This window comes from Moschus berezovskii, chromosome 20 (genome assembly GCF_049115385.1).
Source record: "Moschus berezovskii isolate FMDL1 chromosome 20, NW_MosBer_1.0, whole genome shotgun sequence".
Classification (NCBI taxonomy): Eukaryota; Metazoa; Chordata; class Mammalia; order Artiodactyla; family Moschidae; genus Moschus; species Moschus berezovskii.
This window is the reverse complement of record NC_142479.1, coordinates 68,467,879-68,539,584: the sequence shown is the minus strand read 5'-3', so window position 1 is coordinate 68,539,584 and position 71,706 is coordinate 68,467,879. Positions and strand designations below refer to the sequence as shown.

Below are 71,706 nucleotides of genomic sequence, written 5' to 3'. Positions count from 1 at the left end.
GGAAGGTGTGGCTGGGATGTGGCGAGGGATGGGGAGGCAGGGGTTGGAGAGTTAGACCTCACAGAGTCCTAGAGACCCATAGAAGAGTGTGGACTTTTTCCAGCATGCTCCGGAAGCTGCAGAGAGCGCTCAGCAGAGGAATGACACCATACAAGGTCAATGTCACAGGATCCGGCTTACATCTGTGCTGGTGGGCCAAAGTGCGAGCTAAAACCACCTGTAGCCCAGCTCCCACGGCTTCCCAAAGCCTCCAACCTCTTCCCAGGGCACACCTGCCCCTGTCCCCCATGGAAGATCCCTTCTCAGCCCCCAAGAAGTGGGTATCAGGGCAGGGCAGGGTGGTGTAACTGCTGGGCTGGTGCCAGAGTCCTGGCAGAAGGCTCTTTCCTCCCATCCTATGCCTTTTGATACCTAATAGGATTTTCTACCTGTCTGCATGTATTATTTTTATCTTTTTAAAGATGTCCATAGGGGGTATCAAAGCAGAGGGATTATAGGTTATTTTTGTTTCTGTTCTACAGGCTCCTGAATTTTATGAAATAAAAGCAAACACAATTTTATAAAGCCAATATTTATCAAATCCTGTTATGCACCAGGTCCTTTGGTGAGTTTGCTCTTTATTCTCTCAAATATTTATGGAGCGTCTGCCCTGCCCTGGGTACTGGGTGGGCCTGGGGGTGCGGAGGAGAGGAAACTCAACTCCTGCCTCCATGGTGTTTCCGTTCTAATGACAGGAGTCAGACCAATACACCAATTAAAGAGGCAAAAATAGATGTCAGTGTTTGCTCAGGAAGGGGAACAGGGCGTATGGGGTGGGCTGGTCAGGGAAGCCTGAGAAGGTGGCCCCTGGGTGAAGGCCCATGAAGGAGAAGAGGGAATTAGTCTGTTGACAAGGAGCAGAAAGATGAGAGCCCCAAGGTGGATGCTGGCCTGAAGACGACCAGCAAAGAGGGTGATGGCGTACAGGGTGGAGGACAGACAGAGGGCTCAGGAGGGCCTGTGAGGGTGGCCATGCAGCTCATGACTGTCACCTGGGAGCCACTGACCCCCAAGACTTGATCTGATATCTGGAAAGCATCACTCGGCGATGTGATAAGAACAGCCCAAGAGAGGGACAGAGCAAGACTGAAGCAGGCTGTCTGGAGAGCAGGGTTTGACAAGCCAGGTGGGAGATGACATCAGCTTGGGCTGGTGCAGAGGAGAGCCAGGCTCATCTGACCCTCGACTGGCTCCGAAGTGGGAGCCGACGGGGTTTGATGCTGGAGAACGGAAGAGACGGAGGAGGCTCCAGGATCCGCCATCGCTTTGGGGTACAAGCAGCAGAAGACAGCTGGCATTTATCAACATGAGGTTGGAGGTCTGGTGGGGGAGCAGTAGGTTTCTGGAGGGGAGAGAGAGCTGGTTAATTTGGTTTAGAACATTTGACGTTTGAGATGCTAATCTGTTGACTTGGATCCGTCAAGGAGCAGACGCCAAGACAGGATCGGGTGGGCAAGAGACTTCAGGGGAAATGGCTGTGAAGGATGGAGGGGAGGGAGCAGGGGTCGGTGAGGAGATTCCCAGATGCAGGATGGTCACCTCTGAAGAGAAATGGGAGACTGGGGAGGAGGATGTCTGCAGACGCAGCACATTTCTAAGAAGGGCTCAGCCAGGTTCCTGGGGAGTGCTCGAACCAAAATCTGCCATCGGGGGTGGCCACATGCCACAGGGGCGGATCTGCCCTGTACCCCCTTCTCTCTGGCTTACCCCACCCCAGCCCATGCTCGGTCACGAGCTGGGGGAAGCCCACAGATGCATAGACTCGGCACGTGAGGCCAGTCCGGGGATGTCAGTCACCCTGCTCCCATTAACGGTGTGAGTGGAGCGTTCCCACGGCTGCCACAGCCTGTTAGACGTGTCAGCAGAGCTCTCGAGTAGGCAGTTGGATATACGAGTCTGGAGTTCAACACGAGGTCCAAGCTGGAGATAAAATTTTAAGAGTCTTCAGCTTATAAACGGTATTTAAGGACCAGAGAATGGATGAGAGGGCGCATAATTGGTGGAGAAGAGCAATCCGAGGACTGAGGCTGGAGAGTCACCTGCACTCAAACGTCAGGGGAGGCGGAGGGGCCAGCGATGGTGCCAGGGGAGCAGGAGGGAAGCGCAGCCTGTGAGGTCCTGGACGCCAAGGACAGAAAGTGTTTCCAAGGCGAGGGGCTACCACCTTTCAGAACGCCACCAATCGCCATTTATTTAGCATCGTTCACAGGCCTGGCGATTTGTCAACGGTTTCACACGCATCACCCCACTGAGCTGGTCTCCTCACCTGGGGGGGGTGACCCAGACCTTTCTGGGGCCAACACACCCACCCCTCAGTTGCTGGGAGTATTGGCAGCTGACACCCAAGGCCGTACCCCCTCCCCAGGGGTGCAAAAGCCCAGCCTCCACGCTGCCATTCTGGACACTTTAAAGGGGCCATTGGTGCTTCAAAGCTCCTAAGATCAACTGAGGCCTGGGGGGCAGCTACAGTCAGTAGTTTCCTCCATCAGAGGAAAGGTTTGTTGATCACAGGGGGCTGGGGGGATGTTACCTCTTTAAGAATCCACTGGATGGATGCTCTAGTGAGAAACAGGAAACTCAGGGACTCTCTGGCCGTTCTTCTAAGTCCTGACCCACTTCACCTCCCTCTAGACACTCCTCATCCCCGTTTTCTGGTTACTTTCCTCCTTTCGGTGGCATTTATCACCGTCCAATGTACTACATCACTTATTTATTTGTCTACTATTTCTATTTCGGGCTTCCCTGGTGGTTCAATGGTAAAGAATCCACCTCCAGTGCAGGAGACCTGGGTTCGATCCCTGGGTCGGGAATATCTCCTGGAGAAGGAAATGGCAACCCACTCCTGTATTCTTGCCTGGGAAATCCCACGGACTAAGGGGCCTGGTGGGCTACAGCCCATGGGGTCGCAAAGAGTCGGACACGGCTGAGCAACTAAACAACAACAAATTTACGGTTCACCTTCCTCCTTTTCTGGAACGCCAGCTCCCTGGGGACAGGGATATGTGCCAACTTTGTTTACTGATGTATCCTAATGCCCACGCCACAGGAGGAGTGTGTGAGTGCTGTCCTAAGGACTTCCTGGCCGCTGAGCTCTGTGTTGCTCCCGTCAGCCTTATGAAGAAGGAACTACTACCATGCCCAGTTTACAGCTGGGAAAACTGAGGCATGGAGCGGTTCACTTCAACCCTGGACTCTCGTAGCTAGAAACGCAGAGCCAAGGTGCCAACACAGGCAGTCTGGTCGCAGGGTTTGTGCTCTTAACTATCCCAGGCATGGCCAAGACACACACACGCACAGAGAGAAACAAGTTGATCTGCAGCTCTGTGCATGCTAAGCTGCTTGAGTCGTGTCCAACTCTTTGTGACCCCATGGGCTGTAGCCCACCAGCCTCTTCTGTCCAGGCAAAGATACTGGAGTGGTACAAAGAGGCAAATTTCCAGCAGAACCCCCCCACCCTATCCTAATGTTCAACGCTGGCATGTCAGATCCGAGGCAGCAGAGGGCATTCCTGTATGCGCTTCCCCCTTTGCAGTGGGTTGAATATGGACCTTCAAAAAGACACATCCAAGTTACAATCTCCTGGAACCTCTGAAGGTGAAAAGGGCCTTGGCAGCAGTAGAGATGAAGTCATCCAGGATTTAGGGTGGGCCCTATCCCTCTCTTAAGAGAGAGAGAAGGAGCAGACACACAGTGACGCCGGGAGGAGGCCATGTGAGGATGGAGGCAGGGACTGGGGAGACACATCCACCAGCCTAGGATCTGGCGACACCGGAGGCCGGGAGAGGTCGGGAACAGATGCTCTTCAGCCTCCAGGAGGAACCAGCGCAGCCCGTCCTTCACTTTGGACGGCAGGCCTCTAGAACCCTCAGAGAATCCTCGTGTGTCGTTTCAAGCCATACCGTTTGCGACCATTTGTTACAGCATCCGTGGGAAGCTGATACACCCCGTCCCACTTCCTCCTCGCCGCCGCCCCCCACCGCCCCTCGGAGCACAGGAGGCTTCCGCCCGCCCCTCGCCCCTCCGTCTTGCCTCCCCTCTCTTCTCTCCATCCCCACCGAGCCGTCATCATCGTCGGAGGCTGAATCTGTGAGGTCCCCATGGCAACGGCTCTGATGCCAGAACCGGGATCTCGGCACTGGGAACAGCTGCGGGTGGGGGCCCGGGAGGGGTGAGCCGAGAAAACAGACAGCGGAGGGGGGGAAGCGACTGCCAACCCCCTGGGCTTTATGTTAGCTCTCTTTTAAAGAAAACAAAGCGCTCTTAACCTGATGAATAGTCTGTGCGCAGAGAAGGAAAAAGCCTGGCGGAGGGGGCTGCGATCCAGCCCGGGTGTGGGGTGGGGCGGGGCTCAGACAGAGCCAGCCTCCGGGTCCCTTCCAGACGCGCCCCGACCCAGCGGTCAGCAGCCCGGGCCGGCCTGCTCGCGGCCCGCAAGCCCCCGGCCCAGGGAACAGCCTCGGGGCCCCCGACGGTGGCCTGAGCGGGCCTCTGCCCCTTCTCGGTCCCGCTGCTCTGCCCTCGGTGGACGCAAGCCCGGCGACCTCCGCGTGGAGCCGGCCCGGCGGCCTCCTGGACCAGGCCCGCCTCACCCGCTTCCACCGAGGACTGCGCCGCCGGCCTCCTGGCCCCCAGCCGGCCGGCCAGAAAGCTCCGGCGGTGCCGTCGGGGGTCCCCTTCTCTTCCCGCGCCGCCGCCTCCCGCCCGTCCTGCGGGCGCCCCGCGCCCCGCGCCGCTTCCAGCCTGTCTGCTCCGCGCGGCCGCCTGCTGCCCGGCCAGCCTTCATCCTCGGGGGAAGCCCACTTTCACGCTTTCCTTCCCGACAGTGTGCTCCCACCTCCGGGCACGCACGGGTGGACACACACCCACTCACACATACCGTCTGCGCATGAACAGACACACACACACTCATTCACATCCACGTTTACACACAGTACCATGGAGACACACTAACACACACTCACACACAAATACACACTCATACGTACTCATTCACACAAACATTCTCACACAGGCACATGCAGACACACACTCATTCACACACTTAGATACTCGCACATACCATGTACACATGGACACAGACACTCACACCAACACACAGACACACACTCATTCACACACTCAGACACACTGAGACACGCTAACAGACACACCCAGTCACACACACACACACACGGAAATACACATACCCAGTCACACAAACACTCACACCCACCCCCACACACACACTCTGGTTCTGGCGCTGCTGTCGCGGAGGTGGTCACGTGGCACAGGTCAGCAGGGGCATCAACAAGCTGGAGGGGCCCAGAGGGCAAGGAGGACACATGCTGTCTCTCTCCTCCCCCCTCACTTTCCAGCTCACCTGACACAGTGCAAAACGCACAATAGGTTCTTCATGCTGCTGCTGCTGCTGCTAAGTCGCTTCAGTCGTGTCTGACTCTGTGCGACCCCATAGACGGCAGCCCACCAGGCTCCCCCGTCCCTGGGATTCTCCATAAGTACTTATTAAATGAGTCACCCAGGAATGCTCAGCAGCTACTGTTTTGCAGCCCAGAACTTCAAAGTTTCCCTTGTTAAAACCACTGTTTCTCTAAACAAGAAACGAGGAGAGTAGAGAAAGAATATCTGTCTGTATTCCACATACCTCCCATCCCGGAGACTTTGACAAAATCCCCTACCTGGGAAGATCTCCCTGCATCCTTCAGGCTCCCTCTAATGCCCGGCACAAGCAAACCCTTGACCCCTGCTTGTGGATGAATAAATAAACAAATGAATCAAATAGTGTCACTTTCCCCTGGGACTTGTTTAGCACAGGTCTGGGTATGGTGAAGGCATCAGTCAGAATGAGTGGGTGGTTGGATGGATGGAAGTGACCTTTAAAGTCTGGCTTTAAACTCACTTCTAAGACACTTTCTGGAATATTTCCACTCCGCTCAGATCTCCTCCTTTATTGAGCACTTTTATGGTAGGTAATGAACTCAGCTTGAGCATTATTCCTATATGGTTTTAGCCATTTCACTCCCATGGGTGAAGGAATATGTGCGAATACTCACGTACACCACCACCGCCCCGTTAGCCCATGGCTCCTCCAGAGCAAGGACTGGGCTGATTCCATTGTGTCTTCCTTGAAGCTGCCGCAGGGCTGAGTCTCCCCGCCTTAGAAGGTGTTGCAGGGGTCCTGGCGAGGGCGGCTCCACTGCAGATGCTTCTTGGAGCACCCAGGGGATGGGGAGTCTCCTTTAGCTATGATTTCTCCTTTATGGGAAAGTGGCCAAGTGTGGTTTCTTTTCAATCCCTAGAGAAATGTTTGATTGTCTTTCTAGGAACCACACTTATAGGGCAGAGAAGTGCTCAAAGAGCCCCACTCCATGTTTCCAGAAGAAGGGGAACAGGGAGCCCAGGGATGGCCCTCAGTTGGGGCAGATTTGGAATCAGTTTCCACATGACAGCCTTGGCTGCCACACCCTGGCTCCTCATACTCTTGTTTCCAGAAGCAAAGGGAAGGAGAAAAATGCATTTTCCAGAACAATCTAGAAACCCCTAGAAATTGCCAGAGGTCTCTAGGCTTGTCTATCAATGCAGTGTACTAGGATGCTTTAGTCACCTGGATTTGCCCTTAATGGGGACACAGGCTCAGCCCTGTTTCCTTGTACTAAATTAAACCAGATCAGCTAAATTAAACCAAATCAGCAAAGCAGTACAGAGTGTTCCAGTGTCCTGGGAGGGGTCCTGGAGGGTGCAGCCTCCTCATTTTCTGTTTTCTGATCTGTAAAATGGAGTGATGTCAGCACTGACCTCACAGGCCACCATGAGGACTAAACAATGGGAACCATGTAAAATGCTTGGCATCGTGTCCTGCACGTAGCAGATGCTTAATAACAATTGGTGACTCAGGGGTAAAGAATCTGCCTCCAATGCAGGACACATGGGTTCTATCCCTGGGTCAGGAAGATCCCCTGGAGAAGGAAATGGCAACCCACTCCAGTATTCTGGCCTGAGAAATCCCATGGACAGAGGAGCCTGGCGGGCTACAGTCCATGGAATCGCAAGAGTCGGACCCCACTTAGTGATTAAGCCACCTTGATGATGGCAAAGATGAAGGCTAAGAAGAAGCTGCTCTTTGCAGTTAGAAGCCGAGTCCCTCCGAAAGGCCACTCAGTTGCCTGGCTGCACTGGCCAGGGCCTTTACAGCTCCTCGCCTCTGCCCACCAAAGCATCCACAGAACCAACAGTGCCCCCTACAGGTCTTGGCCTGCAGAGACTGTCTGACACATGGCTGGCTGCCTCTGGGAGCAGAGGGTTAAAATGCCTAGGGACTGTTCCCCTGCAACGAGAAGGTTCCCCGGAGTTCTGCTGGAAGTCAGATTTCATCTCCAAAGGCGGCATTCCTAGAATGCACAGCTGCCTGGCCTCGCCCAGCTCCTCTGTCCTCTTCCTCTCGAGCTTCTGAAGACTACTGGGTTCAGCACAGACGTTGGGCTGGGGGACAAGAGACCTGGGTTCAAGGACAGTTCAGCCACTGGCTGGCTCTGTAACCTCAGACAAGTCCTCTGACCTTCCCAGGCCTCTTTCCTAGAGAACTTCCAAAGTTCCATCCAACTGCGAAGCTCAGAATTCCCTGAACTCTGTCAAGCCTCTAGCCAGGAGTTCGAGATGTATGTAGCAATGGAGCAAGGTTCTCTGGGGGCCCCAGCGGCTCATCCAGAGAGATGAATATCTAGCAGATTGCCCCTGACTCTATCCTCCCAACCCAGTCCAGGTGGCTGCTCTGTTCCTCGGGGCTGTGTGTTTGGGCAGCCGCACATCCACACCTGTCCGGTTTCCTCCGGTTTGTGTGCGAGCCAGACCAGCTTGTTAGTTTTTACCTGGTATTTTTCAGGGTCACCGTCTGCGTGGAGTTTGTGATGAAGCCTTCTGGCGATATTTCCCAACAAGCAAATTTGCCTTCTAGAACGGCCCAAGAAAAGGTCCATGGCTGGGGAGTCTGTATCGCTCTGTCGCAGAAATTAAAGGAGCAGTTTGCCACAATAAAGAACTGTCTGCTTGGCGGCTGCTCACCCCAGCCAGCCTCCTCCTGCTTCCCGCTCTGATGCTGTGGGTATGAATCCTCTTCTCGCTGCAGGGAGGATAAACTCACCGTCTTGGGAGCTATAGGTAAACCACTGATTACAGTTACCCTCCACCCAGGCTACTGCACCCTGTGATTAAAATAACTGCTGTGGGGACTTAGAGAACGAACTTGTGGTTGCCGGGACGGGAAGGTAAGGGGAAAGGAATAGTTAGGAAATTATGTCTGCTCTATTTAAAATGGACAAGCAACAAGGACCTCCCGTACAGCACAGGGAACTCTGCTCCGTGTTATGTGGCAGGTCGATGGAAGAGGAGCCTGGGGGAGAATGCACCCGTGCATATGTGTGGCTGAGCCCCTGTGCTGTCCACCTGAAACTGTCCCCACATTGGTGATCAGCTACGTGCATGCGTGCTCAGTCGCTTCAGTTGTGTCCGACTCTCTGCAACCCTATGGACTGAGGCCTCCAGGTTCCTCTGTTGGTGGGAGTCTCCAGGCAAGAATACTGGAGTGGGTTGCCATGCCCTCCTTCAGGGGATCTTCCCAACCTAGGGATCAAACCCGTGTCTCCTGGACCTCTGGATTCTTTATCCTTTGAGCCACCTGGGAAGCCCCGTTAATCAGCTATACTCCAATACAAAATACAAAGTTTAAAAAAATATCTGCTATGAGGCTTGGGGGAGCCTTACAGAAGGGTTTACTGTACACCAACTTTTTTCCCTTTATTTGCCCCACGATGATCCAAACAGTGTGCAAGTAGGGGGGTGGAGAGCCTCAGAAAGTCAATGTACTAAATAGTTTTCAGTGGTTATTTACTGGGATGGGGACCTGGATGTTACTGGAGATGTGAATTTTCTGTTCTTAATTTATACAAATATTTTAAAGTGGTTGCTTTTCTCCCCCCCTATGTTTCAAGTTAACAAAAAATTGAGCACCTTCCATAAGGGAAATGCATATGTTGAAATGTCTTGATTTCATCTTGATGCAAATTAAGGCAGAGACAAGAAAGCGCAGTGTACTGAGTCCAGTTGATGGTGGGATTTGGTGGTGGGGAGGGGCAGGTTGGAAAGGAAGAAGAAGATAACCCCTCACATCTGGCTCCCAGCATCCCTGAAGACTTGGTATTTGATCAATTTTGTGGGCTTCTATAAGGAACAGGTCTCATCAGTACTCCAAGTCTGTCTGTGTTTAATTGACTTACTGTCCTCATCTCCCTCCTGAAGGGGTTTATTGCAACCTCATCCTCAGTCACTCTGCATAGATTTGAATTTCACAAATGAAATCTGTAGCTGGGAAAGGTTTGATTCCCTTTGCTGAGCTGCACTGTCTCTATCCCTTTGCAGGAGTCGTGGGACTCCTGAGACGGTTTGTGTGGGAGTCCCTCTGTTACGGGGAGGGAGTGAGACAACCTCCCGACAGTGACTCTCGGAGAACCGAAATTGACATCTGCAACCCATGGTAGGAGAAAAGATCCTGACTGAGAAAAAAAAGTATAACCTCATGTCTCAGAAAAGGAAGAAACCGCTGCTAACCAGATTGGCTCACATCTGAGCTCTTGAGAGCAGGGACTACAGAGCAAAGAAAATGCCCCATGTCTTAGCATTGCAGCCAAGACCTAGCAGCCAGCTCCCGCCCTGGCTGCTTCGGGGTCAAGGATGGAAACATACAGCTTGGCTAAAGCCAGGTCACCTTGAGGAAGTATCTCTTCAAAGCTGTCAAGAAGAGCCTGGAAACTGTCAGAGGCTCTCACATCCCTAGCACTGGCGAATCTTGACTCTTTGCATGACAGCAAAGCTCAGGGGCGTGCCATTTTCAGACAGTTCTTGGCAAGATGCCTCTGGATATTACAGTTCTTGCAGGAGCAGACAGCCAAGAGGGCAAGGCGAATACCAGCGCTGGCGGCACCGTGTCTTCATTCAGGGAAGACACTTCTCTGATCATTTCCTGCAAGACCTTGAGCCAAATTGTATGAGGCCAGCATACCTTTTTTTTCGCTTTCACTTTTTATTACAAGAAATGACAAGTATATACAAATAGACTAGTGCAGTAAACCCCGCTGTGTGCCCATCACGCACCTTCAACGGTTACCAACATCTCGTTTTCCTTATTTCATCTATTTCTCTTTCCACTCAATACCTCTCCTCTTATTTTGTTTAGTTTTTTAGAAAAAATTTATAATGCATTGAAATGCACAGGACTTTGCTTTACATTTTGACAAAAGAATATGTTCGTAAAACTGAGAGTCCCTTGGACTGCAAGGAGATTCAACCAGTCCATTCTAAAGGAGATCAATCCTGGGTGTTCATCGGAAGGACTGATGCTAAAGCTGAAACTCCAATACTTTGGCCACCTCATGGGAAGAGTTGACTCACTGGAAAAGACTCTGATGCTGGGAGGGATTGGGGGCGGGAGGAGATGGGGACGGCAGAGAATGAGATGGCTGGATGGCATCACCGACTTGATGGACATGAGTTTGAGTGAGCTCCAGGAGTCGGTGATGGACAGGGAGGCCTGGCGTGCTGTGATTCATGGGGTCGCAAAGAGTCTGACACGACTGAGCGACTGAACTGAACTGAACTGAACTGAACTGAACCTGTAGAAGAAGAAAAGTTATTTTCGATCTTCTTAGGGTCTTTGGCTGGGTCTGAAAATGATGCTGATAAAGATGAATTGACAAGAGAAACGTGTATAGATTTTATTGAATTTTCACATGTACGTGGGAGCCTTCACAAGGAAGTCAAGACCCAAGGAAGTAAGCAGAGCAGGAAGATTTTATACTTTTTAGACAAAGGACTATATGGAGCATTGACAAGACAAAGGGTTTGGGGTTAGGGTAGTAATTGTTGAAGAAGCAACTAAGGAGATAAGGGTTATTTTAAAGAGGTTTGTTTGTACAGATTTCTTGGACCCAGATTCCCAGTCTCTGGGGATAAGAATGTCTCCCTTCCACCTTAAAATATTCAATATGCCAAGGTACGATATTGGGTTAGCAGGTCCTGAACTCCATCAAACCCACCTTCCTATTATAATATATTGGGTTGGCCAAAAAGTTTGTTCAAGTTTTTCTGTACCATGGTCCAAAAAAATCGAACAAACTTTTTGGCCAACCCAATAAAACATGTCCATCTTACTAGAATGATCTGTAATGCCTCTTCCCAGTTAATACCCCCAACTCCCATCATGCAACCATCATCCTGATTTTTTCACCGTAGATCGGTTTCACCTATTCTAGAAATTCATGGAAGTATGACCTTTGGTGTCTGAATTCTTTTTATCTGCATGACTTTGGTGTGATTCTGTTATGTCATTACAAGTATGACCAGATCATTCCTTTTATTTCTTTGTAGTTTTCAGTTGTGTGGATATTTCGCTCCTGTGCATCCATCCTCCTGTGGTATCCTTCCCAGTTTTTGCAGTTATTAATGGAACTGCAGTGAACAATTACGTGAAAATTTTTTATGAACATATGTTTTCATTTCTCTGAGATGAAACTTATGGGGGCAAAGGATAGGTATACCAATTAACTTGCTAAAAAGTTGAAAGTTTCTCTAAAGTAGCTTTTTGATAACATTTTACAACCCCACAAACCATGCATGAGACATTTGGTTGACCTACATACTCGTCAGTATTTGATGTTGACAGTCTTTCTGTGTTAGCCTGTCTAACGGGATTTGAGCAGGTGTGTTGTGTATCTCACTGAAGTTTTAATTTACCTTTACCTGACGACTAATAAAATGCTCAACACTTTTACGTCTGCTTGTTGGCTTCCTTTGTAAAGGGTCTCTTAAAATCTTTTGACCATTTTGTGTTGCGAGCTCGTCTTTTCATTTCTGAGTAGTAGATGTTTATGACAGAGCTTAAATCTGAGTCCTTAATCAGGTATATGTTTCATGGACGCTTTCTCCTGGTTGGTGGACTGCATTTAATTTTAAGGGTATCATTTGATGAGGCGGCATTTTTAATTTTGAGAAAGGCTAATTTCTCAGGTTTTCTTTTTTTTAAAGAAATTTTATTCATTTTTGGCTGCTCTGGGTCTTTATTGGTTTGCATAGGCTTTCTCTGCTTGTGGCAAGCGGGGCCTGCTCTTCACTGCAGTGATGGTGGTGCGTGGGCCTAGCTGCTCCAAGGCGTGTGGAATCTGCCCAGACCAGGGACTGAACCCATGTACCCTACGTTGGTAGGCACATTCTTATCCACTGTGCCACCAGGGAAGTCCATCATTCTTTTTCTTCCATGGTGATTATTCTCTGTGTCCTGTCTGAAAATTCTTCACCTACCCTAGGTTGCAAAGATACCCTCACTTTTCCTCTAAAAGCGATCTAATGTTAGTTTTTACATTTAGTTCCGTCACTACTCTCCTGCTAATTGCTGCGTGAGGTAGGGATTGAGATTCTTTTCTTCCCCGTGTGGATATCAAGTTGTTCCAAAAGCATTTGTTCAAAAGATTTTCCTTCCTTCCTCGAAATATTTTGGTGCCCTTGTCAAAAATCAATTGCTTGTGGAAGTGTCAATCTATTGCTGGTCTCACTATTCTGTTTCGTTGACCTTCGTCTGTTATTATGGCAACACAACACTGTTTTGATGACTTTATAGTGAGTTTTAGGAAGTGCATGTTTTTCAGCGGCTTTGTTCTTATTTCAAGATTTACTGGATATTTTAGGTCCTTTGTTTTTTTACATGAATCTTAGAAGCATATTAGCAATTTCTCTTTGTAAAAAAGTCTAGAAGAATTTTGATTGAGATTGTATGGAAACTCTAATTTAGGGAGAATTTACATCTGAATTCAAGTGACTCATCTAACCCTCGAGCATGGTATATCTCCCCTTTCATTGACTACAGAAATCATTATTGCCATAGAAATTACAAACACACATGGCAGAAATTATGTTATTATTACGGAAGCTGTCATTTATCCCGACAGTATGCTGTACGTTTATATGTAGAGGCCTTGCAGATGTTTTGGTAAATTTAGTCCTGCTGTGGACTGAATCACGTGCCCCTCCCAACACCACCACCACTGCGAACTTTATATAGTGAAGCCCTAACTTTCAATGTGATTATTGTTGGAAAGAGAGCTTTTAGGAGGAAACTAAGGTTAAATGAGGGCTTCCCTGGTGGCTCAGTGGTAAAGAACCCACTTTGCCAGTGCAGGAAATGTTGATTTGATACCTGGGTTGGGAAGACCCCTGGAGAAGGAAAAGGCAACCCACTGCAGGAGTCTTGCCTGGGAAATCCCATGGACAGAGGAGTGTGGTGGGTTACAATCCATGGGGTCGCCAAAGAGTAGAACATGACTTAGCGACTAAATAACAACTTCAAGGTTAAGTGAAGCCAAAGAGTAGAGTCCTACTCTGATAGAACTGGTGGCCTAACAAGAGGAGGAATCGGTTCTTTGCCCTGCCCCGGTGGCATGCGTGTGCCAAGGAGACGCCACGTAAGTATACATGGAGAAAGTGGCATCTGCAGGTCAGAAAAAGAGCTTTTCCCGGAACCCACCCTCACTGGCACCCTGGTCTGCGACCTCCAGCCTCCAGGACTATGAGAAAAGGAATGTCTGTTGTTTAAACTGCCTAGCCTGCGGTATTTTGTTATGGGAGCCCAAGCTGACTAATAAAATTCCTAAATGCTTTATATTTTTAAGGATATTATAAATGGAATTTTAAAACTTACTTTTCTAATTGTTTCTACTATTCTATTAAAAAAAAATACAGTTGACTTTATTATATTGACCTTGTAGCCTAAAGGCATATTGCATGCATGTTTAGTCTCTCTTGTCCGATTCTTTGCAATCCTTTGGACTATAGCCTGCCAGGCTCCTCTGTCCATGGAATGTTCCAGCCAAGAATACTGGAGGAGGAGGTTGCCGTTTCCTCCCCCAGGGGATCTTCCTGACCCAGGGAAGAGACTTCTGCACTGGCAGGTGAATTCTTTACCACTGAGCCACCTGGGAAACCATGTTAAATGCACTTAATAGTATTTTTTTAGGTTCCACATGTCAGTGATAGCATACAGTGTTTGCCTTTGTCTGACTTATTTCACATAGCATAATAACCTCCAGGGTCATCGGTATTGTTGCAAATGCAAAATTTCATTCTTTTTTATGGCTGAGTAGAATACAATTGTGTGTGTGTGTGTGCTTACCTTATCCACTCATCTGTTGATGGACACTTAGGTTGCCTCCGTATCTTGGCTATTATAAATAATGCCGCTATGACCATTGGGGTGTACGTATCTTTTTGAATTTGTGTTTTCTGGTCATATACCTAGGAGTGGAATCGCCGGGTCATACGGTAGTTCTGTTTTGGTTTTTTGAGGAATCTCCATTCTGTTTTCCATAGTGGCTGCACCAACCGTGTAGGAGGGTTCCCTCATCTCCACATCCTCACCAACATTCTTTGTGTTCCTTTAACCAGCTGAGCCACCAGGGAAGCCCTTTTGGGTTCTTTTTGATGAGCCATTCTGATAGGTATGAGGTGAAAACTCATAGTGGCTTTGATTTGCATTTCCCTAATGATTAGCGATGTGGAGCGTCTTTTCATGTGCCTTTGGCTACATTAATTAATTTTTGAATGTTAAACCAATCTTACATTCCTGGAATAGATTCTACTTGGTGATGATGTATTAGTCTTTTTATTTGTTGCAAGATTCAACTGGCTAATATTTTGTTACAGATTTTTACATCTCTGTTCGTGAGGAATATTGGTCTATATTTTTTCTTGTATTAGCTTTGTCAAACTTCATATCAGCGTTATATTGGCCTCATGAAATGAGCTGGAACATTTTCTTTCTCCCTCTATTATAAACAATAAATTTATCAAAGTCCTCTCTTCATAAGGAAAATAGTGTAAGTAAAATTAGCCTTGGTATTTGATAGAATTAGCCAGTGAAACCATCTGAGCCTGGAGTTCCTTTGTGTGAAGTTTCCTGATAACAAATTTAATTTCTTTGAAATTCAAATGTCCTATTTCACCTGATGACAGTTTTCATTAAGTCATGTTTTTCAAGAAATTAATCCATTTCATCTAATTTGTCAAATATTTTAGAACAAAGTTGCTTATAATAATTCTTATTATCCCTTACATGTCGAAGAGTCTATAGTGATGGCCCTTTTTGTGTTCCTAACATAGCAATTTATATTTTCCCCTCTTTTTCCTTGATCAGTCTTTCTAGAGGTATACAATTTTATTTATAAAATTATTTGGCTGGTTATTTCAAATAACCAACTTTTGACTGTATTTTTTTGTTCATTTTCTACTTCTATGAGTTCTGCTCCTTTGATTGCCTCCCTCATGCTTACTTTGGGTTTAATTTGCTTGTTGTTTTCTAACTTTTTAATGTATAAATTTAGAATATTTATTTTAGATTTTCTTCCTTTATACTATATAATTCCTTAAAGCTATACATTTTTCTATAAGCATCGATTTAGCTGCATTTCACACATTTTGATATAGTAAAGTTTTATTATCTTTTACCTTGAAATGTTTTCTAATTTACTTGTGTGTGTGTGTATGTGTGAGATTCATGGATTATTGAGAAATGTTGTTTAATTTTCAGATCTGCAGACTCTTATTCATTGTTCTTGATTTCTAATTTAATTCCACTGTGTCAGATCACATATTCTGTAAGATTCCAATCTTTTAAAATTATGGAGAGTTGTCCTGTGGGCTACCATATGTCTTTCAACTGTTTTATGGACGTTTGGAAAGAATGTGTATTCTACAGTTGTTCCATGTATAGCTCGGTAAATATCATTAGGTTGAGAAAATTGATAACATCTTTCAAGTACTTTATTTTCTTACTGATGTATTTTTCATTAACCGTTCTACAAAGGCAAGGGCGCTCAAGTCTCTAACTGAGACTAGATTTCTCTAGTCCTCCTTTCAGTTCTGTCAGCTTTTGGAGTGTGACTTTGGAGCCCTGTTACTAGAGTCACACACATTTTAAATTGTTCTGTCTTCTTCGTATTTGGGCTCTCTTAACGTTATGAAATGTCTCTCATCTCTAGTGATAGCGCTTTGTCTTAAAGTCTAATTTGTCAAATATTAATATAACTATCCCAGCTTTTTTGGGGGGCCGCACTGCATGGCATCTGGGATCTTAGTTCCCCAACCAGGGATCCACCCAACACCCTCTATAGTGGAAGCATGGAGTCCCAACCACTGGACCACCAGGGAACTTCCACACTTCAGCTTTCTTATAATTTAGCATTTGCATGGTGTGTCATTTTTCATCTGTTTACTTTTATCCTGTTTATGTCTTTGTATTTAAAATCCATGTCTTATAAGTGTATAGTGGGTCTTATTATGTTTACCCAGTTTGAGCATCTCTGCTTCTTAGAACGGGTGTTTGCAATTGTTAGTTTTGTTCTACTCCTTGTGATCCCGTGAACTGCAGCACACCAGGCTTCCCTGCCCTTCATCGTCTCCTGGAGTTTGCACATATTCATGTCCTTTGAGTCAGTGACGCCATCCAGCCATCTCATCCTCTGTTGTCCCCTTCTCCTCCCACTTTCAGTCTTTCTCAGAATCTGGGTCTTTTCCACTGAGTCAGCTCTTGGCATCAGGTGGCCAAAGTATTGGAGCTTCAGCTTCAGCATCAGTCCTTCCAATGAATATTCAGGCTTGATTTCCTTTAGGATGGACTGTAAGAAGTGTTTAGTCCATTTATTTTGTAATAAAGTTATTGATATAATTGAATTTAATCTGCCATCTTGCTATTTGCCTTCTATGTTCTCATTTGTTTTCTTCCTCTGATCCTCCTTTCATGCCTTCCTTTGTGCTAATATGTTTTAATATTCCATTTTGATTCCAACTTTGGCTTTTTAGAGCTGTCATCTATAATATTTGGGCTTCCCTTATGGCTTAGCTGGTAAAGAATCTGCCCACAATGTGGGAGAACTGGGTTCAATCCCTGGGTTGGGAAGATACCCTGGAGAAGGGAAAGGCTACCCACTTCAGTATTCTGGCCTGGAGAATTCCATGGACTGTATAGTCCTTGGGGTCGCAAAGAGTCAGACACGACTGAGTGACTTTCGCTTTCACTTTTCACTTTCTATAATATTCACCTATTAACTCACCAGTCTACTCAGAGTTAATGTTTTAGCACTTCACAGAAACTATAGAAATTTAAAACTATATAGTCTCATTGCTCCTCTATCTTTGTGCAACTTTTGCCACATATATTACGTCCATGTTTAAAAATACTCACAATGTATGTTTTAAAATATTTATTTATTTGGCTGCATTGGGTCTTAGTTTTGACATGTGGAATCTAGTTCCCTGAGCAGGGATTGAGCCTGGGCCCCCTTCATTGGGAGCTCAGAGTCTTATCCATGGGGCCATCAGAAAGTCCAGACAATCTAGTTTAATAAGTTTTGCTTTAAATAGTCATATACATTTTTGTCTCTGTATTTTAAAGAAATAGATAAAATATAAAAGGCCACACCATTTTCCAGGTGGTGCCTGGTGGGCTACAGTCCATGGGGTCGAAGAGAGTCAGGCAAGACTCGCGACTGAGCACACGCGCACAAAAGGTTATACACATACACAAGACTATAGACTTGTGTTGGTTTATCCCTTTATTCCTTTCTGCTGGCTTATCATCTGAAGTCATTTAACTTCAGCCTAAAGAATTAACCTTTAACATTTCTTGTAGTACAAGTCTGTTGGAAATTCTCTCAGTTTTTGTTTTCGAATGTCTTAATCTTTACTTTTGAGGGCTAACTTAACTGGGTATAGAATTCTATGCGTTGGAGTTTTTCTGAATTTTAAAGTTACTGTTTTACTGTCTTCTGGCTTCTGTTTGCTCTGATGAGAAGTCAGCCATCAAAGTATTTCTTAATAGAATGTGCTGTTTTTCCCTGAGTGCTTTCAAGCTTTTCCCTTTATTTTCAGATTTCAATTGTTTGATTATAACGCACCTCAGCAGACTTCTCTTTATATGTATCCTGCTCGGAGCTTGTGACCTTATCGGATTTGCAAATTAATGCCTTTCACAAAATTTGGGGAGATTTTAGTTAATAATTCTTCAAATACGTTTCTGCCTAACTTTCTGTCTCCTCTCCTTCTGGTACTCTAATTACCAGTATTTTTAGCTTGATATCATCCCATAGGTTTATGAGGTTTCTGCTCATTTTTCTACCATTTTTTCCCTCTTTATTCTTCTCATTGAATAATTTCTGTTGATTTGTCTTCAAATCCACTGGCTCTTCTTCCACCTCTGATCAACTACTAAATGATTCAAGGAATTCTTTCATTTCAGTTATGTATATTTTGGAGGTAGAACTGCAGAGCCCAGTACAGTAGTCAGTATATGTCTATTAAAATTAAAACTAAATAAAATTAATTAAAACTAAATAAAATTAAAATTCAATTCCTTCTTCACAGTAGGCACATTTCTTATGCTCAATAGCCAAGTTGACTGGTGGTTTCAGTGTTGGACAGTGCAGGTACAGAATATTTTCATCACTACAAAAAGCTCTATTGGACAGAGTTGCTCTCAAATTTCCACTTGGCTCTTTTTATAGTTTATATTTCTTTACCGAGATTTCCTATCTTTCCAATGGAAATATTTTCAAGTCTTAGAATAAATTCATAATAGGTGCTTTAAATTCCTTTGTACTTGCAACACCTGGATCACCATGGGGTCAGTTTCTATTGATGGCTTTTTTTCCCCCTTAAATATAAGTAATATTTTCCTTTTTCTTCACCTGTCTAATGGGTGTTCATTGGAAGGACTGATGCTAAAGCTGAAACTCCAATACTTTGGCCACCTCATGTGACGAGTTGACTCACTGGAAAAGAATCTGATGCTGGGAGGGATTGGGGGCAGGAGGAGAAGGGGACAACAGAGAATGAGATGGCTGGATGGCATCACCGACTCGATGGATGTGAGTTTGAGTGAACTCTGGGAGTTGGTGATGGACAGGGAGGCCTGGCGTGCTGTGATTCATGGGGTTGCAAAGAGTTGGATATGACTGAGTGACTGAACTGAACTGAACCGAATGATTTTTGATTGGATACTGGTAAGTTTTAATGATACATTGTAGAGGCACTGGAGCCCATTTTTTTCTTTGTCAATTTATTCTAGCAGGTAATTAAGCTGACTGGACTCAAACTCCAAAGGTTATCTTGTCTTTGAACAGCAGCAATTGAAATTTCTTCTCAGTTCCTTCAGCTTCCAGCTGCTGCTTCTTGCCCCCTGGGGCACAGAGTCCCCTCTGATTATATACACCTTAGACGTGCCTAGAATTTAGGTGGATCTTATATGTAAATTTGGGGGCTCACTTTCTCTACAGCACCCTTCCTTCAAGAATTTCCCACCCCCCCAAACTTTCTGACTTTCTTCCAGCCCTGAACTCTGTTCTCCAACACATTGAGCCAGCATAGCTATGACTTTCTGCCACTTCAATGTATGCACACATTTAGGAGTTCTGGGTAAAAAAATCTATGATGAGAAAACAGCTATTTTTAGCTGCTGCCTAGGCATTTTATAGTATGACAACCCTGCTCACACCCAGAGTCTGGACATTTAGATAAGGACCTGAGCTTAGGATTTCTGCCTCAAGTTCCTGCTTTGCTTTTGCTGGGGGACCTTTTAAAATAACCACCAAAGAGTTGAGCCTGAAAAAAGTTAGTGACCTCTGCCCCGACCATCTTATAAGTAATAGATGCTTGCTACCCTGCTCTGTCTCCTGCTTACTCTTGCCCTGAGACAGAACTGCCCTTCCCCCAGCTCACTGCGTCCCCGCCCCTCATTCTGGGATCCTTAAGCAGTAAATGCTGTGACTTTCCTTCCTTTGCATGGGTACAGTAGAACCATACCTTCAATCAAAATGACCCTGGGGTTTTCACTTCTGCAAAGTGGGAGCTCAGACCCTGAAGAAGCTCCCCACCAACCCTGTGTGGGTGGCCTGTGCCTCCTCTTTTGGCCATCATCTGCATATTCTTAGTTTAATACACCAGCCACAGGCCCCCCTTCTCAAAGTCTCAAACTTACACAAGTCACCCACACAGTTAATCTTTCAAGGGGAGAGGCCTCCCCAATCTCTATTTTTTAATTGCTCTTCTTCTTATGTCTCCTCTAGGTTTTGTATGTGGAAGGGTTACTTTACCAAGTTATGACACGGTTCCCAGAAGCCAGAGCTCCCACCATTCATTTTCCCCCAGTGTCACGTTCATTCCATTTGCACTGTTGAAGATTTGACCTTGGGGCATATGGCTTTAGGGGGGAAACCTTCCATTTGTTCTCTGTCCCAGGGAGGAAACTCAAAGGCTAGACTTATGTTAACCACCAGGATCCGAAGTGATAAGTACTCCCGGGTTATAGTTACTAACATTCTCCAAGGAATGCAGACCATCTAAGAAGAAACCGGCACAATCCCATCTAGACCTAACTCTCTTTCAATCCTTTGGAAAACCATAATTTATTTTTTTCCTCTCGGGGGGGAGGGGGGAACTGATAGAGCTTGAACATCCATCACTATCATCATCCACTAAAAAAGAATTCTCCTTCAACCACCTACACATACCAGTAGGTGACATTCATACAGAAATCTAATAGCACAGCGATAATTTGTCAGTAGACACACATGTGGCTGTAGAGAAATCACATAACCTAGTGGGAAAGCATGAATATGGATTCCGGTCCCACCATCTTTTAGCTGGGTGGCCTTGGGAAGTTCTTTTTAACCTCCCTAAGCCACACCTTTCTTTCACCTGTGGGTGCATGCTCAGCCACTCAGTCGTGTCTGACTCTTTGTGACCCCATGGACTGTAGCCCTCCAGGCTCCCCTGTCCACGGAATTTTCCAGGCAAGAATACTGGAGTGGATTTCCATTTCCTTCTCCACATCATCTGGTAAAGTTGGAATAATAATATCATCCTTGTAGGGTTGTTATGATAACGCATGAAAAGTGCCTCCTGTAATACAGATGACAGAGCCTCTCAAGAATTCTATTTCCCATCCCCTTCCTTTATCTCTATTTATAGCATCCCCAGAGTCTCTACAACCAGCCACATGAAATCCAGTTGAAGGTAAGGTCCTACCAGCAGTGAGAGCTTTCCGAAACTTATCCATAGCTTATCATGGATAATGGTTCTCTAAATGTTTGTAAATCATGTAGAAAGACCCTGAGAATGGCATCTTCAATTTAGAATTTCTGAGGGCTACTTCAGTTTCCTAGGGCTTCCCAGGTGGTGCAGTGGTAAAGAATCCACCTGCCAATGCTCCTTCTAGAGACAAGATTTTGATCCCTGGGTTGGGAAGATCCCCTGGAGCAGAAAGTGGCAACCAACCCCAATGTTCTTGCCTGGGAAACCCCTTGGACAGCGGAGCCTGGCCAGCTACAATCTACGGAGCCACAAAGAGTCGGACATGACGGAGCAACTGAGCACATGCTTGTATCCTATGACCTCAGAGAAATTCTGCTTTGTGTGATTCCTGAACATTTCAATGAAGTTCTCCAATTTAGGGGAACCATCTGATGAATAAGTCTCTCTGAATGATCTAGTATCCAGATGAGAGAGGAAAACTATGACGTCATAGTTTTCCACTGTCATCTTCTTAGTCTAGAGCATCAAGGCTGCTGCTTTCCATCCTTCCTAAGATGGAATTCTTGCAAACCTGGCTGCATGGCTCCCAAAGCCGGACAAAAGCTTCCAGCTTTCCTGGGGCTTTTCATTGCTTTCAAATATATCTTCCGTAAAAGGCAATCACACGGAGTCGCTTTAGTGTCTTTTGGGAAAAGTCCTGCAGCGTTGGGTCCACCGTGAGCATCTCCTTCCCAGGATGTCAAGCAGTTATTGACTTCTTGGTTTGTGCTAGCTGATTGCAACATTCTGTTTCTTATACCAGCAGCTTGCCTAAAGCGTCAGAACCGCGCTCATCCGTGACACACAAGGTGGCCCCGAGGCTCCAATTACTCAGCACTCAAGAACAGTGTCATCACAGGAAGGAACAGAGCACAGACGGCCGGAGAGCCCTCCCTCTGTCTTCGCAAGAGTCAAGTTGCTATCTGTGTGGGGCTGTCTCTACAAAGTATTCTTGCCACAAGACTCCTGGGGGGATTTCTCTCTAATGATGAGTCTTCTTCCCCCATGAAAGAGACTGCTGTTCAGTGTTTAGAACTAAAAATCCACTGCTTGCCAGTGAGTGCCAAGAGGCAGGCCTGAATCATGATGGGCTACCTAGCTGCCCACTCAGGCAAATCAGGCTGTGTGCATCCACAGAAAGTTATCACCCTGATCCATTCATTCATTGAAAGTATACTTGAGTGCTGGATCTAGGGAGACAGCAGAGGACAAGGCTGCAAGAATTGATTAGTTCTATCAGATGACCTTGCTGAGGACAGGAGCCAGGATTGACTGAGTGGGGGCTTTTCACAGAAGACCCACTACATGTTAACACTACATCTAAACTATACTATGGCTACATCTTCTCTAATCCGTTCCACAGAGATTATCCAGATGAAGACACCAAGCTTGCACGGGTCTTAAGACGCAGAGTAGGGACTTTCCTGGTGGTTCCAGGGGTTAACAATTTGCCTGCCAATGCAGGGGATGTGGGTCCAGTCCCTGATCCAGGAAGGTTTCACAAGCTGCAAGGCAAATAAACCCGTGCCCCACAAATACTGAGCCGGTGCTCTGGAGACTGTGAGCTGGAACCCCTGAGCCTACAGGCCCTTGAGCCCGTGCTCTGCCCTAAGAGGAGCCACTGCATTGAGAAGCCTGAGCACTGCAACCAGAGAGTCGCCCCCGCTTGCTTCAAGTAGAGAAAGCCCTCCCTGCAATGAGGACCCGACACGGCCAGAAAAGTAAATAAAAAAATAAAAGAACCGGAGCTGGGATCCAAACCTCTGTGAAAGTGTCTCCCTAGACCACACACTGCTGCCTGACACATTCCAGAACCAGACACAGAGGCTATTGTAGCATCACAGACTGAAGGTCCCACCAGCCCTTCCATCTGTAGAATGGGGCCCCCGTGGACATGTTCCAATTTAAAGAGGGTGTGACAGTGAAGGAGCTAGGAGCATGGGGCCAATCTGCCTGCGTCTAGTTCCTGGCTCTACCTGTTAACTTGCGGCCTCTCTGTGCCCGAATCGCCTCACTGGTAAAGTGGCTCTTGTCCACTCATGAGCGCATGCTAAGTCTCTTCAGTCGTGTCCGACTCTCTGCCACCCCATGGACTGTAGCCTTCCAGGCTCCTCTGCCCATGGGATTCTCCAGGCAAGAATACTGGAGTGGGTTGCCATGTCCTTCTCCAGGGGATCATCCCAACTCAAGAATCAAACCTGTGTCTTCTGCATTGGCAGGAGGACTCTTTACCACTGTGCCATCAGGGAGTTCAGTTCAGTTCAGTCGCTCAGTCGTTTCCAACTCTTTGCGACCCCATGAATCACAGCACACCAGCCCTCCCTGTCCATCACCAACTCCCGGAGGTCACTCAAACTCATGTCCATCGAGTCGGTGATGCCATCCAGCCATCTCATTCTCTGTCATCCCCGTCTCCTCCCACCCCTAATCCCTCCCAGCATCAGATTCTTTTCCAGTGAGTCAACTCGTCGCATGAGGTGGCCAAAGTATTGGAGTTTCAGCTTTAGCATCAGTCCTTTCAATGAACACCCAGGACTGATCTCCTTTAGAATGGACTGGTCCGATCTCCTTGCAGTCCAAGGGACTCTCAAGAGTCTTCTCCAGCACCACAGTTCAAAAGCATCAATTCTTCAGCGATCAGCTTTCTTCACAGTCCAACTCTCACATCCATATATGACCACGGGAAAAACCATAGCCTTGACTAGACAGACCTTGGTTGGCAAAGTAATGTCTCTGCTTTTTAATATGCTGTCTAGGTTGGTCATAACTTTCCTTCCAAGGAGTAAGCGTCTTTTAATTTCATGGCTGCAATCAGCATCTGCAGTGATTTTGGAGCCCCAAAAAATAAACTCTGACACTGTTTCCACTGTTTCCCCATCTATTTCCTATGAAGTGATGGGACCAGATGCCATGACCTTCGTTTTCTGAATGTTGAGCTTCAAGCCAACCTTTTCACTCTCCTCTTTGACTTTCATCAAGAGGCCTTTGAGTTCCTCTTCACTTTCTGCCATAAGGGTGGTGTCATCTGCATATCTGAGCTTATTGATATTTCTCCCGGCAATCTTGATTCCAGCTTGTGCTTCTTCCAGCCCAGTGTTCCTCATGATGTACTCTGCATATAAGTTAAATAAGCAGGGTGACAATATACAACCTTGACGTACTCCTTTTCCTATTTGGAACCAGTCTGTTGTTCCATGTCCAGTTCTAACTGTTGCTTTCTGACCTGCATACAGATTTCTCAAGAGGCAGGTCAGGTGAAGCCCCATCTAAATGTAAATATCTCCAAATGCCATCAGTTTGGGCCTAGAGCTTCAACGTAGCAATTCTGGAGGGACACAGTCAGCCTATAGTAATGACTGGAGCATATTAAGAGATCAGTAAATGTCAGCTCCACCTGCAAGGCACGTCAAGGTTGCACAGAAATCCTCCGGGCCACTTTCTTGGTCCAAGACCATTACACGGCAGGGCAAGGAGTGACCCATCCGCCAGAGAGCATGAGGTCATTATTTATCAGAATTAGCCTTTATTTTGTATTCGTGGGGAGAGGTATTTTCTGGGGAAGTTAGTCCACCACTTTTTGCAGCCTTAAAGGATGCCTTTTAAGAGGCTACTTCTTCCTTCCCTACTTCCTTTCTGGCGGCTCAGAGCCTTGGCCACTGAGGTCACCTCTGGTTGGGTGCATGTCCGCCTCCCCGCACGAGCCCCAAACCTGAGAGCACTGACTCTTCCAGGCCATCTGGCAGCCCTGGCTGATTTTATCACGGTTGTAACTCTCTGGAATAGCTGCCATTAAGCTACAGCTAGTGGTGCAAAGCTGGTACTATTGTGTCTACTGCCTCATTTTCATAAATTTCTATGGGCACTAATTGAGCGCCTACTGTGTGTGTCCTGTGGATGCCTACTGAGTTTTCTATCTCCACCACCTACCACCATCCCCACCATCACAGCAAACACGCCTCATTATCATCTGCGAATGGAGAGCTTGCCCCATGGTTCCGGAGGGGGGGGTCCCTGTCCTTCCATGCCGGGGTCTGTGCTCTCTCCAGCTGCCTCCACTCAGCCCAGAGAGAAAAGCTTCAGGGACGAGCCCCCTGGCCTCACGTCTTGGTAAGCTGACCTCCCTCCACCCAAGTCCCACTCTGTTCTTCACTCCCCAATGCCCTGCAGCCACCCTTAAACGCATCCTGAGTCATAATCTTCTTCGGTTTTTCAAACATTCTGCATTGCTGTTCCCATCCCTACCTCTCTGATCTTTCTGTATCTCTGAGTTTTCTTCTCTCTTGAACACTCAGCTCTCTTGGACCTCTTCTCTGGTCATCGATCTTGCCCCAGCTCTGCCACCACCCATCCCTGAGTCTATCACACAACTCTGAGAAACAACTGCTTCCATAGCCCAACCCCCTCATCTCCAGCTTCAGCAGGCTCAGGCTCCCAGACAGGTATCCCTTGAACTCCAGATTCACGGGTGAGTTACTGACAGGTGTCTACTCCAACCTGAGTCTAGGGACTTGCAAATGGGGAAAAAATTTCAAGTGATGGCTCCACTCTGGATCACATTTCTGCTGTGAAAAGACAACAGATCTGGTCTAGACACCCAAGCACTGAGTTATCACACTCCACTCCTGCAATTTCCATCGAGCTGATTTCAAGTGGGCTTATGTATTGTCTCTGCTACTGCCAAAAACACCGCAGGGCTCTCGAGCATACACAATAGGTGTGCAGGCACACTCCTGCACACGTGGGTGCCCGCAACCACCCCATCATTTTCCCAGGCTTATTTTGCAGTGGTATGAAAGAGCACAAAGAATTTCTAAGTCAGTTGTATTCTTTGCTGTTATTATTAGTTGTAGTGCATTGAAGAGGGACAAACAATGTAGTTTGTTCTGTCGCCTCTCCAGTCCTAGAGATTTATTTTCGAGAATTATTATTTTTTTTTTGTCACTGTGTTGAAAGAACTCAAGAAAGACTAATTACTCTCCTCTCTCTTTTAGCTGAGCATAAAGCTGGATCCGACGGTGAGCCTGAGTGAGCCGCTACGGGGTGGTGTTTTTGTGTCTCGGCTTGAAGGTGATTGGGGAATCTCCTGAGTCTTTGCATGTGTCTTTGGAAAACTGTGAGCATCACACCCAGCACCCATGTCCAAGATGGCAATCAAGCCCATGAGCAACAGCATTAGATGCCCACGTGGATGATGGCACAGAAGGACCCTCCATCTCCCATCTTCCCAGTTTCCCCTTGACCCATGAATTGTTCTGTTTGGTGCAGAAATAGTACTCTCCATTCTCAAAGCTGGGCACAGTCTTGTATAAAACCCACTCTTCTGCTTCTGATTGAGTCTTTGTGCCCTAGGACTGAGGGGTGAGGACCCTCGGGAGCAGCCTAGAAGAGCAGCCTCTGCAGGCGGATGGTCCTGACCCCACCCCCAATTCCCAGCCCAAAGTCCCCCCCTGCCCCTCCTTCTCTAGACTCTGCAATGATCCCATCCAACCACGCGGTGGTTTCACTCAGAAACTCTCCAGCTCTCACACTGCTCGGCGTGGCCTCGAATCACATGATACACTCACAAAGTCCAGGTCCTTAGTTCGCAAGTACTGAAGCTGAGCCTAAGATCTCCATGGAAGAATTTCTTAGCTGGATGAATCCTTAAAGGTCAAGCATAGATAGAAATTTCCTAGATGGAAGCTCAGAGGATCCTTATAGCCGTGGCAGAACTACTGGTTTGAAATGATTCCCTAGTGGCTCAGTGGTAAAGAATCAGTCTGCAATGCAGGAGACGCAGGAGACGTGGGTTTTATACCTGGATCTGGAAGATCCCCTGGAGGAGGGCATGGTTACCCCCCTCCAGTATCATTGCTGGGAAAATCCCATTGACAGAGGAGCCTGGCGGGCTACGGTCCATGGGGTCGCAAAGAGTCAGACATGACTGAGGGACTAAGTGTGAGCAGCACGATCTGATTAGAGCCCTGGAAGTTTCGAGGAGGAGCAGCAGGGCTGCCCGCCCTTCCTGCTCCCTCCAGCCAGGCCTTGAGCTGCCTGGAGCCCATCACAAGACAAACAGGGTGGGGTGGCCCAGGAGCTGGGAAAACATGTGTTCAGCTCTGGGAGCAGGCAACTCTGGGCCCAGCTCACCCCCTCACTGAGCCTTTCACATTTGTAAAAGGAGGGAATCGAACCAGATTACCTCTGGGGTTCTACTGCTGCATGATTTTTATTGTTTTACGTTTATTTATCTCTGGCTGCACTGGCTCTTGGCTGCAGTCCACGGGCTTCCTCTAGTTACAGCTCTCGAGCTTAGTTGCCCTGTGGCATGTGAGATCTCAGTTCCCTGACCAGGGAGGGAACCCGCGTCCTCTGCAGTGGAAGGTGGATTCTTAACCACCGGACTGCCAGGGAAGTCCCTGCATGACTGTTTATTTAAAAAAAAAAAAAACTCCTCCATTTTGCGGAGCTCTGAGACGTGACAGAAAGCATTTCCAAGGGGGGACATCTGAGTTTCCTCTAGAAAGATCCAAGAAGGAAAATATCCATCAATAGGAAAGGAGCAGCAAGAGATATCCTCGGAAGATGGGGCAAGGTTGTGACCTGGGGGTGGGGCTGGAACTGGGGCCCTGGAGCACATACTCTCCCCTGGATCTTTGAACTAAGATCAGACATTTAGGCCACTGGACAGCAACTCTGCAACCCAGGGACGTGGTCCACTGCTTGTGTTAATGGTCCGTAATGGAGACACAAGGATGGTGTCCCGGCCTGCATTTCACTGCTCTGGGAGTGGGCGGGGTCTAATCCCCCCACCCCTGAGAGGCAGGACTAACCGCAGGCTGGAGCAAAGAGGTGGCAAGACAAGAGTAGGAACGCCGGAATCACTTGAAAAGAACAAATAGATCAAAAACCACAAGCTGCATCAGCAGGTCCCATAGGGCAAGGCAAGCCCACAAACATCGATGCTGAAGCCGGTTGAGAAGTCCATCCAGGAAGGCCAGGAAATCAGGAAGCTGGCAGTCACACCGAGGGCTATTCAGAGCCCCAGTCACGGCGACCATCTCCGCTCATGTGGCTTTTTCTAATGGACGTGAAGCCTCCAAGTCCCTCTTTCCGGGCCCCTCACGGGGCTGTTAACACCGTTTGCCAGCGAAAAAGTTCAGGAAGACATCTTCAGGATTGAAACCAACTGTTCCGTGGCTTTCCTGCCCTGCTGCCTTCTGTAACAGGAGGTGGGGAGTGGAGCCAGCTGGCCCACCGCCCCCTCCTCTCTACTCGGGCTCCCACGAGAGGGGTCACCTGGCAGTGAAGCAAGGAAAGGCTCTTTAGAAAGAAGGAGAGCTTGCCGCCTACCTGCCTCTCTGCAGCTGCCAGCACTGATAGGGAGCCCTGTGCTTGGCGGGTCAGAGTCTCAGCTGAAAACTATTAGGGTCGGCGGCTTTCCCCGTCTGACCTCATTCCATCTTGGTGATTGGAAACTGGGAGGGGTCTTGGAGATCAATCCAACTCATTTCTCTGATGGTGAGCAAATAGAGAAGTTCGGGAATGGGGAAGAGATGTACCCAGAGTCATGCGGGCAAGAGAGCCAGAATAAGAAGCGAAATCTACACAGGTGAAAACGCACGATAGAGCCTGAGATGATTCCAAGAGTCAGCAGACCCTGTAAGAGCCAAGCGGCCCATCTCTGGGGACCCATCTAAGTGAAGGCGGTGCCTGGAAAAGTGGTGGCAGCCAAGGGCGCGTGGAGGGTGGAGCTTGGCTGAGTGGGCGTGGCCTCAGAGGAGAGCCAATCACAAAAGGCCATCGTCTTTATTTCCTTGCGGCACTGATGCACTTCCCAGTGTGGCGGCTGGTAGCTCAGTGCTTCCAGCTGAGTGACGTGGTCGCAAAAGAAACTTGGACTTCCCTTTATAAGGGATGCTCACGTTCTTGGACCCACAAGGAGAAGGTGAAATTGAGGGTGAAAGACACAGAATTTGAGGAAAGTTATAACTTGAGTGCCGAAGAATTGATGTTTTCGAATTGTGGTGCTGGAGAAGGCTTGAGAGTCCCTCGGACAGCAAGCAGATCAAACCAGTCAATCCTAAAGGAAATCAACCCTGAATGCTCATTGGAAGACTTGATGCTGAAGCTCCAATACTTTGGCCACCTGATGCGAAGAGCTGACTCATTGGAAAAGATCCTGATGCTGGGAAAGAAGGATTGAGGGCAGGAGGATAGGGGGGCAACAGAGGATGAGATGGTTTTTGATGGCATCACCGATTCAATGGACATGAGTTTGAGCAAACTCCCAGAGACAGTGAAGGACAGGGAAGCCTGGTGTGCTGCAGTCCTTGGGGTCACAAAGTGTCGGACACAACTTAGTCAGTGAACAGCAACGTAACTTGGATACAAATACAGACAACTCTATCGCATCTGTTTCTCTCCAGGCTGTGGGTGTGGTATAGTCCTAAAGATGAGAGTCATTAAACTTAACCTGTTAGCTAGGATCAGGCAACTCAGTGGTTATCTGAACTTAGACACTCTCTGTCTTTCTGCTTCTGCCAGCCTAGCACACAGCTTCCATTTCAAGACTCTGACTTGGCTTAACATGGCTGCTGGAGCTCCAGCCATCACTTTCCAGGCAGAAGGGTAGGAAAGAGTGGGAAAGGCATCAAAGGGTAGCATGCCTTTCAGCTGAGTCAGCTTCCCTTGAGCCTCCTGCCCGGACATCCCACTGAACATAACCCATTACATCCCATGAACAGAATTTGGTCCCGAGGTCATGCCTAGCTGCTCGAAAACCAGGAAAAGGAGGTTTTGGCTGGTTTCATCAGCTCCCCAAATATAACAGAGTCTCTGGTTAGGGAAGAAAAGGGTTGGGCCTATTGGACAGAACCAAGAGTTCTGGCTTCCCTTGGGCCTAGTTTCCTCTGTGCTCTGGCTGTGCAGTTGTAACCCTGGTTTTCTACACCTGTGAAATGAGGAAAATCAAGGCAGGCTCCTCCCCTACCTCAAAGAGCAAGCATGATAATAAAGAACTTAATTAAAATCAAAAAAGATACAAAGATAGCAAAGGAAGGAAAATAAGCTGGTTGGGGGCCAGGTATGCACAGGAGTGGAGCTTGGCCTGGCTGGCTAGCTCTGTTGTCAACACTCCAGGGGAGCGGGCTAATTAAGGGCCCCCTGCTGCAGAGCCTTCAGAAAGGTAAGAATTCTTTGGAAATGTAACTAATTACCCCCTACCTGACTTTAAGACTATATTTTTGTGTCTGAGCCTCCTTCAAAAGAAGCCCTACCTGTGTTGCTGCCGGCCCAGGTGGATTCATGGTGTGGAACAGTTGGGGGAGAGAGGGAGGGACCAGGTCAAATGGGCAAGTGAGAAGTGAAAATCTGCCCACCTCCTGGTGTCCAATAGGATCAGTGTCCTCCCCTCCCTACCTTTGGCCCGAAGTGTAACAGGAGTAAAACTGAGTTCTGTGCTCTTCCTTCCCCACCCTATCTCTGGTGAAGATGCTAAGGAACTGGAGGGACCAAGGGCTGGGAGATGCAACCGGGTGGTTATGTGGGACTTGAGAGAAGTTCTCAAATAACGTGATGATGTCCATACTTCCAGGCACAAGGGTCTGCAGACCAAGGGGATGAGAAGGAAAATGTCACTGTCATCATCACTGGAGGAGGAGGAGACAGAGGAAGAAGAGGAAGCAGCAGAGTAGGAGGGGACCACATGAAGCTCTGGTTTAGGAAGTTAGGATCCAACTCTAAGACCAGTGCCCTGCACAGGGCGTCATTCTAAGAAGATGCAATAGAGAGAAAACAGTCAGGAGGGAAGAAGGAGGGAGAGAATAAGGAGGGTAAAATGAAGGCAATTTGACTATGTCTGCAAAACCTGGGAGGATGACAGACCTTTTATTGAAACTACAGAATGTCAGTATTGACCTCGGTATGGAAAACACCTAGAGAATGTTCTTCCCGAGCTCACCTTTCCAGAGAACTTTAGTATAGACAACAAACAGTGAGATCTGGGGAAAATCAGGTGGAACAGGCAGGGATTCTAACAGACAATGTGAAGAACTCCCCAGCTGTAAAAGCTTCCCAGAAGAGGACTCACTTGAAGGGGCTTTGTAGGATGAGTAGGAGTTCACTAGATGGCCAGGAGGAGAGAGCATGCCAGTCAAAGGCAACACCATATGTAAAGTCCAAAGATGTGAAATGGCCAAGGATGTCCAGGGAAGTGCAGTTGGTTGGGTCTGGCTGGACAGAGGTTTGTTGGGGGAGAGTGGCCGGGGATAAAGCTGAATCAATGGGATGGTCCCACTCCTGGGAAAATCATCAAGGAATATGGGCTTTCAGTGAAGGTAACTGGGAGCCACTGAAAGTAGTAGCAGGGGAGCAGCGTAATCACCAGCAAGTTTTAGGACAAGCACTCTGGCTGCAGAAAGGGAAGTGGACCTTGGGGATTTGCAGCAGCAACGCAAGCTGAAGGACCAGCGCAAAGCCCGAGCGGCTGCAGAAGGGGGGGCAGAGGGCGGAGGGCCCTCTGGGTGAGTGTGGACAGGACTTGGTGACTGCTGGGATGTGGAAGAATCTACGAGTCCTGCGTTCCTGGTGTGGGCGATGGGCGATGGGCACCACTAACCGGGTCGGACATAAGAAGGAAGAAGTCTGGCAGTGAGGTGACGATTTTACCTTCTGACGTCTCGGCTTTGGAGTGGCAGGGGGACCTTCAGGTGGGGATGGCAAAGCGGTGGTTGGACACGCGGGGCAGGAGCTGGGGGCGTGTGGGTCATCCGTGTACACATGACCCTCTGGTCTTATTTTTTTCAGTTGGGCTGCACAACTTTTGGGATCTTCGTTCCCCAGCCAGGGACTGAACCCCAGTCAGAGCGCCAAGTCCTATCCAGCGGACCACCAGGGAACTTCCTTCTCTCTGGTCTTTTCGATCGTGGGCCTGTTGCCTTTTCTCAGGGCCCCCAAGAACTTGGTCACGTCTAGAGGAGGGCAAGCCACTTGGGGAGGACAGACCCTCCTTGGGATAATGAGAGAGGGTGAGTGGGGGTCCCCAGCGAGGAGCCCCCTCCTTGTGAGATGCAGGTCTTTAGGACCAAGGAGCATCCCTCGTGTAAGACAGAAAGCTCTTCATTAAGCTGTTCTTGGCCCGGCCCCCTTGGCTGAGCAACTGGTCACACATGGAGCTTAATGCCAGTAAGAAGCAAATGGTCTCCCTAAGCGACCTTTTATTTGAGAAGCCCTGAGCCCTTCTTTGCCGTGATGGCTTTACGAAGCGCAGGCTCAGGAGTGGAGGGAGAGGAAAGAGGTGAAGACTGGGGGAGGAGGAGTGGTAATCAGTGGCGAGGACTCAGGGGGAGGAGGGGGCGGGAAAACGGGATGAGGGAGACAGAGGGATGTCAAGCCCTAGGGGATCGCCAACAGGCTGGAGCAACTGATGAACAATTCAGACTCTAACCTGAGTCCTGCAGAAGCCGCCCCACCATCTCTTTCAGTCCTGGGGAGTGTGAGTGTCCAGGCGGCTGCCTCCTGTCTGTTGGCAGACGCCCACCCACTCCCATACACAGTGTCCTCCGAGATGGTGGGCTGCACGGCCCCCTCCTGCCAGCCCATCTTCGCCATCCCTGAGCCAGAGACCTGCTGACCGGTAACCCTAGGCAGGCAGATTCCTCCCGCCTCTGCGGTGGAGAGTGGAAACTGAATCCGCCTCTTTCTTTGGACTTGCTACCTAACAGTGCCCGAAATCGCAAAGCTATTTATTCCCCTCTCCAGCCAGTGGTGTGCAAAAGTCCACTTGAAGGGACACCGCCAAAGTCAAGAGGCCTCCTCTGTGACCCAGGCCATGAGGCTCGAGGACCAGACAGTGCTTCAGACAGCAGCTGTGTCCACGTGTCAGTCTGCGATCACCAACGCAGAGCAGGTGGTGACTTCTCAGATGAGACAGAAAGGGACGGTCGGTCACATGGACCCTTCCCAAGTGAGGGTGGCGATGGGGGCGTCTCTTGTGGGGAGGAAAGGGGAGACAAACAAAGCAGGTTTGAGATGAGAAGGAAAAGACCAATTTGCCTTGCGTGGCAGCATCTCCCTCGCCATTGCAGAGACCGTGGACCAATTATTCCATCAAGTTCGATATTAGAGAAGCCAACTTCATTAGAGCTTCAAGGCGCATGAAACGTTAATCACGGAAACCTTGATATTCTGCAGGAGAGACTTACTCTGGAAAAGAAGAAGAAGAAAAAAAACACACTTTCATTTTCCTTTGAGGTTAATAGAAGGCTAATTTGAAAGCACTCGGTTAATGAGAAAGCTAAAAATACCTCTTGTAGGATCACATGCCTCAGTCCCGGCCTCGGCGGCCCCAGCTGCTCTGGAGCAGGAAGCCGGCTTCGGGAGGGAGAGGCAGCCCGGCCCACGAAGGACCAGCAGCCGCCACGGCTGTGTCCCCGGACGCGGCAGGTGGGCCCTCCCGTGCGGCCACGTTGCTCGGGAGGGACGCCGGTGCGAGGGAGTGAGGCGAGGGCCCGCCATCGGGGGCTCCCGGGACCACATGGCAGGGGCTCCCCGAGCCGGGAGGGCATTTCCTGGCCGCTTCCCTGGCGCGGGCCGTCACCGGGAGGGTGTCCACTGCGCACGAAGTTTACCTCTTGGTGAAGGAACCACCCCTGGGGTGGTCGGAGTAGCTCCCTGAGGGACCGAAGCCACAAGGGCAAGGAAAACAATGGTTTGTGGAGAGTGAAGACAGGTCTGATTCAGCCTGGAGGATTCATGTGTGTGTGAGAGAGAGAGAAACCCAGAGAGGAATTTGATTTCAAAGAAGAGACGCCCTGAGGGCCGACAGCTCTGGAGCTGCTCAGAAGGAGAGAGGAAGGTCCTACGTGTCTGAGGAAGTCATCAATCAGGGCGCAGTCTATTCCTTCGCCCCGCTTCCCGGGCGTCCAGGCGGATGGACGTGGCTTTGGAGCTGGCAGGGCAGGGGGGCGCTCTCCCCACCGTGGCCCCGGACCTTGGGCTCCGGACAAACCATCTGTGGACCTCCGCCTGGGCCTCCGTGCTCATGGCATGCTGTGATTCCCTTTGCTCTGCAGCCCTGGCTTTCCAGGGAAATGAAGAAAATGGAGCAGGATAAGGAGAAGGAAGGGACCTGTCCCCCACCCCACACAGACAGACACACACACACACACACACACACACACTGAGAAAGGGACCTGTGCCCCACCCAACCCAGACACACACACACACATATACACACACGTTTCCTCCTCCCAGGGCCTGGTCTGCTCCCCACTTAGGTGGTCTCACCAGCACTCCCCCCCACCACGGCCCTGCCTGCGGTAGAGCTCCCATTGGCTGAAAGATGCTCCCTTTAAACACATGCCGGAGTCCTCACTCCCTCCCTTACCCGCCAACCTGGACCCATCGGAGGGAAAGATAGAATGAGTGTAGCCACAAGCGGGTAGCTGGCAGATATGGAGGAGCCCCCCAACTCTGAATTCCTCTCCCCTGTAATTCCAGGGTCAGGAGACCAAGGCCCATTCATTGATTCACACAACCAGCCTTTATAAAAGGCCTGCAGCATGCCTGACCAAGGACATCATTGCCAAGGAGAAAAGCACAGATGCTCACACAGGGAGATAGAAATTAAACAAATAAATACATTTAACCCAGTATTGAGGAGTCTGGACATATTTGAGTACACATATGAAATGATTTTATGTGGCCCCATAATTCCCCCTAACTGCATTCTGCCAAATCTCCCTTTTTCTGCTACCTTAAAGACATTTAGCCAAATTATATACATTTTCAGCCATGCCCAGTTGTTATAGCCCTCTATTTCAATATTGGTCTTCCCAGGTGGCGCTAGTGGTAAAGAACCTGCCTGCCAATGCAGGAGGTTTGATAAGAGGTTTGATCTTATAAGAGACACAGGTTGGATCCCTGGGTCAGGAAGACTCCCTGGAGGAGGGCACGACAACCCACTCCAGTATTCTTGCCTGGAGAATCCCATGGACAGAGGAGCCTAGTGGGCTACAGTCCATAGGGTCACACACAGTCAGACATGACTGAAGCAACTTGGCATGCACGCATTTTCAGTATTTATTCCGATTTATTTAGAACTTCAGTCTTGGCAAAATTCAGAGCTCTGTTGCTCCAGGCTTGGCTATGACTGAATGGATTGGGGTGGGGTCTGTAGGTCACCCCCTCTCTCTGATTCCCTGCCTGAGGCCAATGTCTTGCTGCTGGCCTCTCTAAGTCTGACCAGGCAGCCCTGGGCCCTTGCTTAAGGTGGTGGGAGGGAGTGGACCTGCAGGGATCCCCCCCGCCCACAGCATCATTACTTGGTCAGGGAGGCCCGGATCCAGCTTGTTCTTCTTTCTCCATCTCCCCTTCCCCTCCCACATCTCTTCCAGATGGAAACCTTGTGGGAGTCCCTGCGGAATGGCTGAAGCCCAGATCTCTTCTTGGGGTTCACTCCATCCAAGGCAAGGGCACACAACGTCATCTACCAATGGTGGGAGAGCAGACAGGTCACAGCTGCCCCTCCCGGGACCTGGGGCTGTCTCCAGCCACCCTGTCTCCACCCTGCTCAGGAGCAAGGGTAGCCAGAAAACCTGATGGCCACGTTAAATGGCCAACCGGGAGCTACCTTGATGGGGCGAGAGAAAGTTCCCTCACCCTCCTCCAAAGGGAAGGGAGAGACCAGGCTTCCTTCACACACTGCACTTGAGTCAGGCCAGCTTCCTCTCTCTCTTGGCCGATGGGGATGGAGGAGGGGTACAGTGATCTTCACAGTAACGGGCCAATGTTTATGAAATGGTACCTGCTTTCCAGGCAGAGTCTGTGATGCAGGTCCTATTGCAACCTTCATCTTAGAGGCGAGGAGACTGAGTCCCTGGAGGGGTGATGCAGTGTCCGAGGTCACGCAGGGTGTGCTGGAGACCCTCCCAGGCTGGTCCTGCAACCACGACCCGGGCACTGCTGCAGGGGTGCTGAGGGTCGTGACTGTCCTTCCAGGATGTGTTTGTCCTGAAAGCAGCGCCGTCACTGAGAGGCTTTTAAGCAGAGTCAGGACAGACCCTGAAGCCGGGGTCTGGAGAAGTGGGTCAGCCAAGGTACAGGCTACTTACATGCTAAGGGGCCACCTTGAGCCCTGACCTGTTTTCCTGCAGCCTGCCCAACCTCATTTCTTCAGGTGGTCTTGGGAACGCTCATGAACTGACTTGAAAGGGCTGGACGGCCCCCTTGGACCCTGCAAAGGGAAGAGCAGCAGGGTCTTCCTGCCTTGCCCTGGCCCTTGGGTGCACACAGCTCCCTGGAGAATCCATTACGCCTCCGAACATAGCCCAGTGACATGCAGCTGATGTTCTGTGGACGGTTAGACAGCAGCACGGCTGAGGACTAGGAAGCACCAGACAGACGGGTGCCGCCCCTCCCCATCACCTTTCCTGCACAACACTGCGTGCCCTGCCCCCCCAGGAAGTGGGGAGGGGGCCTGGGCACTGGTTCTAGGGCAGCCTGGAGGGAGGAGCCAGCCCCCTCCTGGAGCACAGAACCCAGGGATCACCCCAGTGCTCAGATGGAGACCGTGGGGCCAGTGAGCCCAGGATGCAGGCTCCTGTAGCCGACACACCCGGCTTCAGTTCTGATTCTGCTCCCACTCCTCACAGCTCCTAACTGCTTTCAGATGCCACCCTATTTCACCTCCCAAGCAACCCCACGGGGAAGGTGTTTTCCCACCGTATGATTGAAGAACCAGAGGCCTGCGCTACTGTTCTCACACCAGAACTGGAACTCAGGCTGCTCTGATGAGTTCCAGAGCTCTCAACCCCTCTGCCAGCCTGGAAGGCAAATCACCCAAGCCTCCACACCCCCATTTCCTCATTGGTAAAAAGGTGGAATCAGTCACCATTTCCCTGAGCTTTGAGAAGGTTCTGTGTTGACAGAGAGTCTGGCACAGTGCTTGAACATGGTTGTATTCGTGTGGGTTTTCTAGAGAAACAGAACCAGCAGGATGTGTATATGAATAGAGAGACAGACGTATTTTAAGGAACTGGCTTTTGTGATTGTGGAGGCTGGGCAAATTCAAAATCTGATAGGGGAAGGCTGGAAGACCGGAGACCGGGGGAAGGCGTGCACTTTGAGTCCAGCGGCTTTCTGTTGGTGGCCTCCCCTCTTGCTCTGGGGAGGTCAGTCTTTGTTCTAATCAAGCCTTCAGCTGATTTTATGAGGCCCACCCACCACCCACCTTAGGGAGAGCAATCGCTTTGCTCCAAGTGTACTGATTTCAATGTTCATCTCATCCAAAAACACCTTCACAGAAACATCACAGAATTATGTGTGATGAAATTTCTGGGCACTGTGACCCAGCCAAGTTGACACATAAAATCAACCATCACAATGGTGAACATCCCAGCTATGGTAGCCATTCTGGGTAGAGGCACTGCCCCCTGCCATCAGCATCCATGGGTCTTCATCATGGGATGTGGTGCCCATGACTGCCATTTGTCTGTGCATGGTGGGTCCATGGGAATGTGTGTGGGGGGAGGGGGAGGGCTTGTGAGTGAACACGTAGGCATGTACACAGCTGTCAAGGTGTAGGACACCCCCTCCCAAGGGGGTGAGCCAAGCTGTGTGCAGACTCTGGAACAGGAGGGCCACTTCACTGACCCATCAGGTCCCAGGGAGTGGGGGCAGTTGAAGGAGGGAGGTAGAATGTGGCACAAATCCTGACTTCTGGCCATGACCCTAGATAGAACACTGAGCCTCCCTGAGACTCGGTTCAGCCTCAGCAAAGCAGGAGTAATGAACCCGGAAACACAGAGTTGCTGGGAGGATGAAATGCACTAATGAAAGCTAACTGGGGCCAGCCCAGCTCCAGCAAACGTAAGAGCCCTCCCGCCCCAACCTCGCTGATGAGAAGAGCACGTCCAAAGCAGAGCAGAAACTTAATTAGGATTGGAAAAATGTGAATTCCAAGGCTTATTAAATTCATGATATTTTTACTTACCATGTACCCAGAAATATATTTAGCAAAGCAATTTACACCATCACTGGCTGATGGATTGTGGTTTTCCAAGTTGAGTTTTAAGATGTAAATGGGCTCCAATCAGGGTTTGGCTGCGAGAAGATGCTCCCCTCCCATCCTGTCCTGGTCCTTTGGGCTCCAGCCTCACCTGGGCAGCCTCCTGGGGTGGACAGATGGCCCTGAACTCCTCCTACCTCCCAGAGAGGCTCTGCTGGGAACGTCTCTGCCTGGCGGGCGAGGGAAGGGGCGGGGAGCAAAGAGGCAATATAATAACAGTGATAACAGCCATTTATCAAGCACTTACCGTGTGCCAGATACTGTGAGCTTCCCCACGGGTAACTCATTCACCCCTCCCAGCAGCCCCAGGAGATGAAGAGCACCCAGGCGCCTCTTCTGAGCAGCCGTGTGATTTTGGGCTTATGGTCTGAGCCCTGTCTCTTTCTCTGCCTCAGTTTCCTCGTCTGCAAAGTGAAGAAAATAAGAGCTATATGTGATAAGCGCTAAGCGCAATTCCTGGAAATTAGTCAACTCTCAACATCAGACATCAGTGAGTCTATGAAGCGACAAATCTCCTGCTCAAGATCAAACAGCTGGCAAGCACAGAATCGGGATTCAACATCAGGTGCACAAACTCTGAAGCTCTTAGCTACAGGTGGGGATGGCCCCACACTATACTGGTACCCAGGCCAAGCCTCTCTCGTGTCACCTGCCTTTTATGTCTGAGTTTAAGGACAGAGGAGTCAGGGAGGGGTCAGTGAGGTTTGATAAAACACATCCAGGAAGCCCAGGCAGGAGTCGCCTCTTGGTGACCGGCCAATGCTGCGGGAGATGCTTGGGAGAACTCCCCAAGGTTCAGGCTACCCTGGGGCAGGTCGGCTGCCAGCATCCAGCCCGGCCTTTCCTCCTCGGTTTGTCTCCATCCTCCGTGCGGAGTGCCCTTGCCTGAAACAAGGGCTTGCTGGAGCAGGATGAGCAGCTGGCCTTGGGATTTTATTTACTGAAATGATTTGCTTATGAACCAGCATGTTAATGCGAAACTGAATATCACTCCGGCTCTGATTAAATCATCACAGGTTCCAAATGAATTGAATTGACCGTACACAGAACCCTGGACCACGTAAGGCTAGTGAGCTCGGGTCCTCCTGCCCTGGCCAGCCACCCTTTCCCAGAAGAGCAGCCGAACGGAGATGTTACTGGGGACCAGGAGAACCCAGGGGGAGTGACAGCGCTGGCCTCTGGAGCAGGGAGCCCGGCCCCAAAGGATACTGCCCAGCTCGCTCCTTCTGTTGCCACTGCCAGGCCTCCGGGATTGCGTGTGGAAAACAGACCCTTTCCCTCTCTGACTTCCTTTGAGCTGATCCCTTACTTCACTTGTGCTTCCAGATGACACCTCTGCCATGAAGCCACCCTGGATTTTCCCAAGTGGAGTTACCCCTTCCCATTACCCTCTCCATCTGTGGTTTTCTTAGAACTACACACTCATTTGTTGCTCCTTGAGCCTGAAAACTGGAAGCTCCTGGAGAATAGAGACCTTTGTCTTGGACTGTCGCCGAGACCAAGACCAGTCCCTAACAGGTCACACCAGCAAGGGCTGCGCTCTCAGCTGTGCAACTGTGCTATAATGGGGGTGCCCCCGTGTGGCTGGGTTTGTCCACTATGGTTTACCACAGTGGGGAATGGAGTGACCCTGGAGAGGCTTAGCAGTGGCCTGGCTGAGGGCTGACTTTACTCTAGCCCCAAGGCACTGAGCTCTGGATGTGGATTCGTGAACTGTTCACCGGTTCATCAGATACCCCAGAGATGAGCAGACACTGCGGGGGCCTCTCTGGAGGTCACCCAAAACATGCACCCTCTTATTTCTGGGGGATCACAGGAACCTCAAACAACTAGGCTGCCTTTGCCCCCCCATCCCAGGGTCATCTGTCCCCATGTGGTCTTTCCCCTCCAGAAATGACAAGCACCTCTCCTTTTCAACGCAGGCATCAAATAATAATAATGATACCGTGACAATAGTGATACAAAATAAAGTACCTTTAATGTGGTTTTTCTTTTCAGGTTATAAAAATAATACATACTGATTGTAGAAAATCTTCAACAAAGCGGAGAGGTGAAACAAAACTAAAATCATGTAATCCACACTAGAAGTAAATACTTTTAACATTTTGGTACATTTGTATTAAGACTTTTTCCAGGGCTTCCCTGGTGGTCCAGTGGTTAAGACTGTGCTTCTACTACAGGAGGCACAGGTTTGATCCCTGTTGAGGGAACTAAGATCTCACATGTCACACAGTGTGGCCAAAATTAAAAAAAAAAAAAAAAGACTTTTCCAGAGTGTGTGTACTCCTATGTCTCCATATTATAAAGCACATTTAGGATCACGTCATGTACTTTCATTAGCGCAATACTGCAAACCTTTCCTCACGTGACTAAGGGTTTTCAGACCTCCCCACAATAGCAGCCTCATCTTTTCTCCTTGCATTTTGGTCATTCACGGAGGCCAGCAGAGAAAGTCCAGCCCAGGAGGGAAGGGAAAACCCACCACGCATTAACCAAGTCAGCCACTCATAAAGTTAAACATGTAAAAGGCAAAGAGATGCACAGTTAATCAAATAGTCGATTAGTCCGAAGGTTGAAGGAGATAGAGCAGCTGTTTCAATCTGATGCTTTAAATGTTTAACAAGCAAAGTCACCTCTCTCGTCCTACCTCAGTAATCCCCCCTCTCTCGGGAATCTGACATCCTGAAATCTTGAACATCACGAACCCCGTCCTGACCTGAGCATCACCCCTCCATGAAAATCCTTTTATTTTTACAGTGTAAATCAGCCAGTAATCAACATTTCTGACCACCCAAAGCTCCGGGGCTGGTGCTCAGAGAAGTTTCCTCTGGAAGTTTGGTGACATTTACAGCCCCACACCCCACCCCCACACACAACCTGCTTGTGGGGGTTGCGGGGGCACTGTGTGTGCAGAGGGTGGAAGGGGTGGTCATGGTAGAAGCTGGAAGCTGAGACTCTAATCTCGAATGGAATAGCCCAAGGTCAAGCACTGGGGACCAGCATATAGCTTTGCTGACCCAGCCACAAATTTGAAATAAATGGAACAACTCTTACAATCATTTCTGACTGCCTTTTTCTCAGTGGTTCTCAACCACAGAGTCTTGGAAGGTCTGAGGCTGTTTTGGTTGTCACAACTGGAGAAGGAACGCATCCTGAGGGTGGAGGCCAAGGACGCCGCAAAACACACCATGCCGGAGGACCGCGATCCACGTGGCAGCAGGGTCGATGTGGCCGAGCAGGGCTGGAGGAGAAAATGGCAGCCCACTCCAGTATCCTCGCCTGGAGAATCCCATGGATAGAGGAGCTGGGTGGGCTACCGTCCGCAGGGTCACAAAGAGCTGGACACTGAGCGACTGAGCCCACACGTATGCAACTGAGCAGGGAGCTTCCAGTGGCTCAGTGGGTGAAAAACCTGCCTGTCAGTACAGGAGACACAGGAGCCTTGGGTTTGATCCCTGGGTCAGAAAGAGCCCTTGGAGTTCAGTTCAGTTCGGTTCAGTTGCTCAGTCGTGTCCGACTCTGAGAGTTAGAAAGATCCCTTGGAATAGAGAATGGCAAACCCACTCCAGTATTCTTGCCTGGAAAATTCCATGGCCAGAGGAGCCTGGTAGGCTACAGTCCATAGAGTTGCAAAAGAGTGGGACATGACTGAGTGGAACTAAACAACAAATCGCGCAGGACCCCACTGGCTGTTCTGGGACAGGCCTTCCCCCTTATCCCCTGCTTCAGCTCCTCTCTGAAGTACCTAGGTAATAGTATTTGATGCACATTTCCTGTGCTGTTTTGCAGAGGTGAAAACCCCCCACCAAAGGGAAGATGTTGACTACTTGATGACCATGAGCACCTGGCCCCAGGCCTCCTGGAGCCTCAGGACTGGTAGACGGAACCCTCATGACATCCCCTGATCAACATCAGCCGATCAGAGGATCGTGCACAAGCTAATCACACACCCTGTGACCCCCCCCCACCCCAATGACCCCCAGCCTCATCACCTGCCACTTAAAAATGCTTTTCCAAACCTTTCTGGGGAGCTCACCACCTCATCTCCTTGCATGGCCCGGCAGTAAACGTTTCTCTGCTCCAAACACGGACATTTCCGCTTGTTTGGCCTCACTCTGCGGTGGGCACACAAACTTGTGTTCACACAGAGAACGAGGCACCTGCTTGTCCCTGTATGTACACTGAGAACCTTCCAGATTCACAGATGCACATTCTCATGAACTCCAAAGGCAAGCTGGGTGGCTGAGACTTCGCCCCTGGAGATCAAAAGCATAAATGGACAGAGGCCTTCTCGGGCGGAGCAAGGCACACCCTGCGTTTGAAAGCACAGGACATGCTCTGGGGAGCAGGTAGACCCTGGGCAAGTCTGAAGGCTGGAAAGAGGAGGAGACAGAATTGACAGGGTCTTAAAGGGACTGTTCTTTGAGCATCAGAGATTTGTTCTTCTTGGGGCTCTGTCTACCACCCCAGCTCCCGAGATAACCCAATGGCCACTTGCTGTTCCTACAAACCTCTTGAAGTGTTGCAGGAAGGGGGACCCCTTCCAGGGTCCGAGAGTGGGCTCTTGTCTAACACTCAGAAATGAAATTTCTGAGGAGACACATGAGCTGACAAAGCCCCTTTATTGGGAAGGGACGCCTGGGCGGAGAGCAGCAGGGTAAGGGAACCCAGGAGAACTGCTCTGCCTCATGGCTTGCAGTCTCGGGTTTTATGGTGATGGAACTCGTTTCTGGGTTTTCTCAGGCCAATCACTCTGACTCAGGGTCCTTTCTGGTGGCTCACCCACTGCTCAGCCAAGACGGATTCCAGTGAGAAGGGTTCTGGGAGGTGGAAGGGCACGCAGTGTCTCCTTTTGACCTTTCTCAAATTCTTCCTGTCAGTGGTGGCTTATTAGTTCCACGTTCCTTACCAGGACCTCCTGCCATAAAATAACTCACGCAAGTGGTTACTGTGGTACTGGCCATGCTGGGAGGTTTTGGTCGGTTTGGGAGGTTTCTGTTTTCCCTAACAGAATGACTGTTGAGTTGACTTGCTGGTATTTGGAGAGGCTGTCCCGTTAGGTCACAGGTTTTACGGCCACACCTCTGCACAGAGGGCAAAAATCAAGGGTCCATGGAGGTAGCGTGTCCTCTACTGAAAACTGGAACACAGAAATGAGCCTCTGGCCTTTATCGCCCGGCTCACCTCCAGGAGGGCCGTTGTCTAGGCAACGGCTTCTGGTGGTGATGTCACCTTGATGTCATCCATCTCATCCTGGGAGCTTCAGAGAACAAGCCAGGGCTTGCATGCCAGGTCACCAAGTTCCACCACCTCATTTTTCTTCCTTTTTGGTATTCTTAACACTAAGCACCACCTTGACTAAATGCTGACTGCCACGTGTTCGTGCATGGCCTGGAGGGTTAAGAAAGGGGCAGCCAGCCTGGAGACTTTAACAAAAGACCCAACCTCAAGGTGGATCTCAGGGCTGGCAAGAGAGAAGTCTGCTCTCTCATCCCACATGAGACACTTCTTCTATTGTCAGCACATGAGGATCGGGGTTTCCTGATTGCATTGGGGGAAAAGGCCATTCCTTCCCTACTAATATCTGAAGCCTTTCCCAGTTGGGCTGATTCAATTTTTAACGACAAATAGGAGCCCATGAGACCAGAATATGGGAACAGAGACAGAGCTAAAGAGAGATTCCAGGACAGGATAATTGAGCATCAGGACAAAGAAGCTCCGTTCAGCTCAGTCGCTCAGTCGTGTCCGACTCTTTGCGACCCCATAGACTGCAGCACGCCAGGCTTTCCTGTCCGTCACCACCTCCCAGAGCTCACTCAAACTCATGTCCATTGAGCCAGTAATGCCATCCAACCATCTCATCCTCTGTCGCCCCCTTCTCCTCTTGCCCTCAATCTTTCCCAGCATCAGGGTCTTTTCCAATAAGTTGGTTTTTTGCATCAGGTGGCCAAAGTATTGGAACTTCAGTTTCAGCATCAGTCCTTCCGATGAATATTCAAGGTTGATCTTCTTTAGGATTGACTGGTTTGACCTCTTGGCTAAGGGAACTCTCAAGAGTCTTCTCCAGCACCACAATTTGAAAGCATCAATTCTTCAGCTCTCCAGCCTTCATTATGGTCCAACTCTCACATCTGTATATGACTATTGGAAAAACCATAGCTTTGACTATATGGACCTCTGTCAGTGAAGTGATGTCTCTCTTTTTAATATGTTGCCTAGGTTAGTCATAACTTTTCTTCCAAGAAGCAAGAGTCTTTTTTAATTTTGTGGCTGCAACTACCATCTGTAGTGATTTTGGAGCCCCCAAAAATAAAATCTGTCACTGTTTCCACTTTTTCCCCATCTATTTGCCATAATAGTGATGGGACCGGATGCCGTGATCTTAGTTTTGGGAATGTTGATGTACAAGTAAAGTAGTGCCCTCTCTACGAAGCAGCTGGATTGGCTTGCCACCTAAGAACTTGGAGACTGACTTGTTCTGCCACTCAAAGGGGTAGAAGGCCAGAAGTCAAGCTGGAAATATGTCTTCTAATTTAGGGTCCCCAACCTCCAGGATCTAGTGCCTAAAGATCTGAGGTGGAGCTGATATTCTAATAATAGAGACAACGTTCGTAGTAAATGTACTTGATTCATCCCCAAACCATCTCCCACTCCCAGTCTGTGAAAAACTGTCTTTCACAAAACCGGTCCCTGGTCCATAAAGGACAGAGTAATCCACCTAACTCCTGGCCCCAGGCACCAGCGTATGGCTCCTCCAGCTTGGGTCTGCTGCTGCTAAGTCATTTCAGTTGTGTCCAACTCTGTGTCACCCCATAGACGGCCGCCCACCAGGCTTCCCCGTCCCTGGGATTCTCCAGGCAAGAACACCGGAGTGGGTTGTGATTTCCTTCTCCAATGTGTGAAAATAAAAAGTGAAAGTGAAGTCGCTCAGTTGTGTCTGACTCGAAGCGGCCCCATGAACTGCAGCCTACCAGGCTCCTCCATCCATGGGACTTTCCAGGCAAGAGTACTGGAGTGGGTTGCATTGCCAGCTTGGGTCTAACTTATAAGAAAGTATGTGGATGCCTCAGCCACACCATGGCTCTTTCTTCCAAGAGTCCAGAAACCCTCTAGACACAGCTTTAGAACTTTTCAGTGCATTGTGTGGAATTTGGCCTCGGTAAATTTAACTCAGGGGAGCACTGAAGGTCTACCCTTCCTATCATGACAGAAATAAATGAGGAGCTGGCACTCCCAGAATAAAACAAAAGAAGTCCTAATTTCCATGGTAGAATAAAAAAGAACCATTGGGAAACCTAAGGTTTGTAAAAAGTAAAAAGGATCTGAACAGCATGCGTGGGTAGTCTGGAGAACCGTGCTCTCTGCTCCCCTGACTGTTTGAAAATGCTGCTTCTAGAAGCCGGAGACGTTGTCAGAGGCCTCGGGGCTTGGGGAAGATTTGGTTGGACCTAAAAGAAGCTAGACTACGGGGAAGACAACTTAACCCAAACCTGAAAACACACAGACATGAATTCTCAAACAGCCGCTTTCATTCATTCGTGTGATATTTATTTCCTCCTTATAACATTCCCAGAGCTAAGCCAGGTACTGAGTAAGTCTACCTGAATGAGACCAAGTGCCTGCCTGTGAGGAGCCCGGGGGTGGGTCAGGCTGGAGGGTGCCAGTTGAAAGAGTTGGCAGGCTTCAGGACAGGCGTGCTCAAGGGGTGCAGCCCACAGAGCCACTGCCCCCTTGTGGACTCCTGGGGATGTGCAAACTTCCAGAGTCTGGAGTGTCTGGCAGACGCCAGGTGAGTCTGAGCAATGACGCTCAGTGGGATCTGGGGGGCTCTCCCACCGCTGCAAACAGGCCCACTCCCAGGAAAGGCACAGCCCTGAGCCACTGAGAGCAAGGACACCGTTAACCTTCACCTGCCTAATCCTCTGTCTCTCTTCCTGCTCAGAAACTCTCCACCCTGCCCTGCTCTGCAAAGGGAGCTGCCCAAGGGAGGGACCAGCAGGGAGTCCAGGGAACCGGGTAGGGAGATCAAAGGGTAAAAGCCAATCAAAGCCATAGCCTCTCTGCTCCCATGTGCTCCCTCCCACCAGGTCAGCACCCTGTCGCTGGCATGGATGGTTTCATTTTTCTGGAGAGGAAAAGAACAAACACGGTAGATGATTGTAGTGGAACGGCCAATAAGTAACGTTTGGTCTCCTTTTTACAACCATTCCCTAGGGCCCCATTATGGTAATTTTTCTTCTATAACTGGCAAATTGTATAACGAGTCAGATGATAAACCAGCAAGCAAGGCAGAAATTTGCATTTTAATACAAGTGCCTTATCACTCCCCCCGCTGCCATCTTGGGGAGGTCGGGGCCTCCCTGATCCTGGGTCCTCCCCGTGCCCTGCCCTCCTGGATCCCTTCTCGAATTCTGAGTGAATGAGTCTGGAGCGCTCAATACATGTAATTTCTCTGCTTTCTCCAGATATTATGTGGCAGAGAGATGAAGACCCAGGTCCCTGGAGGCAGCCGGTCTGGCCCTCCCCTAGTTTCACACAAGGAATACGTGTCCTTGGGCACAATCCTGCAGTGTGCCTCAGTTTTCCTTTCTGAAAAATGGGGATAGTTATGCCACTTACCATGTGGCACTAGTGGTAAAGAACCCGCCAATGCAGGAGATCTAAGATGTGGGTTCAATCCCTGGGTTAGGAAGATCCCCTGGAGGAGAGCATGGCAACCCACTCCAGTATTCTTGCCTGGAGAATCCCATGGACAGAGGAGCCTGATGGGCTGAAGTCCACAAAGTTGCAGAGTCAGACACGACTGAAGCAACTTAGCACAGGCACTCATCCCACCTACACTATCAGTTCAGTTCAGTCGCTCAGTCGTGTCCGATTCTCCGCGACCCCATGAATCACAGCACGCCAGGCCTCCCTGTCCATCACCAACTCCCGGAGTTCACTCAAACTCATGTCCACAGAATCGGTGATGCCATCCAGCCACCTCATTCTCTGTCGTCCCCTTCTCCTCCTGCCCCCAAACTTTCCCAGCATCAGAGTCTTTTCCAGTGAGTCAATTCGTTGCATGAGGTGGCCAAAGTATTGCAGTTTCAGCTTTAGCATCAGTCCTTCCAATGGACACCCAGGACTGATCTCCTTTAGTATAGGGCTCTTTAAAATGTGTGCCTGACACAGAGCACATGCTTGACAAGCATTATTCATGACATTGTGTTGGTGACGATGGTGACGAGCTCTGAGCTCCCCATGGGTGCTGAGGATAGTGAGTCCTAGTTGAGACTGTAGTTATTACATCCGTTTCTGTGACCTTTGCCCTCACCTGTGCTCTGCATCACCTTCAACACCGAATCCTCAGATCACAGTTCTGCCTTTATAATCAGGGTTCAAGAGTCCTCGAAAGGATCTGAAATGAAACTGGCCATAGGTTACAGAAGATCTCCTCTTTCTTTTCTCTCTCTTGCACACACACACACACACACACACACAACATCACCATTACCAAGGCTTCTGCTATGCCATATGGCGACACCCTGGGTAAGCCTAGTTTGGGGAATTCTAGAACCGTTCACCCCTACAAAGAGGTGACTTAGTCTCTGGACCTCTGAGTCCCAGGTTGGACCTCTAAACTCTGCTCGGTCACCTCTAGCCACGGAACTCTGGGAAAGCAAGCTCCTTTCTCGTCCGTAAAGTGAGGGTAATAGCATCTACTCTTTTGAGCACTGAACGGGTTAATAGATGCTTGTGCCTGGCGCCTGCCAAACACCAGTTGAACGTACCAATTAGTTGACTCCAAAGGGCACTCACAATCTCGGTCAGCTTTTACGGCACGGTGGTTCCACTTGGCAGGGACGGTCCGTCCTTTCAAGCTCAAGAGAAACCAGAAAATCCTGCCAAAAACCAGGGATTATTATTTGAGCTCCAGGAGCGAGGGCTCTGGGGACTCGGCTCGTCCTATTGTTTGAATTTATAGACGTGGCCCTCCGGCAGCCAGGAGGATGGAAAGCGCTGTTATCGAAGCGGATTTGGGGAGGATTATTCTTAGAATTTCATTCAACCCCTTGAGACCATTGGCAATTCCAAACTAGAAAGGGAATGGAGTTAGTTCTGTATCATGATGGAGTTTTTGTCCACCTCGCATGGGGGAGGTGGGAGGGGCTGCTCTTCCTACGCAGAATGAGCCACAGACCACAGTGAGGGCTTCGGTGGTGATGTCATAGCTAAGATCATCCTTCCATCCATTCATCCGTTCATCCAATACATATGTATTGATCTCCTACTCAGGTATGATCTAAACCCTTAAGATACAGTAGGGATCAGGCTTCCCCAGTGGCTCAGTAGTAAAGACTCTGCCTGCCAATGCAGGAGACTCGGGTTCAACCCCTGATCTGGGAAGATCCCACACCCCACGGAGCAGCTAAGCCCGCATGCCTATTGAGCCTGTGCTCTAGAGCCTGGGAGCCACCAAGTCCACACGCTGCAGCTCCCGAAGCCCGCACGTCCTAGAGCCCATGCTCTGCTTCTCAAGAGTAGCTCCCACTTGCCTCAACTAGAGAAAAGCTCGCATGGCAACAAGACCGAACACAGCCAAAAATGAATTTATAAAATTATTTTTTTAATGTATGTTAGGGGTCAAAGCAGACAACATTCCTCACCTTCGTGTAGCTTGTGTTTTAGTGTAGGGAGACACACACACATACCATAACACAGGTCCAGGAGAGTCAGATGGTGGACTTGGAGAAGGTCCCAGGAGAACCAGGAAGGCTCCACGGTGGCTGGACTAACCGGAGGATCAGGGAGATGTCAGTTGCTAGGGGCTGGGAGGTGACAAGTGACATCCATGTCAGTCTGATCCATGTGTGTGGATCCCAGCAGCTAACACCATCCGAGTAATGTGAGGTAGAACAGGAAATGCCTTCTAACTGATTAACAGCTCAGAGGACCAAGTCTCACCCGGCCGCCTCCCCTGGATCAGGAGGGTCCCCAACTTCAACAGCAAAGAAGAGATGAATGACCTTCTCCCAGAACGTCATTAGGTTGAGTTTCTACTCATTCAATCAACATTTGCGGGGCTGAGTGCCGTGCGGCCATAAAGGTGGATGAGGTATGACTCCTGTCATTAAGAAGCTTGCCAACTCAGAGATGATATAAGATATGCAGGTAGATAACTCAGATTAAAGAGGAAAAATTGATGGGTGCCCCTGACAAAGTATAGAGAAAGTGTTCCGAGAACCCCAGGAGGGAGATGACTTCCTGCTTGGGCAGGGGGCGGGGGATGGAGGGGAGGTGGAAGGGAAGTCATCAAGGCAATGTGGAGGAGGTGGTGTTGGAGTCGACCCTTGAAGAGGCCCGAGGAGAGGCCTCCAGTGAGGCACCTGGGTGAGCAGGGTGGATGGGGGACGGGAGGCTGGCGGGGGCGAGGCGGGGTGCGAAGGGCCGCAGTGCTGGAGCCAGGAGGGAGGGAGAGGTGAAGTCCACCGGGCCTGACCCGGGACGCCTGAGCAGCTGGGGCCGCTTCTCTAAGCTCATGGCACCATCACTGCTGCCTCCCTCTGCACTCAGGGGCAAACGGCAGGGGCTGTGTTTAGAAGCCTCCAAAGAGGAGGACGAGGAGGGCTTGTAAGATGTGTCTTATTCTGAGAACCTCAGAAGCCCAAGCTTTCCGAGCTGGGAAAGATATTAAAGATGACCCCTCCCACCTGTCGCCGCATCCTTGTCTGCTCCAGCCTCCTCTGCTTCCACGCCTGCCGGCCCAGACCCACCTGCCCATCCTCACCCCGGCTTCATACCTGGGCCAGTTGCGGCCAGGAGCAGGCGTCCCGCTCAGCTCCCTGGGTCTGCAGGGCTGAGATGAGCATTTCCAGCGCGGCCACACATCCCCCCGCCCTCCTGAGCCCAGCCTGATGACTTCCTGCAGCGACTGGGTTCACACATTCAGCGCCCACACTCCCTCCGGGGACCAAGGGGAGAGAGGGAGCCGATGGGAGTGGGGAGCAGCATCTTCCGGTTTGCTGGGGAGGGGGCCCTCCTCCTTGCCCTTTCCTCCCGCACTTTGAGAGCATCCAGAAAAGCCCTAAGAGCCCCCGTTTTCCTCCCTGCCTCTCTGAGAGGGGAGACACATGGCTGGAAGGCTAGAAAAACATCCCAACCCTTCCAGGAACAAACATGAGGGCCTGGTCCTGATGTGAGGACCAGAGCCTCTTGGAGCTGCGGATCTGGAAGCTGCGTGGGAGGAGGGAGTGGGGAGGATGGAGCAGAAACCTGCGCCCAAGTGAATCCCATTCACACGCTTCTCTCAAATTCTCTTGCCGAGGTGAGACAAACTGTTCTTTGAAAAATCCAACTGGGGAGACATTAATAACAGCGCCTCCTGAAAACGGGGAGGGGAGCCCACACTAAATAATCGAAGGTCTTTGAGAGCTTGTGCGGGGAGACGCGATGTTCTCTGCTGTGCTGACGAAAGGTTAGTAAACCCTGGTGACACAGGGCAGCCTGTTGGACCTGCAGGGCTCCGGGCCGCTTCCTGGAAGGACGCGTGCGCTCCGACTCACGCCCAAAGCCAGAGCATCTCACAGGCTTGGTTTCTCCCGGGTCTCCTCCTTTGTCTGCCAGCCCCAGAAAATGCTTGAGACAGGTCCAAGGACACAGGAGGAAGACACAGGGGGACATCCAAGACTCGCCGAATCCGAAAGCCGGGCAGTGTTCCTCCCAACTCCTCTCACTCGGCCACAGAAAGGATGGAGCCCAGCCTCTCTCTCTGCTGTTCCTTTTGGCTCCCCAGATGGTGCAGTGGTAAAGAACGTACCTGACGGTGCAGGAGACGCAGGAGACTTGGGTTTGATCCCTGAGTCGGGAGGATCCCCTAGAGTAGGAAGTGGCAACCCACTCCAGTATTCTCGCCTGGGAAATCCCATGGACAAATCCCTGGCGGGCTATAGTCCATGGGGTCGCAAACAGCTGGACACGACTTAGCGACCCTTACACACACAGAGGTGAAAAGAGAAAGGGAGGAGGGGGTTCCAAGCCCCTGGCCTCCGTCTGGGTATCTGACCCCCAAGGTGGAACCCCCACTGAGATGGAGCCCCCCCTAGGAAGGCTTACCTCTCACCTGGCATGGCCCCATCTTCCCTCACAATGACGTCCAGTCAAGAGACCCACAGACAACCGTGAGAGTGAATGGCACCACGGTCCACCTTCCAGGGGGGCGTGGGCACGGAGAGGTGTGCGCCCAGTGTGCCCTCTGGTAGTTGGGGGAGCTAGCACAGGGCGGGGAAGGAAGGCCAGCGGTGAGCCGAGAACGTCCAGGTGTGCCGTTTGCCTCCTGGGGGCCCTACTCCCGCCGACACAGTCTGTGCACTGGCTTCATCTTGCCCCAGCCCAGAGCTGCCAGCGCTTGGCAGCCAGAAACCCAGGCTGTCTCTGGACGCCGCCAGCTGCTTTGATCTCCTTGGCTAGAGCTTGGCGGCAGCGGTTTATTACCACCTAAACACCACATCCGGAATCTGACAGAGAAATAAGCGCTTGGGCGACACCCAAATGCAGCACCAACACAGACACGCCGACATTTCCATCTGCCCCTCCGTCCCGAGGGCCCCTCTGTGCCATCGAAGCCACAGGCAGGAAAGTAGGTCACCCCGCCCTGTGGGGGGACCGGGCAGATGTTTACCAGACGCTTTGCGGAGGTCGGCAGGGGGATTCTGTAGGGGGTGTGATAAATAATAAACCCTTTACCTAACTCCCAACAAACTGCAGCTGGGAACACGGGAATGTGCTTGCGTCTTAGCCAATGATTCTCAACCCTGTCCACGAGCAAGAATCTCTGAAGGAACTTGGTTTCAGAAACAAACAAACAGCAACAACAGAAACACTAAAAGTCTGGGTCCCGCCTAAGACCAATCCATTCCGAATCTCTGGGGGGAAAAGGTTGAAACATCAGTGATATCAAGAGCCCCCCAGGTGTCCTAAGCACGTGCAGTCATGGTGAGCACCTCCTGGTCCAGGCAGAGGGGAGACGGCCCTTCCCTTGGAGATCGTCAGCCGGGAGAAATCGCGGGAGGAAGGAGACAGGATATTCTTCCTGGTGTCTACTTCCTCTGCCTCCAACAAGAAGTTCCCTCCCCTGGGACCTCCTCCTTCCTCTCACTTACCTGCGCTTGACTGACTCTTCAAAACCCAATGGAAACTTACATTACCAAATGTAAAGAGAGAGCCAATGGGAATTTGCTGTATGTCTCAGGGAACTCAAACTGGGGCTCTGCAACAATCTAGAGGGGTGGAATAGGGAGGGAGATGGGAGGGAGGTTCTAGAGGGAGGGGACAGATGTATACCTATGGCTGATTCACGTTGACGTTTGGCAGACACCAACAAAATTCTGTAAAGCAATTATCCTTCAATTTAAACATAAATAAAAAATTTAAATACATAGAAAAAAACTATAACCAGTTTCATTTCCTCTTCCTCCAGACCTGCAGCACGTGTCGTGAACCTGGTCACCAGGAACCACGCACCTTGTCCACTGGGCTTTCGGCACCTACTGAACCCTGAGCTCCCCCTGCGTCTCTGTCCCCGACACCCGTGACTCTTGAAGTGTCATCTCCCAACTCCATCCTTGTCACCTGGGCACTTGTTAGAAATGCAAATTGTGACTCTCCTCCAAATCTACTGGATTAGAAGCCCCAGTGCGGGGCCGGGGGGGTGGGGACCAACAACCCACGTTTTAACAAGTCCTCTGGGTGAGGCAGAATCACCACTCTGGGCTCTAGACCCTGGCTACTCAAACTGTGGTCCTGGAGCCCAGGGAGGGTCAAGGCAGAATCTCAAGCCCCATCCCAGACACCCTGAACGGGATTCTGCACTGATGTCCAGAGGACACAAACGCGCAGTAAACCGTGAGAGCTGCTGATGGAGGCAGCATCCGGAGGGCCTCACCTGGCTCATGGAAAAGCAAGTTAAGACTCTGTACTTCCACCGCAGTGGGTGTGAGTTTGATCCCTGGTCAGGGAACTGAGATCCTACATGCTATGTCATGCAGCCAAAAATAAATAAAATTTTTAAAAAGGGGAAAAAAAAAAAGCAACTCCATTTCCTTGTCGCAAGGACCTTATTCCTCAGTCCTGTTCAGAAGGTCTCAGCCTCGATCACAAGCTGCAGGTGCTGGGGACCCACAGAGAGAATCTAGAGAGGTTATCAGAAACACAAACGGTCTCACCTCTCTCCCTGAGAAAGACCGAGCTGAGACATGGCTCCTTGATTGCTGTATCTGGTCCTTGCATCCTGGCCCCTTTCCCTGAATGTGAGCAAGCCCCTTGACACTGTCCGGATGGTCGGCTTGCCTTCAAGGGGCTGCCTCCCTGGTGGAGGGCTGATTGCTCCAAGGTTGTCGTCTAAGTCAAGCCAAGCCCATTCATCCCATCTCCGCAGCCTTGCCCCATTTGACATTCCTCAGCCATGTGTGCTAAGTCACTAAGTCCTGTCTGACTCTTTTTGACCCAATGGACTGTAACCCGCCAATCTCCTCTGTCCATGGGATTCTCCAGGCAAGAATACTGGAGTGGGTTGCCCTGCCCAGGAGGGAATCTTCCCTGCCCAGGGATCGAACCTGTGTTTCTTATGTCTCCTGCATTGGCAGGCAGGTTCTTTACCACTAGTGCCACCAGGAGGCCTGTTCCCCAGCCATGCTCCCCTTAAACGCGCTGGAGGGGAATGACATCAGTTCCAAGAGTGGGACTCAGCTGGGAGGGGCAGAGACCAGAAGAGAGGACACGGGGTGTCATGGGACCGCCCCAGACTCCCAACCCACTGTCCGTCCAGTTCCTTCCCACGAATCCCGAGTGCCCACGATGTGCAAGCCTGGTGCATTCCCCCGACTTCTCGGTCACATTAAAGGTTGTTAAAAATTTATCCAATGTGAGATTGATATTGAAATGCCAGTTTCCCCTGACAGGTTATAAATAACTGCTTTGAGTTCAATTTTGAGGTTTTGATTTTAAAAAAAATTAGTAAGCAATCATGCATTCATCTGTGATTGAATTCAAGACACTTTTTCCCTCCTCCCTCAAAACCCATCTTCAAAGGCCATTACTACTCTCCCTGCTCAGAGAATATTGTGTATGGAGCTTTAGTGTCCCCTGGGGAAGTAAGACCATTCTAAGAAGAAAAAAAAAAAGATGTATTTCCATCTCTGTTCCAATATGCACAACCTAATTAAGATTTTATAAACATTCGCCCAACAGGAAAACACACACACACACACTCACATTCACGGACACCTAAATTAGCAAGGCAAATATAGTCTAGATGAAGTAGCTTTCTCGCCTGATTCCGTCCAGTTTTAATTAGGTGTCTGTCACGGGGAGAGTGTCACACAGAGAGACTGTCTCATTTTGAGTCTTCAGTTTGAGCTTGGGGTTGGGGGTCCCCCATGCGCGCCCTTTTCCTGGGCGTCCCAATGTGGTCTCCTTTGAGCCTCCCTCCCTGCTCATCGCCCTCACCTCTCACCTGCCTCTCCGGCTGGGGGAAGACAGAGAAGGACCTTCTCTCCCAAACAGCCACATTCCAGGGGCCTCCCTGTATCACCGGTTCACCAGGGGCAGCTCTGTTGTGGACATGACCGTGGCAGAGCCACACCTGGGAGACTGGCTGGTGGCAGCGGGGTCTTGCCAACCCACGTCAGATGCCGGCCATGGGGACAGGAAGCACAGGCTCCCCTGTCTCCCCAAATGCCAGCAGGGCATCCTCTCTGCATCCCGAGGAGCCGTCTTGGCGGGGAGTGGGGGTGGGGGGGATTGCTCTTGGACCTGCTGATGTCTGCTCTCCCATCCCTACTGCTGTGCCATGTGGCTGGAAGAAAATCCAGAAGATAATTAGCTTTCTCCTTTTCCTGTCCCTAAGGCTGTTTGAAAAGTACATTTTCTTTCACACATCTCGAAAATTAATTCTGTTTATGTTTTGGAATAGCATGGGAGGGAGGAGTTGAGGAAAAGTGTCACTCGCTCCTTTGGGCAAAGCTGGGGGTGCGTGGGGCTCAGGGCAGGGGAAACTCGCTCCTCTGAAGTCAGATTTTTTTTTTGGCCGCATAGCAAGTGGGTCAGTTCCCTGACCAGGGATCGAACTGGCGTCCCCTCATCTGAAGATTGGAAGTGAGACGTCCTAACCACCAAACCACCAGGGAAGTCCCTGGAGCCAAATTGAGTGCAGGGAGAAGGGAGGGGCCCGGAGGAGCCAGTGTGGGACCCTGACCTCCAGGGCAGCCTCCTCCTTTGAGCAGCTCTTTTTGCCTATGACAAAGCAAGCACTGCACCTGCCAGATAAAACTGCATCAGAACTTTCCAAGAGAGGCTGGTGATGGGAAGCGGGGAGGGGAGGCTGGAAAAACAGGCCTCAGGAAACTAAAACATGGTGACTTTTGAGCGTGCTCGCCTTAGTGACTAGCACCCTTCACTGGATCCAACACTTGGAGAGCATGTATTTGCCTGAACCACCCCCACTCCCCACCCCATCTTCAGGCAGGAACCCAGGCTGGGAGGCCTCCGATGGTGCATGCATAGGTGGAGGTGACACCAATCCCATTGCAAAGATGGTAAAAGTGAGGCCCCAGGGAGACTGTGAGACAAAGCGAAGATTTCCAAGCTCCTGGCTCAAAGAGAACTCAATCCAAGCTTCCTCGTACCCTGGAGGGATGGGGATTCGGCTCCTCTCTCTGCCCGGCAAAGGCAGAAATAGTGGAAATCTATGCAGAAAGAGCAGAAGGGCTGTGCAATTGACATGAAGAAGAAATTGCTGGTAGGGATTTATTTTAATTCAATGATAACGTCTCAAGTGCAAGTCTCTTGACACAGAGAAACAGAGGAGTAGCACGGCCTGCCTTTAGGGTATATACAGTCTGCCGGGAGCGTGAATTAAATGCCGGAGCAATGATGGCCAGAGAGCCGGACAGGAGGGCACCGTGGGCTCTAAGGAAACGTGGGCCTGTGATGTCCGGGCTGGGTGTCTGAAGCCTCCCTCCGGCCGCCCGCAGATGTTCCTGGAAAGAAGGCCGCCCACCTGTGCACCCTGCCGTCCCCCACTCTGCCCCCCAACCCCCACCCCTGGGTACAGCTGCAGCAGCCAGCAAGGCAGCCAGGCCCTCTCGAATTAGCTGAAGTGACACTTGCTTTGTATACACATGTTTACAGTCAGGGCCAGATGGTGAGGGATTGGCTCCGTTTCAACGCCACTCCAGTGTGCCCGGCTGGGCCGGCTCTGCGCGTGGCTAAAAGATAACGTGGGGAGAGGGCAGCCCCTTCCTTCCTGAGATGCCGGCCCTGAATCTGTTCCCCATCTGAGCAGCCCTCACTTAAAAGCAGCCTTAACTTGCCAGCTGTCAGAACTTTTTATCAAATCTCCTGAAATCCTACATACAGAATGAGAGACATAGCCCACTCTGATATCCTCCAGAGTTTCCTTCCCCTTCTCTTCTTTTTCTTTTTTTGAAAAAAGAAAGAAAGCATGTTTGATGGAAAGGAGCTTGCAAACGATCACCGATGACAGTGTTTATGTTGCCAAATTATTTGTACTGGTAGGAAAAGAGGGCGGACAGAACGTGGATCAAAGGGAGTGATTGTTTACCAAACTAGAGAGACGTTCCTAAGTGACTCGATGGGAAAAAGGGAGGAGAGGGAGGATATGGGCAATGAGCCAGGGACAGACTCAGACACGTTTGTGTGTTTCCATCTGCCTTCTCCCAAAAAAGATGGTGGAAGAAATCCATCACAGACAGCTGTTCTCTGGGGCCAGGAGGAAGCCCTGGACTGCCAGCTCCCGTGAGACTTGAGCCAGAGCTTCTAAAACATCCAGAAAGGTGGTGATGACATGAGGTCCCTGCCCCTCTGAACTTAATCTGAAAGCTCCCCTCCCAACAAAGCCCATGAAAAACATACAACGCCAAGAGAAAAGAAAAGAAGAGAAAACCAGAGATGGACCTTTATAGCCTCCAACAGCGGGGGTCAGTGTCAGCTGCTCAGTTGTGTTGGACTCTGGACTGTGGCCCGCAAGGCTCCTCTGTCCATGGGATTCTCCAGGCAAGAATGCTGGAGTGGGTTACCACGCCCTTCTCCAGGGAATCTTCCCAGCCCAGGGATTGAACCCGGGTCTCCTGCCCTGCAGGCAGACTCTTCACCATCTGAGCCACCAGGGAAGCCCCTATAATCTCCAACAGTGGGAATCAAAAGATCTGAGTAAAAAGCAACAAAGTTTTTGGAAAGAGCACTCCAGAATTCCTCCTTCAGAATGAGGGCATTTCATTCAAATTGTCCCTCTGGGAGCCCGGACCATTTACTCCAGGGATGGGGCCATTATTCAAAACATTTTATTCTGAAATTAACTTTTTCAAACTAACTTTAGATTCAGTTCATGAGAAATATTTCACAGTCTAATAGCCGTAACTTTAGCTGTGTGTGTGTGTGTGTGGTGTGTGTGTATGGGGGTGTATGGAAGGGGTGTGAAGCTGAGGGTGGTTGCTGGAGGCAGGATTCTGAATTCATTTGCACCAGAGAGGTTTCCAAATGGTGATTCACTGACCCTTCTCACCTAAACAATCTGGCCCCAAAAGACGCAGCTGCGTTACCTTTGAAAATATTTGGAAGAGTCTGCCTGGACTTCTTGTTCAAGGTAACTCCAGAAAGGAGGTCCAGAATGATTCCTGCTCGAGCAGCTCATCTGAGCCTTGCAGAGTGAAAGCTATGATGGAGGAAGAAGATTACACTCTCTTGAAAGAGCACACACACATACACACCTACACACACACACACACCCCTACACACACACACACACACCCCTACACACACACATACACACAGAGTCAGGATGCACATTCAAAGACTGGCCCCAGCATCCCCTCCTATTTTGCTGTCCGTTTATGCAGCCTCACACATAAGCACAGCCCCAGTAAGGCATTTGGGTCTGTTTTGGTTACTGGCAAGTCCCCAGAGGCTGGAACACTGCCAGCACATAGCAGGTGCCTGATGAATAGCTACGAAATGTGGACCAAGGACACAGTATTAGACGAGGCTTGAAGCAGGGTGAGGTAAGCGTGGGAGCCGGCCTTCAGGATGGCCCTGACAACGCTCCCTCCTGGTATTCGCATCTGTGTGTCATCTCCTCCCAGGTCGTGCCAGGCCTGATCTCTGTGACCAAGAGACCATGCAGACGTGATGGTGTGCCACTTCTGAGACTGGGAGGAGCCAACGGCCATGTCACCAGCATCCTTATGCAGAGGCCCACAGGGAGAGATGCTGAGCCTTCTTGCATGCGGCCAGCCAGCAACTGAGGCCTCCAACAGACACCTGAAAGAGCCACTTTGGATGTAGTCGTTCAGTCTCCCAGTCAAGTCTGACTCTTTGCGACCCTACGGCCTGCAGCATGCCAGGTTTCTCTGTCCTTCACTGCCTCCTGGAGTTTGCTCAAACTCATGTCCATGTGGACACGGGACCACGGGCAGTCTTCAGCCAATGGTGGCCCAGCCCGCATCTCAAGACGACACGGAAGTGTGGGGTGACTTGTTACCCGGCATTTGATAACTAAGACAATGACAGAATGGAGCAAAGCACAGGCTAGGCTGCACCTTTGCGATCGCCCATCGGGTTGTATTTTTCACCCCAAACCTTGATTCTGTTTTTCAGAATCTGTTGGGGAAGAAAAGGAGTGATAGAGCTGGTCATACCTATCTTGTAACAGGGATTACAAATGACATGTGTTTTAGGGACTCTTCCAACCCATCTCCAACCCTCCTTAGATATTTCCACTTCAGATCAGGACACGTGGCTTCATTTCTTTTCTTTGAAGTCACTTTTTAAAAAAAATATTTATTTTTATTTGTTTATTTGGCTGCGCTGGGTCTTAGACTCAGCATGTGGGAACTCTGGTCTTCACTGAGGCAAGTGGGATCCTCTGTTGTGGCACACGAACCCTTAGCTGCATGTGGGATCTAGTTCTCCGACTAGGGTACAAACCTGGGTCTCCTTCAATGGGAGCTCAGGGTCTCAGCCCCTGGACCACCAGGGAAGTCCTTCCATTTCTTTTATGACTTTTCTTTTGTCATTTGATTTTGCAAGGTGCATCTTGGCCACACTACTAGAGCTGCACCTGGCCTGTTGCTGCTGCTGCTGCTAAGTCACTTCAGTCGTGTCTGACTGGGCACCAAATAAATACCTGCTGAACGAGAAAGTCAAATAACTGGCCCCTGCCTAGTCTACTTACCACAGGGCTGACCAGAGCGCACGGCCAAACTCTCCTCACTGGCTCTCTCCCCTGGGATCAGGGTCTGCAGAGGATGAGAGGGAGAGAAAGGGAAGGGATGGACCCACTCATTCCTGTTGTTCTGGCTAATGAGCTGGGATAGAGATGACAGAGCTGTGGATGGAGAGAGAGAGAGACTGGAGACTTTTCCAGCCACGATTATTTAGTAGGAGACACGGGGGCAGATTGAGAATGAGCTGGTTTTCATTACTAGATAATGAACCCAAATCGTGGAAGAAAGGGATGGCTGGCTGGGGAAAGGAGCTGAGAAGCCCTCCCACTCTGCTTTGTCAGGGAAGAGCGCCAGGGACCCACCGGATACCAGAGAGAGGCGTACCTGGCTGGGGGAGCTTCCAGATGGCCTTCTCCCTCTTTGGTTCCAGAAAGAATAAATATATAGTTACCTCGAACAGGGAACTCAACCTCTGGGCAAAGCCAGCTTCCTCCTCCAGCTGCAGCCATCAGCTGAGCCCCTGCAGACAGCTTCCCGGAGTCTTGGGAATCCCTGCTGATCACAGAGCCCAGAGCCCCTGCCGCCCCTGGTGGAAGGAGATGACCTCTCTAAGTGTCAGGACATTGGGAAGAGTGTCCGGGGCCTTTGGCCTCTACTTTTTAGAGTTTCCAGATAAATAAAAACAAGGACACTCAGTACAATTTAATTTGGAGTTCAAATAAATGCTGTTTGTTTGTTGTTGTTGCTTAGTTGATCCCATGGACTGAGATTTTCCAAAGAATACTGGAATGTGCTACCATTTCCTTTCTCCAGGGGATCTTCCCAACCCAGGGATTGAACCCAGGTCTCCTGCATTGCAGGCGGATTCTTTACCATCTGAGTCACCAGGGAATCCCAACAATACTGGAGTAGGTAGACTATCCCATCTCCAGAGGAACTTCCCGATCCAAGAGTCAAACCAGGTCTCCTGTATTGCAGGTAGATTCTTTACCAGCTGAGCTACCAGGGAATCCTTTTACTATAAGTGTAGTCTGACTATTGCATGGATGATATTTATGTGAAAATTTATTCTTCTTTTTCGGGAATTCAAATTTAATGCAGCTTCCTATATTTTCTCTGGCACTTTTGTGACAGGCCTTCTCACCCACCTTTTCCACAGTCTCCTGTTCCCAACAAATATGGAGAGAGGTTTGAGATGCTGAAGTTCATGTCTCGAGTCCATGTCTCCAACCCTGGAGAGATGCAAAGGTGAAAAGTGTGGTTTAGTAAGAACAGTGGTCACTAACAGGTCCACTGGCTATTTGCTGCATGATGAACCAGCCCAACAGTTAGTGGCCTAAAGCAAGCATGTCATCATGCTCAGAGATCCTGTGGGCATTTAGACAGGGCATGGCAGGAAAGACTAGTCTCTGCTCCGTGACTGGGGGCTTTGGCTAGGAAGATGCAAAGGCTAGAAAGTCATCGTCACGTGTCTGACGGATGACATGTCTGTGGGCTGAGACCTCATCTGGGCTCTGCAGGGGCATAGGCACATGGCCTCTCCATGTGGCCTGAGCCTCCTCACATCCTTGAAGTTGAACCCCTTACCTGGTAGCTCAAGGAGATAAGGCTGATTGTCCCATGAGGCCCAAGGAGGCATTGTCTGCAACCTCTTGGTGGGGCTGGAGGGGTAAAGGATCTGCATGTGTTTTAAATTCTGGCAAGCAGTGGGGAGACCTTAAGTGGAAGGAAAGAGGGCAGCTCACAGCGAGATGGTGGAGATGAGAAAGGTCTGATGATGATGGAGAAGCTCCAAGGAGAAGTCTTCCCCAGAAGAGGGATGCTTGCCTAGGAAGAGACGCTCCGGGAGGTCTGGGAATTGAGAGACCTGGGAGTCAGGAGAAGCAGGCATGCTGGGCTGAAGTCCCGGGGAGATGGCAGGGGTGGGCTTTCAGAAGGAGCCACTGCTGAGCTTGGGAGGCATCAGAAAGCACCCCCAAACGTTCCTGTACCCCCAGAAGGTTTACATTTGCACTTCATCAAAATTGCTGCCGGAATTGCATTCTACAGACACCATCTGCATTGATCCTACTCCTACCCATCTGCACACACTGAGACTCTGCGTCCCCCGTCTCCACTGGAGAGCAGAAACATCTGCCTGCAGCAAAGCAGCCTCCTCCCAGCTCGCCTAGGAAGGGATTTGGCTGCCAGTATGTTTTTTTTTGCCTGAAAAACCCCATGGACTGAGGAGTCTGGTGGGCTATAGTCTGTGGGGTCACAAAGAGTCGGACACAATTGAGCAACTGAGCACACACACGGGGACAGGATCAATTCTGCACACCTGGCAACAGCCCCCCTTTGAGGCTGGGGTAGGGGAGACATGCACTGACTTACAGAGAACAGACTGTGGTTCAAACAGAGGGAAGGGGAGCTGGGGGTGCTGGGGGGGCTGGGCAGCCTGAGACCCTACACGGTGCTTTGTACACTCCCATCCCTTCCTGCTCCCCCAGCGCTGCCAAGAGGAGCTGGGAGCAACCTTAACCTCGGGGCTTTGGCCTGGGAAGTCTGGATGCTTCCCAGCAGCCCCCTCCTGGGACACCTGCCTCTAGGCTGCCATAGTCAGGCCTGACCGCTGTGCACGGTGGTGGGAGCTGGCCCCACATGGAGCCCAGCCCTTTTGAAGCCTGAGTTAATTGGATTTTATGGCATCCTCTCTTGCCTGCCCCATCCTTATTAAATGACTGAGAGGAGAGGCAAGGAGCAGCAGGTCATCACACAGAGAAGGAAAAGGTTAGGACAGCGGAGTCTTTGTGGAAGGTAATCAATGCTCGGCCTCCCCTCACCACACCTCACCATGTAGGAGCTCAAACAGCGCCCAGAACTTAGGGGAGAGTGTGGAAAGGTTAGCTGCCTTTATTACTATTCGTATCCGTACTGGCTTTACTTATGGGGAGTTGTAATCTCAGCCTGTGCTTAGTCACTTAGTCATGTCTGACTCTTTGCGACCCCATGGACTGTAGCCCACCAGGCTCCTCTGTCCATGAGATTCTCCAGGCAGGAATATTGGAGTGGGCTGCCATTTCCTCCTCCAGGGGATCATCCCAAACCAGAGATCAAACCCAGATCTCCTGCACTGGCAGTCAGAGTGTTTACAACGGAGCCACCTGGGAAGCCCACAGCTACACAATCACATGTGTGTGTGCAAATGCATGTGTGCACTTATCCCGTGCATTCACACCCAGCCAACCTGCCATCCGGGGTGACCTGTGACTGCCCGCAGGACCCAGGAGGGCGGTGCTCCACCTGCTGTTCAAACAGAGAACTGCTTCTCAGGGCACAGAGCTCCAGCAGCTGAGTCACCTTGGGCTTCAGCAGCCCCATCTGTCCCCTCCAATCTGTGATAAGAAGGCTGGAGGAGCATCACAGAGTTTTTCCCTCTCCTTGCTTCCCGAGGTCCGTAATTTAAAGAAAAAGGGTGGCTATTCAAGATAACGCCAGTGAAATTGACTAGTGTGAGAGATGGGATCTCACGCTGGGCGCTTCGCTTCCCTGGGGTGTGACACACATCCCAGCTTTGTCATGGCCTCAGGGAGGGCGGCGGCGGGACTTCCCCCTACCTTGACTTCCAGTTTGCCCATTGAACTGGCTTCAATCAGAGGAACCGATGCAAAGACTTGCCACCCCAAGGAAAGCACAGCACCCCCATCTCCTGCTGGTGTCTGAGGAGCGTAAAAACTCAGGGAGCAGACTGATTCCAGCCACAGCCCAGAGTCAGACTCTGCTGGGCTCCAGCCTACCCATAGAGTAGCCAACTGCCGACCCGCAGAGAGTAAACGAGCTGGCTGGTGTGTCCCACCGAGATGATGTGTAGTTTTTGCACAACTCCGCCCCAGCCATGAACAACCCATACAGCACACCTCCCTCCGTCTACAGATTTACATTCTAGAGGTTTTGAAAATTAAATTTAAAAAAAATCAAGGGGTGAATAAATTTTTTAAAGACTCAGATATAGTAGAAAGCTAGGAAGAAGAAAGACCATGAACTGAACTACAGACCCGTTAACCGCCTCTGTCTCATAGAGACTTATTGTTCAGCCACTCAGACATGTCTGACTCTTCGTGACCCCATGGACAGCGGCCAGGCTTCCCTGTCTTTCTCTGTCTCCTGGAGTTTACTCAAAGTCATGTCCATTGAGTCAGTGATGCCACCCAACCATCCCATCCTCTGTTGCCCCCTTCTCCTTATAAGCATATTGAAAATATAACGGAATGCCTGCTAAAATCTGTTTATTCCGTCCCATTTCTTTAAGACACTAAAGCTGACACCCTATCCAACGGACGCGTGCAGGTCTTAGGGCCTCCCTCTGAAGCCCCCTCCCATCTCTCTCTCCACCCCACCCCTCTAGGCTGTCACCGAGCACTGGGTTGAGCTCCAAGTGGCCACAGCAAATCCCCCCTGGCTATCTGTTCTGCAGATGGTAACGCATGTTTCCATGCTACTCTGTCAGTTCATCCTAGCCTCTCCTCCCACATCGGGTCCACGAGTCTGTTTCCCATGTCTGCGTCTCCACCGCTGCCCTGCAAATAGGTTCATCGGTAGCATCTTTCGAGATTCCACACACATGCATTAATGTACAATATTTCTCTTTCTGGTGTACTTCACTCTGTATAATCGGCTCTAGTTCGTCCGCCTCATTAGGACTGAGTCAAATGCAAAGAAATCAAATTTTGATAGTAAAGGTCCTCATCACTCAAGGAAAATTCAGATTAAAAATGATACAAATGAACTCACATACACAACAGAGAGAGACCCACAGACAAAGGAAACAAACTTATGGTTATCAAAGGGGAAGACAGGCAGGGATAACTTAGGAATCTGGGATTAACAGATACACTACTGTACATAAAACAGATGAACAATAAGGACCTGCTATAGAGCACAGGAACTCTACTTAGTATTTTGTAATAACCTACAAGGGAAAAGAATTTGAAAAATAGATACATATGCAGGTAAAACTGAATCTCTTCTCAGTATACCTGAAACCAACACAACACTGTAAATCCACTACACTTCAATAAAAATTAATTTTTTAAAAAGATCACAAAGTAAATCCATTTTTTAAAAGATGGGAAGAAATAAAAGTTTGTGACTTTATTTAAAAAGAAGTGACAAATAATGAAGTTTGTTTTAGCCTATGTCTAACCAGAGTCAGCTGTGAATGCAACTCTTTTTTAATTCTTCCAGCGAACAAAGAATAAATCAAATGTTGATTTGGTGGGCATAATTTTTCTGACAAGATTGTCTGATAGCGCGATACAACATCCTTGATTTCATGTTTGACTTTCACAGCACAATCATAAAGAGGACATTTTTGCAAAAAAATATTTGAAGGCGTCATCAATTTTCCCAATGGCCTGTCTTAATCCTCTAAAATTCAAATCTCTCTCTTTTGAAGTGCCTGTCATTTCATCAGCCTCGAAGATTTCCTCCTCTGTAATTGTTAACTGGCTGAATTCTGCTATATTCTCACTTGCCAGTAGCCTTGCATGGGATTCAAATAATTCTCCATAATCACTTTGATCAATCTCAGGAAATTTTGCATCTTTGGCAAAATTTGAAATGGTTTTGCATGATACTCAAGAATGTTTATAACGTACAGCAAACCGGAACAGACCAACCTACAAATCTAATGATGACAAGTGGGGAAATACAATAGTGTTAAGTGTGAAGGATGCGGGGGTAGGAGCCGCGTTTGTAACAGCCCAAGAGCAGCTGTTGTTGTATTTTGGCAAATTTGGTTTTCCTATTTGACCTTATAACATGAGGGACTTTAATCCTGAGAATGTAGGCAGCCCAAGAGTAGCTATTTTTGTGTTTTGGCAAATTTAGTATTCCTGATTGCAGCCATGAAATTAAAAGACGCTTACTCCTTGGAAGGAAAGTTATGACCAACCTAGATAGTATATTAAAAAGCAGAGACATTACTTTGCCAACAAAGGTCTGTCTAGTCAAGGCTAGGGTTTTTCCCGTGGTCATGTATGGATGTGAGAGTTGGACTGTGAAGAAAGCTGATCGCCGAAGAATTGATGCTTTTGAACTGTGGTGCTGGAGAAGACTCTTGAGAGTCCCTTGGACTGCAAGGAGATCCAACCAGTCCATTCTAAAGGAGATCAATCCTGGGTGTTCATTGGAAGGACTGATGCTAAAGCTGAAACTCCAATACTTTGGCCATCTCATGTGACGAGTTGACTCACTGGAAAGGACTCTGATGCTGGGAAGGATTGGGGGTGGGAGGAGAAGGGGACGACAGAGAATGAGATGGCTGGATGGCATCACCGACTCGATGGACATGAGTTTGGGTGAACTCCGGGAGTTGGTGATGGACAGGGAGGCCTGGAGTGCTGTGATTCATGGGGTCGCAAAGAGTCGGACACGATTGAGCGACTGAACTGAACTGAACTGAACTGATGGGCCCTTATAATGTCAGGGACTTCAGTCCTGAGAATGTAGGCAGCCTAGGAGTGGCTGTTTTTTCGCTTTGGCAAATTTGGTTTCCCTATTCGACCTTACAACTTCAGGGACTTTGATCCTGAAAATGTGGAAAACATGGACCCCTGTATGTGATCCAGGGACATTCATTGTAATATGTAAAGAGTTCATACAAAACAATGAAAAACTAATGGGCAGAAATAAAAACCTATTGTGAAAACAAGAAAGGAACACAGGAGACTAACCACCACAGGAAAAAAAAATTCCTCTCCACTGTTAACAAAGAAATGAACAACAAAGCAGTATTTCCCCATCAAATGAACATTTTTAAAATTATAATTCTCGATGCTGCTAAGGTTATAAACAACCAAACCTTCCTTATCACTGTTGGTGGAGTGTAAATTGTACAGGCTATCCAGAAAGCAAATGCAAAGCAATATCCAGCCTTAAAATTATTTCAGCAGCATTGTACTTTTTTTTTCATGAAGTCCCACGTTGCCTGTTCATATCCTCACATCATTCTTAAAATGAACAAAGACTAAATCAAATGTTGATTTTGATGGCGTAATTTTTTCTGGGGGAAAAAAAATCGTCTAGTGGCACAAAACAATATCCTTCACTCTGAGTGAAGTTAATTGCTTTTTCAGCTCTCTCCAGAGTTTGATCTCTCACTTGGAGGCCACTTTGCACAGGAAATAAAGGCTTCCCTCGGAGTCCCCATAGGAAGTGGCATGAAGCCAGGCAGAGCTGTCTAGGAGCCTCCTACCCCAATCAAGGGACTCCTAGATCACTTGTCTCTCTTTCCTTCCTCAGCAAAATCAAACTCCTATAAGTTCAGGCCTATGTGTGGATCCCAGGTAGCAAGAAGCTGGGACCTCAGGTTCTGGATGGCCAAGACTCTACCCATCACGCCAACAGTGGTTATTTCTGGGTGATGCGCGTTAGCTTTTTAACTTTCTTCTTCAAACTTTCTGTGGATATATAAATTTCGACAATGAGCAAGCATCACATTTAAAATCATAAAAGGAAATTATTTTTAAAAAGGGAGAAAAAGAGAGGGGATTCACATGAACAAAGCCCAGAAATAGAACTGGGAGGAGGGAATGAAGAGAAAAATGTCAAGACAATTCAGAGGCTAGAAACTTCAATAACAGGTGGGTTGGGTGGAATCAGACGGTGAGGGTCCAAAATTATCTCACTAAAAGAGTGCTTATCTCTGTGTGCAGTGAGGAGCCAGGCATGGTGAGAAGGCAATGCCTTAGAGGGGGCCGTGGGGAAATGGAAAAAGCACTGAGCTGCTGAATCAAGCCTCACCTGATGTACACCCTACCTCTGGATTTTTCAGACATGCAGATGCCAATTAGCTCCCTTTATTTTTTTAAGCCACTTTGAGTCAGGCTTTCCATTTACAGCACCAGAAAGTATTCCAGCTGGTAGACTTTCCAAAGCAACGTGGCTCCGAGTAAGACGTTGGGGTGAACCTGCCACTCCTTGTCCTCGTTAAAATAGGACACGCCACTTAAAATTCGCTGAGCCTTAGTCATCCCTACAGATGGAACAGGATGCTTTCGTTCTCTCTCACCAGCATAAGGATAAACATTTTGAGGATATAATGAGACTCTTAGATGAGCAGAAGATCTGAATTTTTCAAGTCCCACTTGCAGACACAAGAGCAGTTGGTCCGGTGTCAGGAACTGAATTGCTTATGAGGGTCCGATCTTCGGGGAAGTGTGCCCGAGATGTGAAGTGTCAGACGTGTGCAGAGGAATCACAGCACGGGGCTGGGGGCGGGGGGAGTGGATTCTGGTTGAACAGGTCTGCGGTGGAGCCTAACACTCTGCATTGCAATAAGCACCCGGGGGGATGCAGAGACAGCCAGAAGCTGAAGTCAGATCAAGGAACACACTGTCTCCTGGGGCTCCTTTCGAAGCATCCCAAATAGCATGTTTAAGAACTTAAGCTCTAGAGTCAGACGTTCCCACGCACCGCCTTACCAGCTGTGCGAATTGGGCACATCACTTACATTCTCTAAACCCTGGGCTCTTACATGTAAAAATGGGGTAACAATAGTACCTAGTTGCTAGGATTGAAAAGATAAAACACATAAAGAAATTAGCATAGCATCTGGCACCTAGTAGGTACTTCCCAAAGACAACCATTTTTCTTACTCAGACCCAGCAAGGCACCCATGTGGTCTGAGCTTTGTGAAATGTTACAAGTGAACACCACTCCACTGGCCAAGAATAAATGAAAGGCAATTAGATGTAAACTGTCAATAACAAGTCATTTGATGTACAGCCCTCAGTCTCAAAAATCTTATATAAGCTGTGTCTTGACTTGTAATGAAATAGTTTTCAAAGCCTTCTGAGTTGCTCTTCTTGAGGTTACAATCCTCAAACCTGGCTAGAATAAAATTTTCCAATTTTTTCTTAAAAAAAAAAAGGTGATGCACGTGTCCACCGGAACCTCTCAAAGAGTATCAAACGTTGACTCCCCTCACTGCTCACGTGCCTGTGTGCTTAGTCGTTCAATCCTATCTGACTCTTTCGAGACTCCATGAACTGCAGCCCACCAGGCTCCTCAGTCCATGGAATTCTCCAGGCAAGAATGCTGGAGGGAGTTGCTATTCCCTTCTCCAGGGGATCTTCCCAAACCTGGGATTGAACCGGGTCTCCTGCATTGTAGGCAGATTCTTTACCCGCCTGAGCCACCAGGGAAGCCCCTCACTGCCCACAGATATTGTAAATCCCTACAACTTAATTCTCCATTCCCACACTCCTCATGCTCCAGGGTTTCCCCCGCCCACCTCGGCCTGGTTTAACGATGTTTAACTGCTGGGGCTTCCTTCTCTGTCTGGGTTCTGCTTTGCTTTGCTGGGGTGGGGACAGCTGCTCAGTGTTGTCCTATGTCACTGCCCGTCCCTCGGATTCTGCACAACCGGGAGGACCCGGGGGCTGATGAGGGTGGGTTAGCTGGGACTCCGGGGGTTGAATGTTGGCAAAACGCAACCCAAGTTGACAGTTAAAAGAATTTCCAGGCTGACGTGGCTCAAATGTCCAGGGGTCAGTGGGACTGGTCTCCACAGCTGGACCCGGGACCCAGCCCCTCTTCCGCTCTCTCCCCTGGACCAACATCGTTTCAGGACGCCCCACTGTGCTCCAGCCCCAGCCCCTCAAGCCCAGATTCAGGCAGAGAGCATCCTGTTCTGCGAGCGCCACTCGCAAGCCCGAATAAGGACTCTTTGGCCCTGATTGGCCCATCTCGGGTCATGTGTTCATCCCTGAACCAATCCCAGCAGCCGGGGGGGGGGCACTGCTGACTGGCTCAGCCCAGGCCACGTGCTCCACCGCAGACTGGGACTCGCTTCTGCAGATCCAGGGCGTCTGAGACGCGGGTAAGAGGTGGGTGCGGCTAAGGGAACCAGGGCGCTCCTTTACAGATGCTGGGCAGTTGGAGCCCCGCATCCAGGTGATCCTCTGCCCTGGGAAGTCTTTCCTCCATGGAGGACGGAGAAGATGTCTGAAGACCCCCCCGCAACCAGCCTGTGGGGGGATTGTGTCACGGGGATGTGGTTGTGCTATGAAGCATGGACTCCTTGACAGTCAATATAAGGACAGATGTCCGTATCGCAGTCTTGGTGTAGGTTGCAGAAACTCCAGCACATGTCAACTCCCCTGCTCAAACCTTGGCTCCCCGTGGCTGTCAGAGCGAACTCCTCAGCCTGACATTTGGAGTCTCCATGACCTCAGCCCACGTGGATCCTGGATGATCTGCCCCTGGGCTCCTTCCGTGTGGTATCCTTTCTTTCTGACACTCAGTACCACCCATCTCCTCTCTGCACCGCGGTGCCTCTGCCCCGGTCCTCGACAGCCCCTCCTTCTCTCGGCCCAGCAGTGTCCTGGTGGGAAAGCCCCGGAAAAGGAGACAATGGAGGTCCCCGATTCTCACACTGGTCCTGCAGCCTTTCTCCAATCAGTCAGCCTCACAGGACCTCCACCACCTCCCCGTTCAGGCTTCTGTCTAAGACAGGTCAAAATGTATGTGTGTGCTCAGTGGCTCAGTTATATCTAACTTTTTGCAACTCCATGGACTGTAGCCGCCAGGCTGTCCACGGGATTCTCCAGTAAGAAAACGAGTGGGTTGACATTTCTTTCTCCAGGGGATCTTCCCGACCCAGGGGTCAAACCCCCGTCTCTTGCATGTCCTACCTTGGCCAGGCAGATTCTTTAACAGTGCACCTGGTGGGAAGCCCCAGGTCAAAACAGGTCAAAAAAGAGCAGCTGTGAAAACTAACTGAAAAGAGGCATGCACCCCCCCCCACCCCAAGTTCCTGTTTTCCTTGGAACATACACAGCCTTACCCCACCCTGCCTGTCAGCAACCCTCTCCTGCTGTTGGATCTTCTGAAACACGCCCAGCATATATGAGGGCCCATCTTCTCTTGTGTGCCGAGCCCAGGCCGCAGACCCTAGAGGCGCCCTAGCCCCTCAGCACCCTTGTCCTGCACGCCTCCTGGCCTGAACGCCACGCTGAAACAAGACAAGAAACAACACCAGTTGCGGGGACCACCCACCCACCCGAGTGGCACCCAGCTCACTCCAAACTAAAGATGTAGATACAGCAGATACAGCTTGAAGCTGTTCCTGATCTTCCTTTTTTTTTTTTCTTCAAGTTTTTGTTTGATTTTTTTATCTTTTGGTCTCATCGCATGGCATGTGCGATCTTAGTTCTCCAGGCATCAAACCCACACCCGCTGCAGTGGAAGGTGAAGTTTTAACCACTGGACTGCTAGGGAAGTCTCCTTAATAAGTTTTTCAAGAAGAGGAGTAATGTTCCTCATCCATCTCTGTGCCCACAGAGCACAATCTTCCTTTCCTCTAAACTACAAAACCTTAACCAACCTCTGCTTCTCTCCCCACCCCGTCCCCTATCATGGCTCTTCTGCCTGGACTCGTGTTTGCTTTTGCCCAAGTTGTGTCTCCCTCTTGTCTCCCGACAAGGCTTATGTCAGAGACTGTCCAGATGCCCCAGCAGAGGCTAGTGTCAAATGAAAACAAAATTCGAACCCAGTAAAGAGAGACTTATTCAAAAAGGTTATTATTGCCAGGGCAGGAAGGTCCTGCTACAGTCAAGGCAGGGGGCCCTTGCAACAGAGCAGATGCTTTGACTATAAGATCTGTACGTAGCTCAAGAGTTCAGCAAAAAGAGTTCTCTTTTACTGAGAGGAGCAAACAAGCCTGGAAGAACCAGGAGTGGGAAAGTGGGATGAAAGGGTGCCGAGATGGAATCCGAGATCAGAGGATGTTTTACCCCGAGGCCAGTCTGTTCTCAGGAGGGGCTGTGAACCAGCGAGGTGTGGGCACCCCAGAGGTCAAGGGCTGGAAGAAGGAGAGAAGCTTAACTGCAGTTTGGCTAAGAAGCAGCTTGTTCCGATGGATCTGTAGAGACAAGCAGTTCAGCTAGTCATTTACAGAGCAAAGAGTGAGAAATTGGAGGGTTTGTGTCTGGCCTTGTTATGGTCCACGAGGCTTATTTAAGTCAAATGGGGAAGGCTGGTTCTTTGCAAAGAGCTGTGTTCCAGACAGAAGGGTGAGGGGATTCCTTGAATTGTTGTTATTTTCCAGGAACACAGGGCCTGCACACAGACACACACACACACATACATGCACATACACACATATACACATGTACATACACGGACACACACACATACACAGGCACACACACACATAGGAGCATACGCATTTACCATTGATGTGCACAGATAGACAGCAGA

The 71,706-nt window shown here is 49.7% G+C and overlaps 1 long non-coding RNA gene across 1 annotated transcript; it reads right to left on the bottom strand.

The window, feature by feature from the left end:
• Positions 1 to 45,749: 45,749 nt before the first annotated feature.
• LOC148774787 (uncharacterized) lies at positions 45,750 to 51,630 on the bottom strand. The gene is made up of 3 exons (XR_016035420.1): positions 48,892 to 51,630; positions 48,016 to 48,126; positions 45,750 to 47,642 (listed from the first exon to the last, which is right to left on the bottom strand). It is a non-coding gene; the product is annotated as an uncharacterized LOC148774787 (long non-coding RNA).
• Positions 51,631 to 71,706: the final 20,076 nt, after the last annotated feature.